Source organism: Leiobunum rupestre, chromosome 4, assembly GCF_980474605.1.
Source record: "Leiobunum rupestre chromosome 4, qqLeiRupe1.1.hap1, whole genome shotgun sequence".
NCBI classification, from domain to species: Eukaryota; Metazoa; Arthropoda; class Arachnida; order Opiliones; family Sclerosomatidae; genus Leiobunum; species Leiobunum rupestre.
Window position 1 is genome coordinate 39015421 of NC_143387.1, and position 72089 is coordinate 39087509.

Genomic DNA, 72089 nt, shown 5'->3' on the forward strand with positions numbered 1-72089 from the left:
GTATTCAGTCAACAGAAAAGATTCTCCAAAATTACACAACATAGGTAATAAAATATTAATCAATATCTTCTGACATTCAATTTTTCAAAGAAAATTATTGTTTGTGTATTTTTTCTCCGTAAGATACAATTGACATATTAAACTTATCTAAAAGCTTAGTTGAGGAGTATTTAGTAAAGAATGGCCTTTTTATCACGGTAAAATACTTCATTGATGAGGACCAAGTAAGAACAATAAAAAAATCACAGTGTCTAAACAAATCACTGGCATTTCATTTCCATTATCTTAGGACTATAATTCTTGGTTAAAACTCGACAGCATGGAGGGCCGTCCACCTTTGCTGATTGATATAATTGAATATTAATTGAAAAACTATCCAAATCTCAAACAGGACGAGCAAGACACTGCACTTATTTATTACTTCTGTACATACACGCCTTCGATAAGAAAGTTCCACACCAGGCCTTTAAACACGCTATCGCAGTATTGCGTACACATTTCATTGGACGAGCCTTAACGCTGAACATATTACGAAAAGGGGGAAGACAATTTCTGAATTTCCCCCTTCCGACGGCAGCAGGAACTAAAGCTCTCTCTTCTCTCTCGTTCCGTGCCGTCAAATTCAAGTTAACCGATACTGCTCTGCGTGATTTAAACCTGTAAGTGCGACTTTGTCACCACTACTAGATAACTGTTTCCCATTTTCTTTTTGTCCGCACCTTTTCATTTAGAGAGGTTACTTCGTCGGACTCTCTAGAATTTCAAAGAGAAAACTCACCTTCCTCGAGCCATTACGAGCACTACCAGCTAACCTTATTATCTTTCTCCGTTTTCTCCGCAGAACTTTTTTGTAGGTTACTGTAAATAGGGTTAAATTCAATTGTGCATTGTTTCAGTACGTCTAACTCACTGTTGTAACTACTTAATTTATATTATTCTGAATAAATTAAACTCTGTGGTTTCGTCTCAATTATTTTATTTATAATAAAAAATTTATATCGGGCGGGATTGAATCGGGATTACGTTTTTAGTAAATAACTCTGAATTGCGGAGATATATCTTTAATTAGTACCACTAGGGACAATTCTTCCGAAGAGAGGTAAATTTTGGCTTGCCAACTTGTTTTATGTAATAAATTTAAACTATAATACTAAACATTTTCAAAGAAAACTTTTACAATCAAAATTTAAAATACACATTTTTAAAGTTTTATTTTTTAGTAACTACCAACTACATTTTTAGTAACTACTAACTACATTTAAAATCAAAGGATCTGCTATATTTTACATGCTTTGCAAACACTTCATTAAAATCCCGAGTTTTTAAATATATGTAAAATACGAAGGAGCAGATCTTTTATTACAAATAAAAAAATAATATTGGGATGTTTTAATTATAGGTCCCTGAGCCCAATTTTTTATAAAAAAAAGGTTAAGATGGTAGGGATTCAATGGTGCAAATTTTTTTTGTCGGAAACAATTATTCGTAGAGTTATGGAAATTCAAAGTTAAGCCTTTGTTCCCTATGTTTTTGTATTCAAGTGTTCCCCGTATTGGCGCCTGAGTCCTGACGGCGCGGCGCCACCCCAACCCCATTCTTTCTATCACGATGGGCCTTCTATAACGCAACCTAGAGGACAGTACCAAGCCTTACGCACCAAGAAATGTCCACCCGATATTAACCCAACCAAAACACTAACAATTTCGCTCCAAACCTCCTAAAATAAAACCCGCGTTAACAAAACATTTATAAGAAATGTTTTCGTGATTGCAGCATTAATTTCGCTTAAATCAAGGGAAATTTCCGAGCAATTGGGTAATATAAGGGGAAAAAAATGTTTAGTTAAATAAATAATTTTGAACTCGCAATCCAGCGCTCTTCCAACTGAGCTAGCAGGTCGGTTGGGAACTTGGGAAGGCGCTCGCGAATGAATGTTTTATCTCTGCCGATCAAGGCCGACAGGCGCATGCGCACGCGACCAATTATATATAATTTTGAATTAACTATATCTCCTTACGTATTCATTTCCGACAAATAATTTTAACGGCAATAGATTCCTTGCGAAAAATACTATATTATAGCACAATCAAAACAAATATATAGGAGAGGAACCTATTCTTCAAAATAGCCATAATATTTAATTTAATTTATAATAATTTTAAAACAATAATTTAGTGAACTCAAAAATTCAAAACCGAAAAATCCAAAAAGTTACTTACTTCAACCTTTCTCCCAGTTATTACTTTTGTTTTGAACTTGGTTTACGTTTTAGTTTTACTTAGCTATTCTAGAAAAATCCATAACAAAGAACACGAGAATAATCTAGCCCAGCGGTTCCCAAAAGGTGTTCCGCGGAACCCTAGGGTTCCGCGGAAGGGTCACAGGGGTTCCGAGAATTCGCAGCGCGGCCATCTTTGTTTGTGTCAAGAGTATTTTAAGATATGTAAAAAAATGAGTTGGGGTTCCGCCAGAAATTGGTGGATAATTTAGGGTTCCATAACAAAAAAAAAATTGGGAACCGCTGATCTAGCCAATAGGCGCTAGAATAAACAGCTTCTGCCTTTCGCTAAGAAGTTTTAATACACACGGTATGAATAATGGACGTGCAAGTTACTCTTTATATGGTCCTTGCCACTGTGGCCTAAATAGAGGTGCCAGAAATAAGCACTAGTTCGGAAATTTGACAGCGTTCTCCTCTGATGGCCTTGAAACTCAACAATTTAGAAAAGACCCGCGGTTATTCGACCAGTTTGCAAACTATTTGAAAATACCAAATACTTTTTTCCTATCTTTTCGAATATTCGACTATTTGATAAAGAAAAACGAATATTCGCGAACTTTCCCAAGTGCTATTCGATTCGACGAATCGAATATTCGATTTGGTATTCGATCGAATTATTTGGTCTAACCAGAAGTATATAATGAAACAAGAAGTGTACTACTTAGAATTTCCGTGCGCCATGTAATTTCGTTTGCCTTCCCCCTTTCGCGCGGATGGAAATAGTTCGGTAACGCGGCTACAACGATCACATGACTTCATCGGCCAATTTACTAGGTACATAAGAAAAGTAGTGGCGATAACCCAAAAAAATTCCTCGGACGAAAGGCGATTGGTCGATGGATGGTTTTTTTTAACAGACCCCGAAATTTAGAAAAGTTGTAGTAGGCTTTGGAGATATGTTAGAACTTGGAAAAAGGTATGTAAAACAATGTAACGGTTATTTTTTCTTATTTATATTTATTTGTCAAGATGTTAAAATAATAATAATATTTGTATGTATATTTTTAGGGAAATATGGTTGACCAACCCAAATTAGGCCCAACATTTCCTGTAGACTTACGTTAGTAAATTATGATGATGAATTTTTTACAACTGATGTCGATGATCTTCATCGTGGTTTAATAAATAAGTTAGATTGGTTTTTTGGAAGTAACAGAAGTTGTGTTGGATTGTTTTTACGTGGCATTTTAAATCGTCGAGTCTTAATGGCAGAATTAATTATGACGTAATTTTCATGATAACTAACAACTAGTTTCAACCGGTTATAAACTACCACGGTACCACCAAGGCTTAGAGATTAGTTCGAATTAAATAGCGGTTTTAAATTCAATTCAAAATAAAACACCGTGACAATAAAAACCATTAAAATATAAATCGTGATTAAAATTAAGTAACACGACTTTTTAAAATTATTAAAAAAAAATTAAAAACCGGGTGACGCCATTATACGTGTTTACTGACCTCGGAACACTACTTTTTCTAACCTCTATTATCATTGGTGACCTCTATTTTTACCGTCATCTGCCTAACGTCTGCTTCCAAAATTTCATGGAATGCACGGGGAAGGCTAATAATTAAGTAGTACACTTCTTGTTTTATTTATATACTTCTGGTCTAACCAAATATTTTGCACACCCCTAGTATTATGCATTAGCCAACAGAATTTGAAGTGGCAGACGATTTTCTTTCCTATTTACACCGATTGTCCCTATTAGGTGAATATTTTTCGCTTGTTATAGATCAAAAAGAGTACAACTTTAAAGCTAAATTTAACTATACCCTTGTACTGGTGGAGATCTATACTGTGAACTATTCGCGACCGAAACGAGTCTAGGTGGCGTAACGGCGCTATCTTCCCCGAGGTAATGCCTATGATCTAGTCACTTCTAGTGTCTGCTACAGCTAAAATAAAAAGGCATAAGAACATTTTTTTAAAATAAACTTATCAAAATACAAGAAAACGATACAAAAATTATACTAAAATGCAAGTATCATTATAAAGTCGAATATATGAATAACGATGAGGAAAAACTAATAACGTCTGCTTTATCCGCTATCTACCTAGGTTTCAATGGCGATAGTTTTCAGTCACGAATAGGCGCTTAAATAAATAATCCTCCAAGGAAATAGCCAAGAGGTAATATTTCCGAGAGACAGGACCCGCAAGTAATTGTTTATATAGTACTTGTTGAAATAATGGAAACCTTTCACCTGTAAACCGAACGTCGGGTTTTCGCCAAGCCTTAATATGTCAAAAAAGCTACGTGGTTAAAGGATAACGCTTGTTGCTGCCGGAAAGGTGAAAAAAGGTCCCTTATTTTAACAAGCGCTATATAAACCGTGACTTGCAGGTCCTGGCTCTTGGAAATATTACTTCTTGGAGATTTCCTTGCAGGATGATTTATTGAAGCGTCTATTGAGGCTACACTATGTTGATACTTTTCGCTTGTTCTGGGATTTCTGAGTAGGGTAAGAAGAGTAATCCTATGACGTCAATTTACTCCGATTCTGTGGTAACGAATAGTTCGCGTAGCGGTAAAAATGTTTTCCCAAAATGGTTGCCTTTGTCCATTTTAGATAAATTCTGGATAAGCAGACGATTTTATTAGTTCAATCTCTTTACACCTTCTTTTCAGGAGGAGTAAAAAGTGTAGCCCCAATACTCTGACCTTGACAAATAGCTCACTGTGTAGAGCTACCAGAATAAGTGAATAGTTCAATTTTTACTCCTGAAACGGTGTAAAGTATATTCAGAATTTATCTACTAAATATGGTCACCGACAGCCATTTTGGAAAAAAAAACAATTTTCCCCGACTTTAACTATTTGCCTCCACAGAGTTGGAGTAAAATGACGTCATAGGATTACTCTTCATACCTTATTCTGAATTACTACTGTGCAGCAGTAAAAAGTGTAACAACAAACATACCAAATACACCGACACTTAACCAATAGTGTAATATTGGGAAGCAAATGTTCGAAAAGTGGAAAAGAGTGTTAGCGAATAATTTTCATCTTTAAAGAATTAAGCTTAATTTTGTTTTGTCCAGAACATATTTAGATCAGCTTATTTATCATTTCCGGGTACTTAAGAGCTATTAACGGTAATGTTATGCCTTAAGCCTCGTCTATTGGAATATACAGAGAGTTATAAATTTTAGGGCGTGTTCTTTGGGTTCTAATGACTGAAAAATGTGCCATGAACATGTGTCATAAAATGCTGTTTCACAGTTTTAGGCCCACAAAAGCCGGGTCCTAAAACAGAAATAGCCAGTAATGTGAAGTTCGGTACTGCCTTGAGCCCAATTGTTAACATATATTATTCATTGGTTTTTTAACGGTGAATGTCAAAAGTGCTTTATTGAACTAGCAGAAGTGTGCCTAATCCTACAATGATTTTATTAATGCCAAGTTCCAATATTTCAAAGAATCGACTTTAATTGACGGAATGGTACTTTTACTGTTTAAGACACGGAATGATACTTGTTAGTGTAGAATACGCGAAATGGTACTTACGAATGCTTACAATTGCTTCCATTTAGTAATCATTTGTTTTTTAATGGTGAAACTTTAATGACCATGACCATAAGTAACATATAATATTATGTTCGTATTGGACACACAACTGCATGGTCCACCACGACCTATCCACCAAAGGAAAAGTCGCGTCAAGATGAGCTCTGATGTGAAGTTACGTCGCGGCTAAAATTGGGTGGCACGTCTTCGAGTAGCTCGGGTAAATTATCTTTCAGAAATTGTAAGTATCCCTGACCAAAGGAAAAAAGGACCAACTAAATGGTCACCAACAAAAACTCACCAAACATTTAGGCTAAATTGCAGTTCCCTAGTGGTTATCTTGACTCCACTGATGAGTGGAGTATACCGTCACGGGGAAAATTGGCTTTATCCAAGGAGGTTAGGAAGGGAGGCGAAGTAGGAGGGATGAACGCGCCAGCATCCTTGTAAGAAGTTTAGCGCGAACTCGGCGGTAAAGTTTCTGAAAAATGGCGGCAACACGTAGCGTAGTGGCCGCAATCTTGCCGCCATTTTTCCGAAACTTTACCGCCGAGTTCGCGCTAAACTTCTTACAAGGATGCTGGCGCGTTCATCCCTCCTACTTCGCCTCCCTTCCTATCCTCCTTGCTTTATCGGCCGCTGTTAACAGAATACTTAAGACCTACTTTGTCAACAAACCACTGAGAAAAGTCAACTTGCCTAGTATAGTCAGAGCTTGATCCTTAATTTTGAAGGTGATACCGTGATACGGGTAAAGTTGTTGAAAATTTAGAATTCGCCCAATTGTCTCCCAACTCGCCGGGCACTTGTTCCAGGATCGTTTTCGCCAATGGTAAGAACCTACAGTAATCGACCATATTCCTATTTACGCCAAGCGGTGAAAAGGGGGAAGCTCATCGGGGGACAATGGAGTTTTAATGCGGGCCTAATAGGTTCAGAGGGCTCTGACCGATTATTGAGTAGTCTCTGATCGTAGATGGTTAAAATGGCGGCGTAGTTACACTCGGCGTTGGTTTTGACAGTTTTTTCGACTGTTTCCATTACGAATGTTTGTCGTACGATCAAGATAAGTTATTTATTTTATTCTTTTATACTTGCACTTTACTTGGAATAAGATTCTAGGGTGAAATTCGATTTCTATCATTTTCCCCCCAGGTATTTTCCTTAAGCCTAGGCAAATATTGCATGAACTATTATAGGGTTATTTAAGCTTGGATTAATAATAGGACTACTATTATTATAAAACCCTTTTTGTCTTATTAAAAATTGCAAACTTAGATTTTTTTAAACTTAAATATTAAAAGATCTTAAGCCAAAAACAGTTAAGTCTAAGGTATTTTGCAATGTTGCAGAATGGTTAAAGTATGCTGTGTGGTAGGATGTCATAGTGACACCAGGGAACAGTCCACAAAATCATTATTTCTTTCAGTTTCCAACTGATGAAGATGTTAGAATACATATTTTATTGAAAAGCTAATGTGGTAGAGAGATTTAAAAAAATTTGAGAAATAAGAATTTAAGTTTTGATTGTTTTTCTATTTTCAAATATTGTGATACTATGTACAAAATGAAGCAAAATAAAATATTTAGTTTTCCAAATGTATATTTACTTTAATAATAACTTTACAGAGGTGCACTATTACAATGAAAAATTCCTCCATAGGAGTTAATTATCTTGTTGGACCACGTTTAACATTCACTATCTCATCAAGCACTTCTTTAGTTTTACCCTCCTGGCCAAAATTGTTCATAGGATGGAAATCCAGTATAAAATGTAATTTTAAGTCAATTTCCCCTTTTTGCCTCAGTTTAAAAAACAAATTGGTACTTAAGTTGCCAGTGATATAGTACCATAGTCAGATCCAATACTACTTAATGACATATTGGGAATCAATAATTGGTTCTTCAGCTTGTGAGATGGGATTTTCAAGTCCTTGATAGAAATGTTTCCTGATCATCACTACTGCCTGTTTGTAAAATATACTTATCGGTCATGCTAGTATACACATAAAAATGTTCTTTCAAAGCTTTGCTGTAGTGTTCGGCTGCCAGAGAATAAGCGTGGTCTGAATGTTGCTCAGTTTCAGTATTTTCAGTTGACCAGGGAAATATCGGTAGTGTAGCATAGTGTTTCAGAATGGGTATCTTTCCAACACCAAACCAAATGATCTCAAACACAAGTTTTCTTTAATAATTCTATTTCATAATTTCATGCCTTATATGCCAAGGCTTAGGGGAAATATCGCGGGGGGAAAATACGATAGAAATCATATTTTACTCTAGAATTTTTTCCAAGTGAAGTGCAAGTATTTTTTTTTTTGAGATACACACACATCGGTGTCGACCCGAGGCCTTAGACACCAGCACTCAATAACTGATTAATCAGGGCGAGATATGTGTAACGGCCACGCCAACGGGGGGATACGTGGGGACAGGGGCGGGGACACCCGTGGCGGAAGTATGCCGACCACCCGTTGGGGGATTGGTGGTCGTCCTCACACGGCCATCCACAAACTCTGCCTCCCGGACGCCTGGGATTACAGGAGTGAGCCACTACTCCCGGCCAAACATTCGTAATGGAAACAGTTGAAAAAACTGTCAACACAAACGCCGAGTGTAACTACGCCGCCATTTTAACAATCTACGATTAGAGACTACTCAATAATCGGTCAGAGCCCTCTGAACCTCTTAGGCCCGCACAAAAACTCCATTGTCCCCCGATGAGCTTCCCCCTTTTCACCGCTTGGCGTAAATAGGAATATGGTCGATTATTGTTCAAATCCATTGTAACCGATAAGTGTTCTTATTTCTATGAAATAATCGAACATCCGGTATCACCGATTACATATTAAATACGGCTCTATTTTTGATTAGGTTTGTCGGAATTGAATAAGTTCGAATGAGTTTACAATAAATTAATATTTTATTTACGAAAATTAAATAAATACTAATTTACTACATAGTCAAGTCCATCTATCTCGATTTGTTTGTACGCTCTTGGACTATACATTACAAGCCGTGGAAGAAATACTTAATTCAACTAAACTTACTAGCGTTTTCCATTTGATTGCTCTCGAGCGCTCTAGATCGCTCTGATCAACATTTTATGTTCCATTTGCGTGCTCGGAGTCTCGCATGTTCCATTTCTTGCTCTCGGGTGCTCCGAGATCGCTCAAAACCGATCTGCCGATCAGGGGCGGATCCATAGGGGGGGCGATGAGGGCGATCGCCCCCCCTTAGTATACTTGAAAAAACATAACAATTTTTGAAGTTATTGAAATATACATGTATTTATCTAGTTGTAGAAAGTACTTCGTTTAAACAAACGAAAATGAGAGCTCCACGTTACATTTTCACGCTCCATATAGGCTTCGAGCTTAGAAACGAAAGCGCCATCTACTTTAACACCTGCCAACTAAATTTGTGAAGAAATAGCAGAGGACTTTTGAATGCCCATGATCGCCCCTCCTTACTTGATGGCCTGGATCCGCTCCTGCTGCCGATTCCGACAGATGAACGGATCGAGATCGGAGGAAATTTTTCCGTGTCCCTTTTAGATTTTTTGGCAAAATGGAAGACCAAGACGCGAAAATTTAAATTACTAGCAGACGAAAATCTACAAAGCGCGGGAATTATTTTCATGGAATGATCCATTTGCGGTTTTACTCTAGTCGATCGGGGCGAGATCTATGACGTCAGAGACAGATTCGGAGTGAATCTCGAGCAATGAAATGGAAAAGGCTATTAGTTTCCGTGACACACTCTTGCTCCGTTATTTTCTCTCTCCAGTCCTCCTTCTCTGAGTCGTTTTCCACATGGGGATGACGGAGGTCGCCTGAACCGTTGCACGATTTTGGTAAAGTAATTTACTTAACTAAAATTAGGTAACTCGAATCATATCGAATAACAGCGGCAAATGTGCGTCGTTCGGGTAACGGTTTTTGAGGGAACTGTACTCGGTACAATCTTTGGGCTCTTACACTATTTCCCTGATGCCCGCCCCCGTACACTAGGTGCTAATCCGCGTACTCGGAATTTGTAAAATGCGTCATATACTTATCTTAAATTTTGATACAAAATAATGAATTGTCGATACCGCGCTTAATTTTGTTCTTTAAAAAAAACACACTACCTTGAATAGTAAAGAACAAAGCCTTAAGGGCCTCTCTGACTTTCCAAAAGGTCAAATAACGAAATTTAAACTTATCCCCTAGAGAAGATAAAGTTAGATAACGCCTACACAACTAGTGTTAGGTCTCATTAAGTACAGCTTAGGCAAAAACGGTCGGTGTGGTATTGTTAGTGTAATTGTTTTTCCGCCTAGGCTAAATAGTCAGGCTTTACGCAAATCAAACTACATAAGTACCATTCCGTATTTTCAACAGTTTCATTAGCACTCTTATTTCGCTCTTGTGCTCTTTCCAAAATAAGAAGCACTATCCTAGCTTGGATTAATTAAAGGGCAACGCAAGTGACCATGCATGGGGGTAAATTATCTTATAGATAAAAATAACGACTGCGCATGCGCTATCTGCCATAGCCTTTCCCTCTGTAAAAAAAGCAGAACCATATTTGCGGAATTTATTTTGTATAAATGCGCCTCTCGCGGTTTTTACGCAAAATCAATGCATTCTTTCAGAGATACTGACAATATAGAGATATGAAACTCCGCCTGAAAAGCGACCCCCGGAATTTTAAAAAATCCTGAGCGGAGCGACGCCTAACGACCGGGAGAAAGCGTATTTTTCGAAATCCCAAACAGCGGATTTCAGACGCAAAAATTTATATACGCGTTTTGGCTTAGAAATTATCATCTTGAGGGTTTGTATCAATAAAGAAATATGCCTGGAAGTAATTGTTCTGTAAAATTTTGTAACAGTTCCAAAGTAAAGCAAAGGATCTCCTTGTTTAAGTTTCCAAAAGAGAAAGAACGGTGGGAAAAATTAATTAATAGCTTTTGTTAGGCCTACCTTTAATATGTGGTTTTTCAATAAACTTAGCTCTGAGAAATGGCTGATAATGTCGGAAGAAGCTATCTTTATTTGAAAGATGCGATACATTTACATCATAATAAAAGGATTCTTGTTTTATGAATAGTAAAACCAAAAACAGACTGACATCAAACGCTATTCCAACAATATATTCAAATGAATTTAAGCCAACAAGTAAAAATTGAGTTTTAAGTATTGTTTATTTATAAGTTAATTTAAATGAAACATATTTCCCAAGGGAATGATAATTTAGCTAGTTGCTCACCCAAAGCCCCAATTTTCCCCCAGATCCCGAAGTATGTTGGAAGAATTCGAAAATGATATGTCAAAAAACGTCCAAAATATTAGAAAATAATTTCATTTTATTGTAGTATAGTCCAAAAGAATGAATTGATACCTGATTTCAACTTCACGAGTTCTACTACATTCGAATTTTGGTTTCCAAAAGGCTTAGTATGGTTTGCACACTTTTTGCGACTTAATACGTCCGTCGCGTGTTCTACGGCACCCGTTCCCATAAAGTAAAATTTACCCTGAAAATCCTCTAAGCAATCGTATTTCTTTATTAAAGCTGCACATATGATTCATTGAATTTCATTCAAAACGTAAACCTACTACAAATAAACACGGGAAGAAAAAGCTTTCTCCCGGTTGATAGATGGCGCCGACGTTAACGAAAAAAAAAGGGGTCGCAGCGATGTATAGGGAGTTTCATATCTCTATATTGTCAGTATCTCTGATTCTTTAGTCGCGAAAATGGCGGCTGGCCGAGGAAAGCGAAGTCTCCGTGCTTACCGACAAATCGGATCCTAAACTTCTACAAAATAAATGTAATAAAAAAAGATAAATATTCTGTCGGGGTATAATGATAGGGAAATTGTTAAGGGAGACGGGATATAGGAGTGTGTGTGGTGTTGAATTTTCTTAATCCAATGTGAGGCTAGCGGCAGAGATTTACCGCGTCCAAGGCCTAATGTTTCAACTTTCATTATTAAAAATATTCAATTCACAAATAATTTTATTCCAAAACATTGTTAAATCGAAAATATCAAAGTCCAACTCTCGGAAACTAACCCAGTTCTTTTCTCCATAATAAATAAATTAAGCTAGGCCTAAATTCCTGGGTTCGTTGATTGCGAGCTAACTCAGCGAAGAAAATCGAAAAATTCGCGAATGAGAGCGAAATTGCGCCACCAAGGAGAATAAGGCTTTCGCATGACCACTTGCGTTGCCCTCGCATAGGGATATTCCGGTCTCGTTGAAATTCCCTTCGCTGGTGGAAAAGATTGGATAGTGCTAATGGCGCTCTATCGGGAAAGATAGGCGTGACAACATCTGCGCATCCGCGAAATACGAGACACACCCGTTAATATATATACTTTCAAATTGAACGCCAAAACTAGTTCGAAAAAAAAACACCAGGTGTCCCTTCCTTCCGAATATATTTGTGGCCCGTTTTTCGCGTTTGCGCAGGTACAGCTTTGCATTTTATCGCCGCTAAAGCGCCATTAGCATAGGTTTCCAGGTTTTTGCTAAACAGGAATATCCCTATACGTTAATTAATCCAAGATCAAAGCATCCATTGGCGTAAATACTTAACCGTATCGGTTAATCCAGAATCCATAATAGATCGCAAAGACGTTTCAGCGGTTATATCGGCTGCCATTTTCCCATGATTCGATAAATTTCCACCAGGTACCGATCTCGGTTTTACTCCCGTGATAGGGTGCCAAAATTGTCATCCCGCCTAGTCTTCCCCTCTCTCTCTCTGTGCAGTGGGCTCTATGATAACTTCCTCTAATCTAATTCTGGTTAAACTCGATTCTTTGAAATAATAGAGTTTGGCATTAATAAAATCATTGTAGGATTTAGCACACTTCTGCTAGTACAATAATAACGCACTTTGGGCATTCACCGTTAAAAAACAAATGAATAATTAACGGAGACAATTGGGCTCAAGGCAGATACCGAACTTCACATTGACTTTACTGTGTATTTCGTTGTTTTAGGGCCCGGCTTTTGTGGGTCTAAAACTGTGAAACAAAGTTTTTTAGAACTCATGTTCATAGGACATTTTTGACTCATTAGGACCCAAAGAACACGCCCTAAAATTTATGACATACTTAACCACAACACCTTGTATATTGACCAGAAATGCACACGCTCCAGAGAAGCGACTATCAATCATTCCCAATTTCATTGGCTACAGATTAGATCCTCGGATTCGAGATTATTTAAAAAAAATTCTATAAAATAACATGACCTCCTTGTTTTAATGTGGTTCTTACATCACGGTCTCTTACTTTTACGAGTCTACGAGCGCGTGCTACAGTCGCGAGGAATATAGCTTTTCTAGCGCGTGTGAAGAATATACTAAATGCATATGTAACTAATAGCGTTTTCCATTTGATTGCTCAAGATTCGCTCCGAATCTGTCTCTGACGTCATAGATCTCGCCCCAATCGACTAGAGTAAAACCGCAAATGGAATATTCCATGAACATATTCCCGCGCTTTATGGTTTTTCGTCTGCTTGTAATTTGGACATTCGCGTCCTGGTCGGCCATTTTGCCAAAAAATCTAAAAGGAACACGCAAAAATTTGCTCCGTTCTCGATCTCGATCCGTTGATCTGTCGAAATCGGCAGATCGGTTTTGAGCGATCTCGGAGCACCCGAGAGCTGGAAATGGAACACTATTCTGTAAATATTCGAAATCGAATTTTCGATCGAAAACTAGATTTCGAACTTCGAGATCTCGACGAATGGTATTCGGTAAAGATTTCGAATAAGCATAAATCAATGCAATGACATGGTATAGGGTATCGAATTCCCATTCGATTTTTTACAGAATCACCCCCAGATTTGGGCACGCAAATGGAACATAAAATGTTGATCAGAGTGATCTAGAGCACTCGAGAGCAGTCAATTGGAAAACGCTAATAATTACCCATAAGTATTCCACTGTACCTTTATTCCATTCAAAAATCTTCACTAACGGTTTGTTTCACCACGAACCAGTAAAAAGGTGGACTACGTTAGATTTTAACCTTTTTATTCATCAACGGGTGGTCGGAATACTTCCGCCACGGGTGTCCCCACGTATCCCCCCGTTGGCGTGGCCGTTACACATATCTCGCCCTGATTAATCAGGTGGTCGAGCCGAGCGGACTGAATTTGTCCCACACGTTACAATTCCGAATTAAAAAAAAATGGCTCGGTTTCTGCGGATGAAGTTAAATAATGAGTAATTTAGAAAAATAAAAGGTTGGGGTAAATTACCAACAAGTAATCGCTTTCCGAAAATGGATCAAGTCGTTGAAGTGGGATATTCCACCAGCGTTATTAAAACCCATATCAAGCCTAGAAGAGTTAGGCGTAGGCTCAAAAGAATCTGCAAAGACTCCAACCTTGTAGATGCGCCAGAAAAGCTCAACCTGAATTTCAACTGTTTTTTCCAATAAACCTTCTTCTTTTATTTGACAATGGACAATGCAAATTCATTTTAGAACGTGAGTCTCCGAGAACTTCATTAATTTGCAAATTAATTACATTAACAGAACTTGACACTACATAGAGTAGTAGCACTCCGTAGCTTTGGCCATGGCCGCCATTGTGGGCGCGAATTTTTTATGAATAGGAAAAAGCATGGGTGACGTCGTGTGACGTAGCACTGCCATTACTCTATTGTAGTTCATTTAAGCTCCTAAGCCTTGGTTGTTCAAACCGGTTTGTTTACTAAAATAATGGCCGTCGGTTTATCAGACATAGAGCTAATTGGGCCACGGCATTATCGGCATTTGAGATGCGATGACGTCAAATATTACGTAGGGTACGGATGACGCAATATCTGTGAAACAAACCGTTAGTGAAGAAATAGAGCTAGTAGCATACTTATGAGTAATTATGTTACATATGCTAAATGAAATAAATTTGTGTCCTGTGACGTAAGAGCAACATATTCTTATTTTTACTTTTTATTCCTTTTATTTTATTAAATTTAAATATGTATTTCTCTCCCTAAAATGTACACCAAGTTTGCGATTTTTATTATAAAAATGCTATTATCGGTCTAATTTATCGGCGCACCCTACCTTTAAAATCCTTGAGGTTCATCGTGATTCGTAGCGCACGCCTTTTAATGTTTAAAACATCAGGGGACCTAGAAAATAACACCAGTTATTTTATGAACAATTTGAACACGGCGCCGATAATAGTAAGCGCTGCCATCTACGATATAATAAAAAGAAAATAACTGTTCAAGATGGTGGTCAGTAATTGTCATGGATGCTATGCGTGCTCGTAGCCCTTTTTATAGTTGAGGCTATGCAATCGTAAATATTCTTTTACCAGAAAAGGGTGTCTTTACAAAGCTACTAACGCTAGGGGGCTGTCTTAAGATTCCTAGTATAAATTAAGGTTATTCTGTTGAGTTTTAATAGAGCCACCCAGCGGCCGACGCGCGTCGAAAAATTTACTGGTGTCTGCTGATTTTCAGTGCTGCGTCTATAATTTAGGGGATTAAATAATAAAGTAGGCTACGGCGGCAGTTTATTTAATCCCATCGATGTAATCGGCTTCCGGGATTCACAGTTTTTAATCCTTTTCTTGCGTTGTAAATAATTATAAAGTGATAAATTGAAGCAAGAAATAAATGGCAGACGAGCAGGTGTGGTTTGAACACATTTTATACGTATCCTATTTTCTTAAGAGCAAAAAGAAGTGAAACCACTTTTAATAAGACTTGGCAAATGCGTTTAATTAACAGTTACATTAAAACTTCAAATCATCTATCAACTATAAATTTTGGTACACTGATTTGAAATTTTGGGTCCCCTTGCTTTGCTTTGTTATTGTTGCTAATTTCGAAATTTGTTATGAATTCTTTGGGGAACGTTACTTTAAAAACAGAGCCAGAATTGTTTCCAATCTTGAAAGAAAACTCACCATTTCTTGTCTAATTGATGGACGCATGGTTTAATTATTTGATCACTATTTTGTTGGTATTAAAAAATGGGTACTCAAGCATATAATTTTAACTTGTGTACTTGATTCATATAAATTTTAGCTCTTACCATTGTTGGTGATAATTAGGTTTTATTAAATGGGTTTTTTAAAGGTGGATACATGGATTAAACACTAGTGTTTAATCCATGGTGGATACAAATTTGACACACCTTGCAGAACTTCCATTGCATGAAGTCTTTCTTGTTAATTTCTTTGTTTTGGCTAAAACTCATCTGTATTTAAGACCAAAAAAGCAAGTATGCAAAGTGGGTTATTGACTTTCACTTGCATTAAAATTCTGCAGGGTGGGTCAAAACTTAACTGACCTTTTTATACAAAAGTATTGTCTTAAGATGTCAGTTCAATCAATATGATTATTTTTGATATGTTTATCAGTATTATCTCCTTTTATAATTATTAGGATTTTTATATTAGTGGTAGTGATTTTTTTCCATAAACCCCTTTTGAAGATTTCTTTTTAAACTTATTCGAATAAAAAGTGAAAATATTATCTCAAACTCAACTTCATTTCACCAACTTTCCAAAAAAATGAAAATATGTTGTCTAAATATACTTCCATGATTTGCACCTACAATTAGATTAAATCATACTGAACAAGCTTCAATATTTAATTTTTATTAAAACATTTTTAAATTGGTGTAGCTTAATATTAGAAGAAAGTAAAGAGGCAACTTTATAATTACACAGTAAAATGAATTTTACTGTGTAATTATAAAGTTGCCTCTTTACTTTCTTCTAACATTACCATATACACAGGTGTTTTTACTCTAAATTATGGTGTAGCTTAAGTTGTGTTAATTTTTGAAGCTTTACGTCGGTTCATTATCAAATAAAACATCAAAAAATGTTGTTGTAAAAATTGTATGAATTGTCCAAGAGCCTGTGTGCCACAATACACCTCATCAAGTACCATGTGCCAATCATTGGGCCTAATATTGGGCTAAGATTTTCCGGGACTTCAATAGAAATCAATATACTGTAAATGGGCTTATCTTGTGTCAATCAGGAGAGGTACCAAAATCGCTTGTTTATTTAGTTGGTAATTTTTAAGGATTTTGACGTGCAAAACTATCAGTTACAAAAAGATCAATAATCGTAACATATATTGAGAAGATTTTCTGGTCCCAAAATTATTCAATATTATTTAATATTATTTTTATTACATTTTTGCAAACAATACTTGACCATATCTGGCCAGCTTTTTCTGGAAGTATAAGGGTGGCAGCTAGGAGCTACAAACACAGCACCCCACGCAAGGAGAACACAACCCGTCAAATGTCGTGCATTTTCTTGTGTACAGTTTTCATTGGTTAGACGCTTCAGTGGCTGCCGCCGTTGGAAGGGTAAAATTTTGTAATTTTCTTCGCCCTTTCCATAAAACGTTCGGCGTAAAGGCTCGTCCAATGAAATTTGTACACAACACTGCCTTAGTGTGTTTTTAAGACTAGCTGTGTTCTCCTTGTGTTTGTTGCTCCTAGGTGGCAGAGCCATTCAGGAATATGAATGGCGCTAAATTGTAGAGCTGGAAAAACTGGTTTCAGAAGTGTGAAATCCCACAGCATCTCTACAGTTGGCACTGGTTTCATTTGTGTACCTCTTGTAAGAAATGGTGCTTCATAAGAGTAAAATATGGTTCTTTGGCTATCCTCAGATATGTTTAAGAGGAAAACTTTCCAACAGTCAAATCTTTTGTACTTGGTGAGGCATATTGTGTCACATGGGCTTTTAAACTGTTATTTATGATCATCAGTTAAGTTTTTAGTAAAGGTTTTCAACACCCAGAAAGTGTCAATGATAAATCCCTTTCTTGTGAAACAGCTAGATTTTAGGATTTGTTGCTCTTCTGTACTTTTTCTGAAATTATAAAATTTTATTTCGATTTACAAAATTATAAAAATAGTTTTGTCACAGAGCTACTTTTACTATTGAAAATTAAGTATGTCTTTTATTATTATCACAGGAAATGGTACAGTTAGAATTGTTATGTAAGCGCCTGTATGAAGCCACAGATTCAAATCAAAGGGCTGAAGCGGAAAAGGCGTTGGTTAATTTTGCAAGCTCTCCTGACTGTCTTACAAAGTGCCAACTTCTTCTGGAAAGGGGTGATGTAAGTAGTATATTCAACAAATTTGGCTCTCTTTTATATGTTCTATTTCTAAACTATAAACTTAAATGAAAATTCTTTGTCAAATATTATAATTCTGACTATTATAGTTCTTAAATCATTTGTAGCTCAAAACTTAACAAAATTTATTTTAGTTACAAAGAGCATAAAAATTATATATTCCCACAATCATAAGTAAAAATCTACAAATCATTGTTAAAATCAGCCTGGATGGTATGATATATTTGGAACTAAATATTTGCTATACATTTCAAGCAAAGCATGCAATGTCACTTTAAATTCCTAGTCTCACATATTTAGTACCTTTGCATCCTGTGACTGAGGCATAGCGTAAATTTTATATCGTAAATGAAAATAAACATCTTTTTCGTTGAGTAAATTCCCTTACCAAAAAATAAGTTGGCTAAAAACCACTTAGGACAACTTGTATTTCATCTTAGTTTTCAGTTTGTATTTGGGACAAATGCTTACTTAAAAATAACTTAAATCCTCTTTATTAATCAACTTATTTCCAACTAAACCAGAATCAACATTTACATTTAACTACTTAAAAGCAACTTAAATCCTACTAGGGAAACATCTAAAAACCAACTCAAAAATATTATGTAATTTCCTGACTACTAAAAACCAACTAATTATAAACTTAGCAAAAGCAGTATTTTCCTACCAACTGAATAACAACTTATTAACCCTTTAATAGTAACTTGAAATATGCTGACAACTTGAGCCTACTTAATACCAACTCAATATCAACTATTAATGTGTATACAAACTAAATACAAACTGAAATCCAACTTATTTTTTGGTAAGGGAAAACAAGTAGTTTTTGTTTGTAATTATTATTATTATTACCCTTACCAAAAAATAAGTTGGTTTTTAGTTGGTATTTAGTTGGTTTTCACATTTAAGTTGGTTTTAAGTTGGTTTTTAGTTGGTATTTAGTAGGTTTTCACATTTAAGTTGGTTTTAAGTAGGTTCAAGTTGCCAGCATATTTTAATAAACTATTTAAAGAGGTAATAAGTTGTTTTTAAGTTGTTTTTAAGTTGGCTGGAAAATACTCATTTTTTGAAGTTGGTTTTAAGTTGGTTTTTAGTGGTCAGATAATTACTTATAATTTTTAAGTAGGTTATAAGGTGGCTTTATTAAGAGGTCTTTTTAAGTAAGTTTTAAGTTGGTTTTAAGTGGTCTTTATTAAGAAAGCTTTTAGTTGGTTTTAAGTTGGTGTAAAGTGGTTTTTAAGTAGGTTTTTAGTTGGTATTTAGTTGGCATTTGTTCCAAATACCAACTTAAAACCAACTTAAAAAGTTACAAGACCACTTATTTTTTGGTAAGGGATAGTTACTATTATTTCTAAAAAAGTCATCTTTTTATTTGAAAACAAATGTTTTTAGCTATTAAAGTACAAGAACAAATTGCATTAGGAACTCGAAAATAAAGACAATATAAGAAAGAAAACGTAAATGTCCCACACAAGTGCTATTAATCATAGACTTTCAAAACTGTCTGGCTCTCGCTAACTTTGAATTAAATGACATAGGTAACGAAGAATCATTTTAAAGGTCTATCTGAGGCTCTCCATTTTTGAGCTCTTATTCTAAAAAAAGAGTGCCCAAGAAGTGTCTAGGAAAATCCTTTTTAGATGACGATGGTGATGAAAAAAAGTTGTGCGAACTGAATTTCACTTTTGATGATATTGTTCGTGTTGCAATTATCATTACGAAAATAGAGAAAATCTAAAAACCGTAATATTTAGCGAAATATGCACCAGAAAAAAAGTAATGGCATTTAAATGCAACTGCTAGAATTGTCACGTTAAAGCGAATTTCGAGTCACAATTTAACCCGGCCACTAGTAATTGGCTTCACAATACACTTGTTGACTTATTTGTTAGTCCTGTGTGGTACCTTTGGGTATTAGCTTATCTTATTATTATTATTATTGTTTTATTTATTTTTTAGTTTAAAACAGCAAATCAAACTTTTTATTATTATTATTATTATTATTATTAATATTATTATTACTATTATTATTATTATTATTATGACTAATTTAATAAAATAAGTGTTTTGCACGAAAATTAATGTATTGATTCTAGTTATTTTAAATTAATGAACGTGCAATTAAGAATTAGATTATTGTTATTATTATTATTATAAATTATTAATAATTAATTAATTATTTATTTATTAATTAATTACTTAAGTCAATTTTGGTTACTTTAACATTTTTCTCAGATTTTTTGCCAAGAAATTTGCATTGTCTTTTTATTTTACAGTCTTCGTACGCACAGCTCTTGGCAGCTACGACTTTGACCAAACTAGTAGCCCGAAATCCAAACACTCTAACTGTACAACAAAGATTAGATATACGTAAGTTTAAATATCTTAAAAAAATTGCAATTGTCACTGTGAAAAACGCTAGAATTTTGATCATTCTATGAATTTTTCATTTTTGAGTGAGTCTTCCCCTGCCAATTATTTTTGGGCCTTAAAGTAAATAATACCACATTACAGAATTTGTAGAAATGAATAGAAATTTAGGGAAGTTTGCGGTTTTAAGAGAAATTTTTCAGGACTTATGTTGGAAAAAACCAAAATTTTTATATTTTAATATCAGAGCTGGGTGTTTTCGAGCTCGCAACTTTACAAAATTGCTAGAGGGTAGTGTTCTCTATAAGTACAGATTAGTTTAAGATTGAAAATTTTAAATTAGCTTCTTTAGGTCTAAAGTGTTGGCCGGTTAAATATTGTACTATAATTAACTGCTGAATATAAATTTGACAACACTTTTTTATCATTACAGAGAGAGTATACTCAATAAATACAAATTAGTTTACAAGTGTAAATACCAAATTAAAAGTAAAGGAACTCTAGCTAAAAATGGCAAAGGCCATGTACCCTCCAACGTTATTTGGACTCAACTAGGATCTGTGTTTCAGGAAATTATCAAAATTAGGCAGAAGAGAAGTCTGCATTAGGGTTGATATGTCACATGATTATTGAAAATAGATAGAAGGGAATCGAAAAATACCCTATAAATAAATCTTGAGACATTTTTGCCATGGCAAAGGATTAAAATACTGTTATAAGTTTTGTTTCAAGTCTAAAATGTTTTTTGTAAGTATATACTTTCCCGTTAAAATGTATTTATTTTTTATTTTTTAGGCAATTATATTTTATCTTACGTGGCAAGTAACCCTAAACTAGCCAGTTTTGTTACGCAAGCTATAGTACAGTTGTTTGCTAGAATCACAAAATTGGGATGGTTTGAAACTGAAAAAGAAGAATTTGTTTTTAGAAATGTTATTGATCAAGTCAGATGTTTTATACAGGTTTGTTTTTAACATAATTGTTGCTATAATGATTAAAATTTGTATCCAGTTTTAATGATGTAGTTATTTGTTTATAGGGTTCTGTTGATTATTGTGTGATAGGGGTTCAATTATTATCTCATCTTACCTGTGAAATTAATCAAATAAGTGAGGTAAGTAAGATAAAGTTTAAAAATTCAGTTACTATGTATTAAATATTTGTTGTGTTAAAGTATGTTTAAATTGTTATTACTAAAGGTTAGCTAAATTAGCTATAATTTTAATTCAACTAAGAAAAATTAACTGTAAAACCCTTAAAATATTCTTTTTTAAATGTCCATATATTTACATATAGTTTTTTTATTCTAATTTTATCATAAATTATTTTTGTAATGTAAGTAACTAATCATTGATATTTCAACTGATTAACAAGAATGTTCAGGGGAAGTTAGAGATCTAGGTCTTGGTAATAGTATACTGATGTTATTTTCAGGCTGAAGCAAATCGTTCCTTGACTAAGCAAAGAAAGATAGCATCTTCCTTTCGTGACACACAGCTTTACGAAATTTTCCAATTAAGCTGTGACCTCCTAAGGAGAGCACTGGAAAGTTGGAAGGCAATGTCTTTCAATGATGAAGCTCAGGTAAATAAAATTGTTTTTTTTTTTTTTAAATTTACTAATTAGAAGTATCTTTCAATTGCTTAACTTCCACATAATTCTGACATGTTTAATTATCTCGTATTACTGTAAGAATTTTTATTCATCTGGTTTTTCTCTAAACCATTAAATAGCTTTAATCATCTTACGTATGTATTTTATTTTTTGATAACTCAAAATGTTATGCACTTACCTTGCCAACACTGGACCTTGTATCTAATTTTATGGTGTTTCCTATATTTTCCTTAATTTTATGTATTTTGTATCTTATATTCTTATAATTCGCGTTCAAATTCCCTATTTTTCCTATAAATTTTTTGTTTAATTTCCCTGGTCACACTGAAATAAACCACTAGCATAGCTGACATCACTATGGAATTTTTATAGATGAAATCTCCTTATGCATATGTGTAATCAAGGGAAATAATAATCGTTTATAAACGCAGAAGATAGGATTCATTATTGCCACATAACTGCGCCCCCAACCCCATTCTCTATAATCACGGTGGGTGTATATAATAATAATCAGCTAGGCCCAAGCCACCACCCTAGGCCCAAGTCAGCTAGTGATGTTTATTGCCTTTAATTTAGGTGGCTGAGTAAAATTGTGTTGGAAGGTGGTGGCAAGCCCTTCTTGCCACGCAAGCCAACAGCTCCCTACACTTACTAGTACCGTTAACCTGTACAAGTTTTTGTAAAAATCCCACCTACCAACTGACTTCATAACTAGTGCTAATGTCTGGGGGATTTTGTCTCATCTAAATTAAGACACCTTAACTCAATGAAACGTTGAAATGTGTCAGAAAAAATATCAACGTCATTTAATACTTGAATAAACATTCTTTACATCAACTACTTGTCCATACTTATGTGGTGTTTCTTTTTTCTTTTTTGTTTTAGCATAACTTAATGAATCATTTGTTGAGGTTAGCGCACAACTGTCTTTCATTTGACTTCATTGGTACTTCACCTGACGAATCATCAGATGATCTTTGTACAGTTCAAATTCCTACAAGCTGGAGACCAGCATTTCTCGATTTTAATACCCTTCAGTTATTTTATGATTTGTATCATTCTTTGCCCGCATCATTATCACCATTAGTAAGTTTTGAAGTTTTACCACTTAATTTACAATTAATATCCTACTTAGTTTTTGATAAACTTGGCAATCGAATCAAGAGATAGGTGAGATGAGGTAAATATATACATATTTATTCTATTTCAATATTACTTGGTTCGATTGCTATTTGATTCAGTGGCTTACAGGTCCTTTTTTTGGTTTTATGTTATTTATTTTCAAAGATGATGTGCCTACCTATGCGTACTAAATTATACATATAAAATAGAATTATGTTATGTTTTGAAAACTGCATTATTCAAATTGGCTTTGGTTGCATATTTGAGTGCAAATCTCAGGAATTAACTTTCTCATAGATTTCCTAATATTTGGTCAAACTTGTGTTGATCTCCTTTTCACTTTTGACATTCTAATACATAGATAATATTCAACACTCAAAAGAACGACTCCCCACTTTAGATCGGTAAAGGGTTATAGTTTGAAAAACATGGGCACATAACTAAGTTCTTGGTCTAATTACATCTGGATATTTTTATATTTTTAGGCTCTTTCCTGTCTAGTTCAAATTGCATCAGTTCGTAGATCATTGTTTAACAATGCTGAGAGAGCAAAGTTTTTAGCACAGCTGGTGAATGGAGTTAAAAATATTTTAGATAATCCTCAGGTTTGACTCACTTATGGCAAAACTTAAAGAGCAAAAATGATACTTGTTTATGATTTTGGTAGCATTTTATTTAAACATTTTGATTAAAATTGAATCGTCATATTTTCAATGAAGTCATATGTGATTCAAAACTTGTGTGAGCTAGTAGGTAATGGGCTAACTGCGCATATGCAATTTTGCGGTTTTCCATTAGGGCAGTTTTCATTTACGCAGTATCCCGTTTCCGGAGTTTTCCCATAAACGCGTTTGTCATATGCGCAGTTTTCCACTTGCGCAGATAGTTCTCATTTGCGCAGGTTTTTCATTAGTGCGGTTTTCATTTTGCACAGATATTTTCCATTTGCGCGGTTTCTCAATGGCGCGGTTTTCCATTTCCGCAGGTTTTTCAATTCCGCGGCTTCTCACGACTTAAATATTCTATGTTTAGACTTTTTACCCTGAAAGACGTTTTTTCTGGCAGATTATTTTTAATAACTGCTGGTCATGCTGTAAATACCAATCATTTTTAAGTTTTTCTTCGTTGAAATATCGTTTGTTGAATTATTCTGTTGGGAATATATCTTCAGTCAAAAAGCAAACCGTAGCTTCTCAGAATTTGGGCGAAGATAAACATGTAATATCTGCAACGCTGACGTAATTATTCTGGCTCTCGCTATGAAAACGTTACCAGTTTAAACTTACTTTGACGTAGGTTCAGCTTAATAAGAATTTATCATTTTAAAATTAATCAATCTAAGCGAATGCCTGCCGCACAATATTGCTTAGTACCTGCCACCAAGAATGTAATTTTTTGCAAAATATTTCTATTTAAATTAAGTGGCTGCCACAAAAAATACCCCTTTTCCAAAATATTGCAATTTAAATTTAGTGCCTGCAACAAAAAATGACACTTTTTCCAAAATACTGCAATTTAATTTAAGTGCCTGCCACCTAGGAGCAACAAACACAAGGAGAACGCAGCTAGCCTTTAAACACGCTAATGAAGGGTTGAGTACGAATTTCATTGGATGAGCGTCACAAGCCTTTACGATGAACGTTTTACGGGCGGGGGGAAGACAATTTCCGAATTTTCCCCTTCCAACGGCAGCAGGTGCTAAAGCGTCTAGCCAATGAAAAATGTACACAAGAAAATCCACAACTTTTGACGGGTTGCGTTCTCCTTGTTTGGGGTGTTGTGTTTGTTGCTCTTAGCTGCCACATAAAATACACCTTTTAATTACATTACGTAATTCTTAGGGGTCTTAAAGGTTATTTAAGGGGGAAAAGTTTTTGGTTAGGTTAGGTTACGTTAGATTAATTTTGGTTAGGTTAATATCGGGTTGGACAATTCTTGATGCGTAAGGCTTGGAACTGCCCTCTAGGGGGCGTTATAGACGGCCCATCGCTTTTTTTAGTATGGGGTTGGGGTGGTTGCGGCGTCGTCAGTCGCCATTATTTAGAATTCGTCTACTTGAAACTAAAGACATATTACAGGCTAGAGTACGCCCTTACCAAAAAATAAGTTGGTTTTAAGTGGTCAGCATATTTCAGTAAACTAGTTAAGTTGGTAATAAGTTGGTTTTAAGTTGGTGGGAAAATGCCTTTTTCTTTAAGTTGGTATTTAGTTGGTTTTTAGTGGTCAGAAAATTACATATTATTTTTTAAGTTGGTTTTAAGTGGTCTTTATTAAGTAACATTTAAAGTTTTTAGTTGGTTTTAAGTTGGTGTTAATTTGTTTTTAAGTTGGTTTTAAGTTGGTGTTAATTTGTTTTTAAGTAGGTTTTTAGTTGGTATTTATTTGGTATTTGTCTCAAATACAAACTTAAAACCAACTTAAATAGTTCTTTGACCACTTATTTTTTGGTAAGGGACAGGCTATAATTCTGGAAGTAGTCAGTAAACAGTTATTACACTACGATCTTAACCTAAAGGCTGAGAAGCTACGAGTCGCTGTTTGACTGGCGATATATTTTCAAACGACTAATTCAACAAGTGATATTTCAACTAAGCAGAACATGAAATTTTTTGGTATTTACCCTTACCAAAAAATAAGTTGGATTTCAGTTTGTATTTAGTTTGTATACACATTATTAGTTGATATTGAGTTGGTATTAAGTAGGCTCAAGTTGTCAGCATATTTCAAGTTACTATTAAAGGGGTAATAAGTTGTTATTCAGTTGGTAGGAAAATACTGCTTTTGCTAAATTTATAATTAGTTGGTTTTTAGTAGTCAGGAAATTACATAATATTTTTAAGTTGCTTTTAAGTAGTTAAATGTAAATGTTGATTCTGGTTTAGTTGGAAATAAGTTGATTAATAAAGACGATTTAAGTTATTTTTAAGTAGGCATTTGTCCCAAATACAAACTGAAAACCAAGTTGAAATACAAGTTGTCCTAAGTGGTTTTTAGCCAACTTATTTTTTGGTAAGGGTACAGCGCGACCGGATATTAAACATAGACCAACAGTGCAGCTGGATGGTAAACAAGGTAATGCTAAACATTTTCTGCCAGAAATAACCCTATTGTCTAGGCAAAAAGGCTTCATAAAGAGTATTTAAATCATGAAAATCCGCGCAAACGGGAAAAACCGCGCAATTGACAAACTGTGCTACTGGGGAGTTGCGCAAATGGAAAAGTGCGTAAACAAACTGTGCAACCGGGAAAAACCGCGCAAATGGCAATTCCGCAAATGGAAAAGTGCGTAAACGGAAACTGCGCAAATGAAAACTGAGCAATTGGACCCAAACCAGCTAGTATACCATTTGTGTAAGCTTCATAGAACATAGCCAATAAAATTTATTCAAAATGCTTGAAATGTTTAAAATCAATGTTGTTAGTAGAATATGTCAATGCTTAAAATGAAAGTATCATTTCTGGCTTGTTTCATTAATCTTTTTATATATTCAGGTCTAATGTATTATTTTTGGGGTATTTCTAGGGTCTTTCAGAGCCTAATAACTATCATGAGTTTTGTAGATTGTTAGCGAGGTTAAAATCAAATTACCAGTTAGGAGAACTTGTCAAAGTAGAAACTTATCCAGAAACCATCGCTCTCATTGCCAAATTCACAGTTACTAGTCTGCAGGTAAATTGTTTTTTTTCTAATTACAAATAATAATTAGCTAGTCTAAGAACCCAATTAAGGCATTCACCATTAACTATACCATGTTTATTTCCTTTTTTGTTAATTTATTATAGATGTGGCAATTTGCGCCTAATAGTATTCACTACTTGCTGAGCTTATGGCAGCGAATGGTGGCTTCAGCACCATATGTAAAAGCTTCTGAACCACATTTGCTAGAAACGTACTCCCCTGAAGTAACAAGGGCTTATATAACTTCCAGACTTGAATCTGTTACGTCTGTTATAAGGTTAGTTAAATTTTTTTTTAAATTAATGTTCATTGATAAATGGGCTTGGAAAATATAAATCCAAAACTAGATTATAAGTTTTGCTCGTACTAAATCAGATGTCCGGTCCAGATGTGATTTTAAATGGTCGAATTTGGAAAAAATTTACGTATAGATTATACCAGTAATTTCTGGTTTTTCCTTCTTGATCTTGCAAATCAGTCCACTAATGGATATTTTAAGTATCATAATTAATTAATAACAATTAATCCCTCACTACATAGTACAGCACAACCTTTTTTTCTTCAGGCACTTTAGCCTTGGGTGCTTATACCACGAACTCCTCATGAAAATCACTCACAGAAAGAATTGCCCGAGGGGGGGGGGGAACTAGATGGTCTTGCTTGCGGGTCATCTCTACATATTCATTCTCCCTAAATATAAATAAATACATTCTTGATGAAAAAACTATTTTGCTCCAAGCCTTATACAAATTATAATACTAATCAGGAATCCATACCTCTACCTGGAATGCTTATCCTGCTGTATCCCTTATGGCAAGATCACACTGACAGCTTTGGCCCCGCCTACAAGAGAAAAAATCCCCTCTGCGCGCGCTCCCCTCTCACGTAGTTGTTTGTTAAGTTAACATAGTGACGCCAAAAAAACTATCGTCCACATGTAGACAAAAATCTGCTGAGATAAGCATTCCAAGTAGAGGTATTAATTTATAGTTATAGCACTAGATTTTTCTCTTCTGACTTTGTTTTTGAAAATCCCACCCAAAAGCTCCTCCTCTAACAAGATCTTTGTATTTATTCTTTAAAATGATGTAGTTTGGCAATAGATGTCGGTAGGCAATTAATACCGTTATTGGATGGAAGGTTTATTGATTTATAATTTTTTTCTGATGTTTTATTACACCTTCAAAACATCAGCAAATATTGGAGTCTCATTATTAAGAAACTCCAATATTTGATTATTTTAATTCATTACCTTTATTGTTGGATCTTATTAAGTATTTCTTTAAGGGATGGCCTTGAAGATCCCTTAGATGATGTTGGGATGGTGCAGCAGCAACTAGAACAAGTTTCCACCATTGGAAGGTGCGAATATGAGAAAACATGTACACTTTTGGTGCAACTTTTTGACCAAGCTGCACAAAGCTACCAAGAGTTCCTTCCAGCAAGAGGTGCTAGTCACTTGGATGTTAGTATTCAAGAAGGAAGGCTAACTTGGCTTGTGTATATAATTGGTGCTGCAATCGGAGGAAGAATGTCTTTCAATAGTGCTGATGAGCATGATGCTATGGATGGAGAACTTGTTTGCAGGTAAACATAATGTCGTTTTGAAAAACGACGTTTAGAAATTTTTGTAAAGGAAAATCAATTTTGTTTTATCATTAGGGTACTTCAACTCATGACATTGACAGACTCTAGATTAGCGCAAGGAGGATGTGAAAAATTGGAGTTAGCTATGTTGAGCTTCTTTGAGCAGTTTAGAAAAATTTATGTTGGTGATCAAGTTCAAAAAACATCTAAAGTCTATAGAAGGCTCTCTGAAGTTTTGGGTTTGACGGATGAATCTATGGTATTATCTGTTTTCATCAGAAAAATGTAAGAATTTGGTGTTTTTATAATGTTTATGAGCATGCGCTAATAGGGAAGGACCTTTTCTAGTCTCTTTTGAAGAAAAAATAACGTATTGCAAAATCTAACATTTATGTTATTCAATTTTATATAAATTTAAAAGGGATTCTAGAAAATTTTCTTCAAAATACTGTTTAGCATAAAGAAGCTAATGGTAAAATCAAGTATAATAATATAAAACCAAGTTGAATTTTGGTCTAGCTTATAGATCTTAGATACTGAAGTAAATAGATTTTTTTGCAAGTTGAAAAACTGATATTTAGCCATCCCAGTTAACAAAATTGTCTAGTTGTGGATTTTTTTATAGGTGAGGTTAATAATGTCAAAATAAATTATTTGTCCATTCACTATTGCTTAGCTAACTGTGCCAAAACTTGAGTGAAGGGTTTCTTTTCCTCGTGCACTTGCCACTAACGAGGAGACGACCCGAGGTGGTTCTCACCGATTTTGTTCAAAGTTGGGGGATTGTTAGACCTAGATGTAACATGAAACCAGTTAAAGGGAAAAGTTACGCTGGGCTTCCGTTTTGCCATGGCAACCAAAAATGTTTTTAACAACATAAAATGAGAAAAGGTCTATGTAAAATAACATGCGAAAATGATAAATTCTAAGGGTCCCCCCTGTGCAAAATTTCAATAAATCAAAAAAAACAATTATTTTTAAAAAAATTAAAAAAATAGTAAATTTTACATTTTTGGATTACTTTGGACAAATAGGGGGAATAAAAACCATTTTGGGTGAACTCGAGCTAATTTGAATAAATAGGTCGAAATTTTAGGTATAATACAATATATTTGTAAAACTTATGCCGTGATAACTGCCATATATTTTCGCCGATATATCTTAAAATTTCTACATTACATTATCTGAACGATGTAAACAGATTTTTAGATTTCGATAGAAAAACGACGCCATTTTATAAAATGGCGAATACAAATATAAATCATGGTGCAATAAGTTAGGTAATTTGTATCCGATTAACCTGAGATTTTCTACGGTGCATTATCTGCCCAAATGAATTCGTACTATAGATTTTTATAGAAATCCGACACCATTTTGGAAAATGGCGGATATCAATAATACTCATCGTGCGATAAGTTCCGTAAATATTCGTCGATTAATCAGAAATTTTCTACGTTTCATTATCTGCCCAAGTTAATTAAACCTATGGGTTTTCCAATAATAATCCGACGCCGATGCCATTTTGAAATATGGTGGATATAAATAATAATAATAATAATAATCGGCTAGGCTAATACCCAAGGCACAACCTTAGGCCTAAATCATCAAGCGACTTTTGAAGCCTTCAATTCAGGTGACCGGGTTATAATGCGTAGGAGGGTGGTGACAAGCCCTGCATGCCACGAGATCGAGCCAACAGCTCCCTACACTAACTATTACCGTTAACCTAGACAAGTTTTTGTGGAAGGGGAAACCGAAGAACTCGGGGGAATAAAAATCATGGTTCAATAAGTTAGGTAATTTGTATCCGATTAACCTGAGATTTTCTACGTTACATTATCTGAATGATGTTAACAGATTTTTAGATTTCGATAGAAAAACGACGCCATTTTATAAAATGGCGGATACAAATATAAATCATGGTGCAATAAGTTAGGTAATTTGTATCCGATTAACCTGAGAATTTCTACGTTACTTTATGTGAACGATGTTAACAGATTTTTAGATTTCGATAGAAAAACGACGCCATTTTATAAAATGGCGGATACAAATATAAATCATGGTGCAATAAGTTAGGTAATTTGTATCCGATTAACCTGAGAATTTCTACGTTACTTTATCTGAACGAGGTAAACAGATTTTTAAAATTCGATAGAAAAACGATGCCATTTTATAAAATGACGGATACAAATATAAATCGTGGTGCAATAAGTTAGGTAATTTGTATCCGATTAACCTGAGATTTTCTACGTTACATTATCTGCCCGAATGAATTCGTACTATAGATTTTAATAGAAATCCGACACCATTTTGTAAAATGGCGGATATCAATAAAACTCATCGTGCGATAAGTTCCGTAAATATTCGTCGATTAATCATCAATTTTCTACGTTTCATTATCTGCCCAAGCTAATTAGACCTATGGGTTTTCCAATAATAATCCGACGCCATTTTTAAATATGGTGGATATAAATATAACTTATGATGCGATAACTGCCGATTAATTTGTCGATTTACGTAAAATTTTCTTCATTACATTATCTGACCGAATAAATAAGCCACTTAGTTAACTGAAATAATTAAGGTTAATTTTACATTAAATTTGGAAAGGAATACATTTATGTAAATACTTATTATTTGGGTAAAATGGAATTACATTAAATTAGTTCAAATTACATTTTTGACATTCATATAAATTGGGAGAAATACAAACTATATTTGGTGTTTTTAATAATATTGAGTAACTTCAAATAATTTTGATAACATTGGAACAATTTTGAGTAAATTCAATAATATTTGGTTAATTGAAATAATAGTATTGTGTATATTTATATAACATTGGTAAATTTAAATAATATTGTGTATATTTGAATATATTGAGAAAATTCCAATAATATTGTGCAATTAACATAATTTTGTTTACAGTCTATTAATTTTCACTAAATCCAATTTATATAGTGTAAGTTCATTTACCATTGGGCGAATTATAATAATTTTGGTAAGTTTATATTATAATATATTATTTGGTTAAAATAAATATCGGAAAATGTATATTATATTTTGTAAATAGACGAGTAAAGAAATCAGCTATTAAATTTTTGCAACGATTTTCCTGGGGAATTTTGGGAAGGAGAAGATAAAGTGATTGGCTATTTCAGGGGTCTACACATAACCTTACTACTCTTTAATCAAATTAGTAAATATATAGACCAATATTACGCCTCCTATAGGTGATACTTTAACCCTACTCTTTTGCTGTAGTGAAGTCCAAACGTTAAAATATTTTTAATTAGGTCTACCTTTCCTTGGCGCATAACTGATTTTGACCATGTTTTGACATATTGGCATATAATCTCCCGAATCACCAATAATTTACCAAGTTACCAATAATTTCCCGAGTTATCAATAATTTCCCGAGTTACCAATAATTTCCAGAATAACAAATTATTTCCCAAATTATTAATAATTTCCCAAATTACAACCATTTTCTGATTTACCAAACATTTCGCGAATTACCAATAATTCTACAATGCCAATTGAACTAATTTAATAATATTTCAATTTACCCAAATTATGCCTAAATGATGAATTTAACCATAATTATTTTATATTAATCCAATGATATAAGAACATACCCAATATTATTGGATTTTGCCGAAATGTATTAAAATTTACCCATTTTATAGGAAGTTTCGTATACATTTTTTATAACAATAACAATACGGAATTTATCGCACCAAGGGGATACATGGATATTTTGAAAAACAGCGTAGTTATCTCAAAAGAAATAGGACTAATATACTCGGTCAGAAATAGAAAATTTCTGAATAGTTGACGAATAATTACGGATCTTCTCAGACATGCGCCATTTTGCAAAATGGCTTCGGAATTCTTTCCAAATAGAAAGGACTTATTTACTCGATCATTTAATGAAACAGAAAAATTCAGATTTATCGTCGAATAATTACGGAACTTATATGACCGTGAGACATTTTGACATCCACCATTTTTCCAAATGGCCTTGAATTATATTAAAATTTATAGGATTAATTATCTTTAATAGGTAATGTAAAGTAGAAAATTTCAAGTAATTGGACAAATAATTTTGTAAAATAGCGTCAGATTTCTATCACAGTGTAAAGGGGCTTATTATTTCGGTCAGATAATGTAATGTTGAAAATTTCACGTAAATCAACAAATAATTTCTATTTAAATCTATAGTACGAATTCATTCGGGCAGATAATGTAACGTAGAAAATCTCAGGTTAATCGGATACAAATTACCTAACTTATTGCACCACGATTTATATTTGTATCCGCCATTTTATAAAATGGCGTCGTTTTTCTATCGAAATCTAAAAATCTGTTAACATTGTTCAGATAATGTAACGTAGAAAATCTCAGGTTAATCGGATACAAATTACCTTACTTATTGAACCATGATTTTTATTTGTATCCGCCATTTTATAAAATCTAAAAATCTGTTTACATCGTTCAGATAATGTAATGTAGAAATTTTAAGATTTATCGGCGAAAATATATGGCAGTTATCACGGCATAAGTTTTAGAAATATTTTGTATTATACCTAAAATTTCGACCTATTTATTCAAATTAGCCCGAGTTCACCCAAAACGGTTTTTATTCCCCCTATTTGTCCAAAGTAATCCAAAAATGTAAAATTTACTATTTTTTTAATTTTTTCAAAAATAATTGTTTTTTTGATTTATTGAAATTTTGCACAGGGGGGACCGGGACCCTTAGAATTAATCATTTTCGCATGTTATTTTACATAGACTTTTTCTCATTTTATGTTGTCAAAAACATTTTTGGTTGCCATGGCAAAACGGAAGCCCAGCGTAACTTTTCCCTTTAACTGGTTTCATGTTACATCTAGGTCTAACAATCCCCCAACTTTGAACAAAATCGGTGAGAACCACCTCGGGTCGTCTCCTCGTAAGTGAACTAATATTCCTATCTTCGAAATAATAAACCAATTAAATGTGTTCATAATGTCCCAACCAAATTTAAAATCTTTGGAAAATATTTGATTTTTTACAGCATAACAAATTTAAAGTATTGGAGTAGCAGTGAACAAATCATCACTAAAACCTTGCAACTTCTCAATGACCTTTCTGTAGGCTACAGTTCTGTCAGAAAGCTGGTGAAACTAGAGGAAGTTCAGTTTATGCTTAATAATCACACTGTAAGTATCCTCCTATGAGCTCTTAGATAGGGGGATTTACCATAACAGTATAGAAGGCTATTAATGGTTAATTTTAAGGAGCACATAGTAAAAGAATAATAGTATTGGTTATTTTGCTTGCATTAATTGGTAATTTTTCCTGTAGTTAGGGATATTTGCCGTGCATTAATAAGTTACTGTTGTGCATTAATAAGTTACTGTCGTGCATTAATAAGTTACTGTTGTGCATTAATTCGTTACTGTCGTGCATTAATTCGTTATTTTGCGTGAACTTATTGGTTATTTTCCTTGTATTAAGCGATATTTTCCGTGTATTTATAGGTTATTTGGCGTAAATTATGTTAGTTTTCGTGTATTAAACGGATATTTGGCATACAATAAGAGGTTATTTTTCGAGTAATAAGCACTTATTTTGCGTGCGCGAAGAGATTATTTCAAATACATGAATCTATTAAGCTTTTTTTTAGTGTATAAAGCGGTTTTTTATTTTTGGCGTACTGTTTTCCGAAGGATTGTTTGACTTTCAACAATTATTTATCAATATAACACATAATCAATAAATGTATTGTATCCAAAAACTTTATTCTATCTAGTATTAGACGAAAACTAATCGTGCAATGTGTACTTTTTCATCACATATTTAAAAAATAAACAATTAATACACGCAAAATAGCCAATTAAAGCACCCAAAAAGCCAACTATTGCACCAAAACCAACTAATTAATGCACTCAAAATAACCAATGACTGCACTCAAAATAACCAATGACTGCACTCAAAATAACCAATGACTGCACACAAAATAACCAATGACTGCACACAAAATAACCAATGACTGCACACAAAATAACCAATGACTGCACACAAAATAACCAATTAATGTACCCAAATCAAATAATTAATGTACACAAAATAACCAATTAATGTGCATAAAATAAACAATTAATGCATGCAAAAAAACCGATTGACACACAAAAATTTGCAATTAATGTACGCTAAATAATACCGGGATTCACGGAAACTAACCGCTAAATACACAAAAAAAATAACTCCCTAATACACGCAAAATCGCTGATTAATACGGTATAATTTAAATAAAAGACACTGTTATTGTTTTAAAACTTAATGCTATTTGAACTTAAAAGGCGCTTTCTTAATCTAAATGTACGCGTAATTTAATACTTAAAAACTAAGTGGTGAAACTAGTGCTAACTGGTGACATGATCATGGTTTACCAAATGTGTTCGGTATACGTTTTAGAAACCTCGATAAAACACGTAATATGTGCTACCTGGGATGTCATAAGATGAAAAATCTCCATTTTGGGCAGGATTTTTTTTTCATCTATTCGTCATATCCCCACTAGGATATTCCAAATGATCTCCATGACAATTATGACTGTTATTTACACTTAAATGATTGACTTCAAATAATAATTTGTTCTAATTTTCAAATTTACCTATAAGTTCATAGTTATCATGAAATTTGCCGCTTAAACAGTAGCCTTTTAGGGTGAAGTGCACTACAGCGGCCTCATCAAATTTTATATTAATTTTGGTTGCGCCTGATAGACCTTGTCACGTAGATGCCGATGGTATTTTTTATTTTGGCCGCAAATGAGTATTGAATTGTTTAATTTAATTTTTTTAATTTTAAAAATTTCTCATTTTCATTGAATTTTATATAAATTTTGGTTGCGCCTGATAAACCTTGTCACGTAGATGCCGAGGGTAATTTTTATTTTGGCCGCAAATGATTATTTAAATTTTTAATGTAATTTTAAATTTCTAATTTTTGGGCATTTTCACGTGTTTCGTTGTACTTATTTCCGTCGTGTGTTCGCCGACACCACAGTTTCGGTGTCCTAATGAATTCCACGTGAAATTCCCGTTTTTAATAAAATCTATTACAGTTTTTGTTCATTTTCTAGGTGTTTTCTATTTTAGGGCCACTTTTTTTCTGGTTAAGATTAAAAGTATATACTTGATGCGTAAGGCTTGGTACTGTCGTCTAGGTCGCTTTTTTTAGTATGAGGTTGGGGAGGCGCCAATACGGGGAGTTTAGTAACGTCTTTTACGTGTTTTGGAAGTAATTATCTTCGTCGGAATGGGGCTGGGGCGTGTCAAAAAAGTGGTGTCGACGGATACACGACGAAAATATTTTTTAGAAAAACGTTACTAAACTCCTAAAAGTTAAGTTGATTAAAAAATTATCATTTGCGGCCGCAAAAAAATTGGTTTAGTAATCTACGCGTCAAGTGCTACATTCTCCCCCACAAAAAAATACAAAAACACGGTAATTCCCTAAAATTACTAAATTTTTAAAATTAAGTTAATTAATTTAATTATAATTTGCGGCCCAAAAAATAGTTTCGTAATCTACATTCTCCACCAAAAAAAAAAACGAAATTACATGAGGCCGCTGTAGTGCAATTTTGCCAACCTCTTGATGAAAAATCATAGCAAACATATTTTCAAATTTAGTTTCATAAAATTTTTATAAATTAAATTTACCGCTGATTTTTTTCTTTCTATAGAGTGAACACTTTCCATTCCTGGGAAACAATATGCAAATTTCTGATATGAGGTGCCGGTCAACATTTTACACATCTCTGGGAAGGCTGCTAATGGTGGACTTGGGTGAAGATGAAGAGAAGTTTGACCAATTCATGGTTCCATTGACAACCGCGTTTGACACAATTGGTGCGATGTTAACTGTGAATTCAGACGTGCCACCATTGTTTAATTCAGATGAGACAAAGAAAGCATTGATTGGATTAGTTCGGGACCTGAGAGGATTAGCATTTGCCTTTAACACAAAAACTAGTTACATGATGCTATTTGAATGGATTTATCCAACATACACGCCTATTCTACAAAGAGCTATCGAACTTTGGTTCCATGATCCCACTGTGACCACTCCCGTCCTAAAGTTAATGGCTGAACTTGTGCAAAATAGGTCCCAGAGGTTACAATTTGATGTATCTTCACCCAATGGAATACTACTCTTTAGGGAAACTAGTAAAATGATTGTTAACTATGGTGAGTAATGTTTAAGATAAAGAGTACATAAATTATTAGTACCTGTATTGGTGTTTGTACTATTATTTACATGGGGCCAGCAATGCCTGACAAGGCGAAAATTTCCTTTTTTGATTTTTGAGAGCTTTTGCTGTAGATTTTTCAAATCATTTACTTTCCTTAAATCACATATGGACTTAGTCAGAAGAAATTTCACTGCCCTTATTGGTTGCATGTGGTGGAATCTATTTTTGTAACTTTTTAACTGAGGTGCAACCCTAAAAATTAAAATACATTTTCAGGAACAAGGGTTTTAACACTAGGAGAAATTCCCAAGGACCAAGTCTATCCAATGAAATATCCTTTTTCTATGTAATACTTATAAAATTATGAAAATCATTTACTGTGTTAGAAATGGACCATATTTGGCCCAATTTTATTGGGATTAGCTAAAATTTATTTGAAAATATGCATATATGCTCACAACTTTCCTTAACTGTTTTAATTACATTGAAAGGGGTTTCCATATCATTTTCTATGTTGAAATCAACATTGTGTGGAGGCTATGTAAATTTTGGAGTTTTCAGGTTATATGGAGATAGTGCCTTGGATGATTCCTTAAATACTTTTGTGAAACTCCTGCTCTCCATTCCTCAGTCACATTTGCTTGTATGATTTTTCTTTTCTTTGTTTATTATCAAATATTCCTACTAGTACTGTTCACGAGCCGAGCTGAGCAAGCTTTTTGATAGCTTGGCTTGACTCGACTAGCAAAAGCAGCGGCTTGACTCGAAAATAAACGAGCTGAGATGCTTGTTCAAAAATACTAAATACGTGGGACTTGACTCAATAAAAATTACTACCCCTCTATTAGGAATGTATTGGTATAGTAAAAAACAAACGAACTTTTTTCTCACGCTTTATGTCGCTTAAAAGTAAAAACCACAATGTTATTGGTGGAGAGAAGGAAGGCAAAAATAAACAGTTATTTAAAGTGGGGGTATCACCTCTCGCGGTATTGGGGCTGGGATAAGCCTTCTCCAACACTCGACAGAGGCGCTGCTTTGCAGACTGACCTTTTCATTCGCGTGGGGTTGTAAGTAAGGTAATACCAACTTTTAGCCAATAAGCTTGGCTCGGCTCGGCCAAAAAAAAGCTCTCCTGTTTTAAAATCGAGCCAACGTACAAGCCCGAGATGGCTCGAGCTCGTGAACAGTCCTAATTCCTACTACAATAAAAAAAATCTTGCCCTTGTATATTCCTTACACAAGTTGGCATTTTAATTGGAGATTGAAATAAATAATTAAAAATCTTAATGAGGAAACCATTAATTGTTATTTACAAACTCTTAATATCACAAAAAATAGTGACACAAATTTAAGTGCAAAATGACTATTTAGGTATAACTTTTCAAGTGAATTTCAGTATCCTCTTTTTACCAGGATTACCCTAAACTAAGTCAAACGTACTATGTCCTATTGGAGTGCCTAGCTCAGGACCACATAAATTTCTTGAGCAATTTGGAACCACACATTTTTCTGTATATTTTGTCCTCCATCTCTGAGGGCCTTACTGCTCTAGGTATATAAATTTAATTTTTTTATGTTGATGTTTTTATGATAATTCTAATTTTGTCACGGGTCTATGCAGATACAATGGTTTGTACAGGATGCTGTGCTACACTAGATCACATTGTAACATACTTATTTAAAAGACTGTCTAAAACAGGGAAAAAACCCAGACCATCTCCTGGTCAAGTTCCTCCAAATGGTGAAGCCTGCCTTAGGGTTCTAGAACTTCACCCAGAGATATTGCAACAAATGCTATCTACTATACTTAATATAATAATGTTTGAAGACTGTAGAAATCAGTGGTCTATGTCAAGGCCACTTCTTGGATTAATCCTCTTAAATGAAGAAGTAACCCCAAAATCCATTTTTTTTTTCATTTTATTTAAATGTATGGTCTTAACTGTATAAAATTTTGTTGTTTTTCAGTATTTCAGTCAGTTAAGGCAGTCAATAATCCAAAATCAACCCATGGATAAACAGACTGCTATGATACAATGGTTTGATAATCTCATGGAAGGGATAGAAAGAAATTTACTGACAAAAAATAGAGATAGGCAAGTGTCAAATAATTAACTGACTTAAGCTTATGTTAGATTCAATTTAATTTCATGTTTAGGTTTACGCAAAATATGTCAGTTTTCCGAAGGGACATCAATGATTCACTCAAAGGACCAACAGTTGTCAATGCTTCAATGGCTGATATGATGAGCTAACATGAAATCTCCAAATTGAAGTTTTGAACTTGCTGTGAATGATCTTAATATAAATATTGTTTGCGTGAAAAAGTGTGTAAATGAGGTTTTTTCTTTTTGAAAGGAAGATAAATAAGTTTAAATGAAAAAATCCTGAAGTTATTATGCATCTGTTTTTGTTGCTAAATGCCAAAGGAATTATTCGTCAATAAAGTTTTAAATTTTTTTAATATACATGTTCATTATATACACTATCAGAAGTTTATAATAAACTGCCTTCGAGGGGAAGCATGAAATCTCATACACCTGCCATGTTTAAAATCGCTAAAAAGTTTTACAATAAACTATACATATTAGATTAGCTACAAATACATAGTCATTGTAAAAGCAGTGCCTTTATTTCGTGACAGTGGCAACATTTCCCATTCCATATTGTAGTCATAGCGTAAGCTTTTGCTTAACAGATTCAAGTACCATTGAGGACAGTACTCTTTTTTATAGAAAAAAAACATTGTACATAGAAAAAAAAATTAAAACTTAGAACATAATGTACAGAATTATAATCATGTTATCACAAAAATAAAGTTTTAAAAGAATGATAAATTTTCGTCTCTTCATTGCCACAATTTAAAACCATGATGGTGCAACTTTCTCCACTCCACAAAAGAATAGGCTACAAATAGACCATTGTGTAATATTACAATGCGTAAAACAATCAGTAACTCTTTTTATTACTGGAGTTGACTAAGCTTTCATAATTCTCCTGAAGGATGTATATTATAGACTTTTAACACAATTTATTCTATTATTGTCATAAATAGCAGGGTGACCACAGAATATTTTTATTTCCTTTAAAGGAATTATGGGAAATTTATCAGTGAAATATAGGAAGAAAATTGGGGGGAAAATATAAGAAGAAAATTCGGGAAAATTAATTATACAATGAGAGAAAACGGTTGTCAAAATTATTTAAAGGGGAATTATAACCATAAAGATAGAAAATAAGTAGAGGCCCAACCAGGGGGAAAAAAAGAGCTTCTTTCTGTTATGAAAATTTCACCCCCCCCCCCCCCCCTGTGGGGAAGAAGTACGTAGCGCCACCACACCGTTCTAAAGGAATTAGAAACAAACTACAGCTTTTTAAAACCAAACATTTTAGACTTTAAGGAAGTTTCTGTAACTTGTAATAGACTTTATTATCATAGACTAAAAATTTTTGAAGTTTGAAATATTACTTTTTTTACATACAATTTTGAATAAATTATAATAATTTAACTATAGTAATTATGTAAATTTAAATAAATCTGAAAATGTTTGAAGCTTGAAGTTGCAAATTGGATTTTCCCTTGAGATTGAACAAAACCAGGATAAAAGTATAAAATTTTAATGGTTTAATAATATTTGTGATATCGGTATATACAAAAACAACTTTATAGCAGAGTTACCGCTAACAATGATTTGGTCAGTTCGGAGACACTCAAGATTAATAATATACAACTAGCACCTACTGTTGTACGGAAACATTAAAACTCCTAAAAACGTCTTCGGATGCCCAAGATAAAAAGTTCTATGGTCTCGACACTCTCGAGTTAGAAGTGTCATCCTCAAATAAAGAATATACAGAAGAAAAAAGTTGTCTCCCCGGGAATCGACGAATTCTCTTCAACAGCAGTCGATATAAATTTATTTCAGGCGTCATTCTATTGGTATTAGTTTATCTACCCATGCCAGTGTTGAGACGCGCTTTTTAATCAAAGGGGTAAAATCGAGAGTGCTAGGAGGAAGAGGCTACTATTGCGGCTGTGTTATCTTGTCCCTCTCTACGTACAATATTTAAACCGCTTGGTGGCACACCTAGCGGCGAAAAGCTTTGCAGACTTTTTTATGTGGCGGTTGAGCATTTATAGTAGAAAAGTGCGGTGAACAGGTTTGCCAACTTTGTTTATTTGGCATTTCAGCAACTGTTATTGAAGAGTTAAGTGTTATGTACGATTTAGAAATTACTGACTCTGAACATGTCTCCCTAGTTGATGACTCTACAATTGATGTTGAAAAAAGTCTATGGGACGTTGTTTTTTTTGCTGCATAAGCCATTCGTCAACTGAAATTTTCTGGTTCCTGGAAACCAGGATCTAGCCTTTTGGCAGCGTACCTTTCCCTGTCTTTAAGTCTTTTATTTTCTCTACTGTTAACAAACAAAATCCTGTGAGTTGAAGCTATAGGTGAAATGCTTAATCCAAAGGAATATTTCTGGATATCATAGGAAACAAACGTAGCATAAATTAGAAGACCACAAAACAGATTTTGCATGGTTGTACGCCTTATATTTAATCATATTAAATTTTAAAACTGACCCGCATCTTATTTCGTTAACACGGAGATTTCCAAAGGGAGAAATTGGTAAATTACCGAACTTGGTTTTTCTCAAGAACCAAGTGGAAAACTGGAACCAAACTTGGTATCCAACTAGATATCATGCCCTTGTAGACGAAACAACCGGATTTTGCATGGTTGTACGCCTAATATTTAAGCAGTTTGAAATTTAAAAACTGACCCGCATCTTATTTCGTTAACACGGAGATTTCCAAAGGGAGAAATTGGTAAATTACCGAACTTGGTTTTTCTCAAGAACCAAGTGGAAAACTGGAACCAAACTTGGTATTCGACTAGATACCATGCCCTTGCAGACAAATCAACCGGATTTTGCATGGTTGTACGCCTTATATTTAATCATATTAAATTTTAAAAACTGACCCACATCTTATTTCGTTAACACGGAGATTTCCAAAGGGAGAAATTGGTAAATTACCGAACTTGGTTTTTCTCAAGAACCAAGTGGAAAACCGGAACCAAACTTGGTATCCGACTAGATACCATGCCCTTGCAGACAAATCAACCGGATTTTGCATGGTTGTACGCCTTATATTTAATCATATTAAATTTTAACAACTGACCCGCATCTTATTTCGTTAACATGGAGATTTCCAAAGGGAGAAATTGGTAAATAACCGAACTTGGTTTTTGTCAAGAACCAAGTGGAAAACCGGATACAAACTTGGTATCCAACTAGATATCATGCCCTTGTATATACGTATCAAACGCGTTTTGCGTGGTTGTACGCCTAATTTTTAAGCAGTTCGAAATTTACAAAGTGGCCTGAATTTTAAACTTGGTATGCGGAATATCAGGGAAAATGTTGGGCATTTCATAAAATACCATCATATTAAGACCCCCTTGAGTTTGAAACGAAGGGTATTTTAACCGAGGGGCTAACCACTCTTAGAAAATCTGTACACCGGATTACGCTTAGATTAGTACAGTCAAAGGTACGGCTCTGTACACCGATTACGCGGAGTGATCAGCAACTCGGTTTTATATCTAGGCTAATGACTGGGCAAACTGGCAACATGAATCCACCATCGGCGGGCGGCAGGACTGGTCGATCGGTGCGGCGGGCGGCAGGTCTGCTCGATCGTGGTGGCGGCGGCGGCGGCGGCGGTGGGTCAGGAACGAGTGGGCGATGGTTTGGTTTGGTCTGTTGCTGCAGCCGGTCTCTTCCTCGTCGGCTGTTGCCCCCGCATTTGTAGGGGGAGCGCGGCTCCAAGAGAAGTGGTCGTCCCACAATCCATCTCTTTGGGATGGGGGGAGAACGTCGTCTCGGGGGGATTGGGGGAGATCGTTGTCTCGGGGGACAATACAATAATTTACAACTTTTGTATATATTCGCCCTCATCTCGAATACTGCTCGAGTATTTGGTCGCCCCATCTAGTCAAAGATATTGAGCATATCGAGAGAGTACAAAAAAAGACTCGAAATTGGTTAATTGTATGCGTACTCTTTCTTACGAAGAGCGCCTTAAACGCTTAAATTTAATGTCCCTTAACAACAGGCGTGCAAGAAATGATCTCATTGAGACGTTCAAAATTATTCAGGGTCTCTACAATGTCCAATATAATGAGTTTTTTTTAGGTCAAATGGTCTGAGCGCAAAGCCCCCACAATTATCAAAAAGCACTGTAATAGCGCGCAACGCCGTGTGTTTTTCACTCAACGGGTTGTAAATGATTGGATTCAGCTCCCGACAATTGTGAAAGTTCAAACCTCAGCCCCAGCGTTCAAGACCCGCCTTGATAAGTTTTGTGGCTGGTAAAAAAATAAATAAAAAAATGTATATATATATATATATCTATATAACTTTCTATCTGCTGTATACCCATATTGGCCCTTAACGGGTCGGAGTGTGCAATAACTGGTGGCTTAACCGGGGAGTCAGGGTCCGAATCTTGTAACCCATAAGGGCGGTGGCGCACTGGGAGATGTTAGGTCAGGTTTGGGCTGGATTCTGAGCTTCGGCTCAGGCTAACGGAGAGGGTCCGTGCAAACCGGCCGCCTCGGTTGATTGGGTAGCCTGCTGTGGGGCGGCGAGCCTCCGTATGAGGGCACGGCGGTCCTGTTTCCCGGCCTTTTGGGGTCACACCGGGATCTCCGGTGCCAGCTGTGCCGGGTTACTTGGACTGCTGTGTGCTCGTTGTTCCCCTTTATCTCACTCCAAAGCGTTTGACTCCTTACTTCCTTAATCCCACTGCTGTGTGCGAAGTGGGAATTGGTCCGCCCATTGCTGTACCTTCTGCTGGGTTGAGTGGCTTGCGTCAAAGGTGCGACCATCAGTAGTAGGGTTCAGCTACAGATGCTGGATTTGTCACCGGTCCGGGCTAGGTGGACGCTAGCATAGGGCACTATGATGATAGACATCCGGTGGTATGGTCTTTGTTACTAGGTACGCCGGGCTATAAATTCTGTTTGTATATTTCGTGTTTCAGGGCCGGCTCAATAAGTGTATTTCACTCTCTTTTCCTGACTAATAAAATTATTATTATTATAGTAATAGTACTGTTTATAAAAAGTAACTTTTTTTATAAACAGGATTACGGGACTATTACTAATATTGTTCCTAACTTTCGTTATATAATATAACTTATATTTTGGCCAAACTAACGTTAAAAGTTTAGTATTCATTTCATTACTAATTACTAATAAGTTAGATACTGACACATAGTACCTGAAATTGTCTTCAGCTGAAAACTTGACTGCTTCTGTGAAAGTTCGCTACACAACTAAAAACTTTCATAAGGGCCAAAGACTATATAAGCTATCGCTACATAGACTGGACTCTCAGGCCTTCAAAAAGGTTGACAACTTTAACCACCAGTGCCACCTAGTATCAAGGCAAAGAACTAAAAATCCTGACATCTGTTGGTCGCTATTGACAATTTTAAAACGCCAGCGCCACGTAGTTTCGAGGCAAGAAACTAAAATAAAATTTCTGACACCATTCCGGCAATTATAATATTATCATAAGTAACATAGAATTTATGTTATTGGCCTTGTAAAATTTCGTTTAAATTATATTATATAAATCAGAAATATTTCCACTTTTAAAGAGTTATTTTATTCAAAACATATATTTTTTTTGCATTATGGTTTCATGCAAGTACAAAATAAATTTATTACTTTTATGTAATTTACACAAATTATTTAAAGGAGATTATAATTATATAATTGGAGGTTTTTTTGGTAATTGTTTAGATAAATAATATTTTTTCACTAAAATCTTTCATAAAAACTCCCAAACGCAAAGTGTATTTGTGACGAAGCCAAAATTATGATATTTGTTGAATTTATATAGGTAGTTTTTTCTTTGATCTTTACAGTATTGGAGAGTGCATTTTATTCCGTCCAAAGTTTTTTCATTCTCGTTGTTTTCTTTACTTTATTCCAATGGTATAAAATGGGCAGGGTAAGGCTTTGTAGATAACCTATAAATAAATAAATAAATCCAAGAGGTTATGGGTAGCAAACACTCATTTGTATTATATATCATTTCTCCAACTGTCAAAGATTAATTGACTCAGATGACTGACTTCAGACTTCTCATTTCAGGTGGACAAATGAATAGTTGGGTTTATGAACAGTTGGTTAGGTCAATTCGTCCATGGTTAGGTTAAATAGGTTAGTTACGGTTGTTTAGGTTAGTTTTGCTAGGTTCAGTAAATTAGGTAATGGTAGGTATACTATTGTTAGTGTTATTAGGCTTCAGAATAAGCAGTAGGGCTTAGGAGCAGGGGGCAAATGAGTAGTTGGGTGACCAGTTCGACAAATTAATTGTTCGAGACAAGGTGCTGAATGAGTAGTTGGCCTTATGAACAGTTGAACAAATGAGAAACATTAGAAGTTAAGCAACGGTTTATTGCCGTATACCACCCACAATCCAATCAGTCAGAACGTGTAATTAGAAACTTGGCCTTTATGATTTTAACATATGTTAAAGAACATCATGATCTTTGCGATGCTCATCTCCAACAGTTCGCCATGGCTATGCGCTCCGCAATCCATGAAATTTTAAATCAGTGATTAATTTTTTATCGTTTGTCAAAAACTATTTTACTGTCAGTCAGGGAAAAAATTCCTGTAATTTTTTTAAAACACTGACGGCATTGCAATATTTGCTGCTTAAAGTGGTTTGGAATGCAATTTTCTTTGAAGAGAGCCTTTTCAATATAGATACTGCCATTCTTTGCTAATATATGCAAAATAGTAGCTATTTCAGCATAATTAAGATAGTAAGCAGTCCTCTTTGTTCTTCGGGTATGTCTTGACATTCAATACTTATATCAGCTGTTATTAAATAAATAACAGTACCTCCAACAGCTTCTAAAATATCATCTATGTATCTTGGATCAGTTATGCCTCCAGTGTTGAAGTGACAAAAATTCCATTGACCCAAGGTTTGAAATAATAATAATTCCTGAAGTTTTGCCCTCGTAATAAGGATTAAGTGTATTTCCAAGCCATTTCCACGATTTTACATTCATTTTGTAGTTTAGCTTCAAATAATGGTTTAATGAGACGATAAAAGCTGCTGGTGCTTCACATCAATGAAAAGAGTAAAAAAATTATCCAGCGTTTAAGCTACTGGAGACTAGAGGGAAATTACAGAAAATTTCATAGAATTTGTATTACAGACTTGGTGCTCTTAAAGCTTGGATTGCACCACTGGTTATGTGAGTGAAGGATTTCTGCTCTTGCCATTCAGATGGTTCTTTATCACTCAAACAATCTTTGTAAACTTACAAGCTGCCACAATTCATCTTTATACCAGTCATGCAAGCGAGGAAGTTTGTCAGGTTCTCTGGGATCCTTTACAAAGTCAAATTTCTGGTTAAACATCAACTCCGCTTTATCTTCAGATTTTCACTGAAATGTAACCGTTAGTGAAAGCTCTTCTACGTTGAAAAGCTGTTTTTGCACTTGAAACTGGTTCATTCCTACAATAGAGGCCAATGTGGTTGAAATGGCTTGAAACTTAGAACCCGACACTCCTTGATTCGCCGATTTGTTGTCCATGGAATTGGTTGACTGAGAGAGTCTATTAGCGGTTCGTTGAAAGATTCGATGCAAAAAAAAATTATTTAAACACGTGACGGTCAATAGGTTAGCATTTCTAACAATAACAATTTCTGGTTGAGCACATTGCGTCACTAGGAGCACATGGTTGCTTCAATCCTTCCAAACAAGCGAAAGCCGTGTCCATACTGAAAGGCCACAACTTGTCTATATTCGGTAGTTAAAGGTTTTCTACACAAATTACAGATCATCTGGTGTTGTTAGATACTCGAGAACCTGCTTGAATAACATCCCATTCACGATAATAGCATGGTCCCGTTTGGCTAGGAATGTGAAGAGCGCTCCAACAGCCGAAGGCTAATGAAAGAATATTTGTATTACTGGCAATTATGAAAATATTTCATTTTATCATGACATAAATACCAAAAAGGCTTCACTGACAACCATGATTTGCAACAACATGTCAACTAAGCGTTGCTTCATAGCAGTTCCAGACTCGGTGTTGAATTGATGTTCTTCAAAAGCCTTGCAAACATTTTATTGTATACAATATATGATTAACTAGCCCTAAAATACAATATATTAGTCATTAATTAATATAATTTGGTTTTTTATGCATAAGAAAGTTACTTGTTAAATCAATGGATGATTTTAAAGGTGTAGATGACATAGGTATTTCTTCCTGAGAAATTTCCTGGATATTATCTATATTATTGAAAAATTATAAAGGGATATTTAATTAGTTCTATATACTACATACTCAATGATTTACAAAAAATACCTGTCAAACTGTCAGACAGAGAGTGTACTGGTCGGTTTCCAATGCCACTTAAATTATTATCTAAGGAAGATACTTAATGATTAGAATAATAATACCTCCATTAATATGATATTCATGTCATTACCAAATGGGAAAAGATCTCTTCCACTCAATCCATTGGCCAGTTTAACCTTACTGGCTGGTGAATACTTGGTCATAGAATCTTTAGTTGACGTTCTTTTCACTTCAAGTGATGCTGAACTCCCTTCATTACCATTGCCAAGTTACAAAAAGATAATAAATTAGTTCTATATACTCTATACTCAATTATTTCGGAAGAAATACCTGTCAAATTGGCACACACAGGAATTACAATTCCAACTAAAGTTGGAACAGCGTTCCAAACAAGACTTTTTTTAGAGTCATTCATGAAACAGGTAGTTTCAAAATGATTGGCACACACAGTATATGACTTATTTAACAAGACATAACTTTTCTCTTTTAAGTCACTACGACCAGAGTTGGCCACCCAAAACTTAGATCTATAAATTCAAGCAGCTACTTTAGTTTTTGGTTGAATAGAGCAATTTATTATCTCAACAAATAACAAGCTTACCTTTGTTCATCTTTAGGAAATTTAAAAAATGACAAAGATTCCCTATTGTTCCTGGCGTTTTTACAACTTATAAAAGCGCAAAAAGAGCTACTGCTATAGGGTTCTAAAAAGTTCTTAGCCATTGATTATTTTAAGTTTTAATTTCAAACTTAACAAAAAAAATTATTTTGGAGCTTAGCAAAAGAAAACCGTTGAAGTTGAAGATTTGAAGAATTTTGAATCATGAAGAGCTAAGTGACTGACAACCAATTTCTTTTTTTAAATGAATATTTCTTTGCCTCAATACTTGATGGCGCTGATGCTTGAAAAAAAGCCATCAACTTATACTCCATAGACCACACCAGTCTATGTAAGCGTAGCTTTATATAGTCTTTGATAAGGGCCTTTCGTCTAGAGTTCTAGACCATTGAGTTGGGAATAATACTATCTAGAGCCCCAGTTCAAATTTTCCCCATAGGCTTTAACACAGCATTAGTGAAGATAGGAACGAAAATCATGGGAGGGTTATCAACTACGACAAAAGCCACCTATGAGCGACTTTGTGAACTATTATAATTTAAAGCTAAAACAAAACAACGAAGTTTCTTGGTAAATCATATTTCATTTTGAAATAATTTAGAGTATTTTAAAAGATTAAATTGCACTAAAACAAAATAAAGTATGTAAAAAATGAATACAAAAAAATAATAATGAATATAAATAATATACACTAACTATTACCGTTAACCTCATCAAGTTTATATGGGATTGGGAAACCGAAGATCTCGGGGGAAAACCCTTTAACCAGTGGGGAGATAACTTACAAACGTTACGCAGAAAGAGTTGTTACGGATTTTCACCAAGTGCTACTAGCTGGGATCGAACCCGATTACTCTCGCTGCGAGGCGAAAGTGCTAACCACTCCGCCACCCCACTTTCTACTGTTCGTTTTCTGTAAAAAGTTATCTAAGTAATGGTCTAATAATTTATTTTCTTCTTAAATAGTACCATGCCAGCTCTAAAATTGGTATTTAAAAAAAGTGAAGGTGTTGCGGTGTTTGTAAGCATTTTAAAAGTGGTGTTTTTCCTGAAGTCTTCCTCTGTAAAATGATCACCGCAAACTGCATCTGTTGCGTTTGGAACCCAGTCTGATCTTCCAATGGCTTTGAGCCATTTTTGCAACAAAGGATTCACTTTACCTGGAAACCTTATTGTAATTTTCAATAATTTAGAATAAAAATGTATTCTATTTTTTTGGAATATTAGTGCTACTCCTACCCATAATGCTTAAAATTTCACTCAAAATCTATTACAAAATAGTAAATAACTCACAAAAGAAACCTTTATTGTGTGAATAAAGAGTTTTCAGATATACATGACTTTAATTTAAAAAAACGCGTTTTCAAAATTTTTCTTAAAATCGCGTCGCTTTCCCTCTTCAATTCAAAAGTTAAAATTATAATAGTTCACAAAGTCGCTAATAGGTGGCGGCAGGGGCCATCGAAGAATTTTTCATTTAAATAGTTGCATTTTTCGCTCATAGGTGGCTTTTGTCGTAGTTGATAACCCTCCCATGATTTTCGTTCCTATCTTCACTAATGCTGTGTTAAAGCCTATGGGGAAAATTTGAACTGGGGCTCTAGATAGTATTATTCCCAACTCAATGTTCTAGACTACCGTTCTAAATTGACAATTTTAACTTATTTCACAACAAATAATTTGCTTCAAATACAACGAATTACGGTTTGTTCTTCTTTAGTACGTCGTTGGTTCTGCTCTATCGAGAATTTGATATCATTTACCGATTAATTTCCCAACGAAATCGAATCGAGATTACTTCGTGCACGTTTAACTTGGAAGTGAAATAATATAGTAACGCAAAATACACGAATGGAAATGTATAGTTGGGCATGACTAAATATAATATGTTAATAGAATATATTTTATTGATTTTGTTTACTTACTTTGATATTTTTTTAGGGTGCAAAATTATATTTACAGACGTTTCGGTCTTGCGGTCAAAAGGTATTGGTCCCGTCGTCCCGATCCCGTTTCGGCGCCCCCACCTATGACGGCGCCCGGTGCGGTCGCACCGTTCGCACCGCCCTAGGGCCGGCGCTGAGTGGGCCATTGGACTATGAAAATTTCAATGACCTTGAACCATGTTTTCAAAGTCATTCAAAATCTATCTCGATAAACATTGGGTTTAGAAATTTCGTTCCAATTAGAAAAGGGTGCGCTACCACATTTTACGTCCACTAAGCTTTGACATGGTGTCAATGGCGGATTTAGAGAGGGGCGCAGGAGGGGGCACCCCTCCCTTGACGCGGGGTTTTCTTAAGCTTTGAATATGACTTGATGATTTGTTATTACACCCATAACATGATAGCGCCCCCCTTAAGGTTTTTCTAGATCCGCCACTGCATGGTGCAAATTAACCAATAAGAAGCCGAGAAAACGAAGAAAGAAAACTGGGTGGTCATCAAGCTAAAAATAACAAGGATTCCACGCTGGTTATTTAATAAACTCGAGACTACTTCTGCTAGGGTAAAAAAAAATATTCAAAACCCACTTTGCATGATGGCAGGGGCGTAGGAACCGTGAGGGGCAGGGGGGGGCAATGCCCCTCCCTAGAATTTTGCTGGGAGGGTCAACTAATGTTATTGCCCCCTCCAACGTTTTGGTCAGTTGAAATCTTCAAAAGGCTCAAATTCTCATTTTAAAAGCATATAAAGCTTATAGAACCTTAACTGTGTTTAAATTTCAGTCTTTTCCCGCCAATTTACATAGTGGTAAAAAGTACACATGCATTCGGAGAAGCTACACTCCATTAAAAATTGAAAACCATTCTCCAGACCCCTTTCCGTTTCTCTTTGCCCCCTCCAACTTCTAGAACGTTCCTACGCCCCTGCATGATGGGTCAAAGTAGAGTAGTGAAAGTTCGATATTAACCAACCAGCGTGGAATGTTTGTTATTTTTAGCTTGGTAACCTTCCAGTCTTCTTTCTTCATTTTCTCGACTTCTTATTGGTCAATTTACATCGAGTATAAACTTATTAGACGTAAAATATGGTAGCGCACACTTTTTTAATTGGAACGAAATCTCTAAACCCAATGGTTCTCGAGATAAATTTTGAATGACCTTGAAGACATAGTTCAAGGTCATTGAAATTTTCATCTATGCGAACTTAAAAATTCAAAACCCTAGCTAAAACCGATTTTTAGTGGACACCCTGTATTACCAATATATAAATAAGCTACAATATGCTAAGAAAGTACTATGACATTTTCAATATCAAACAATAAATAAATTATAAAAATGTTAATTAAAAATTAAAATAAATTTTTCTTTACATAAACTCAGAATGTTTGGCGCTACATTTATGAAAATTAAAATCATGAAAATTCGTTCTATAACTCGAGATATATGTTGATAATTTTTTTAACAAAGACCTCTATAATGTGGGCAACGAAAGAAACCCATTTCAACTTTTCTACTACCTTCGCCTATCCTACTGTTTCAGAAATTACTCCTTTTTGGCCAGAAAATGGGGCGGAAAAGGGGAAGGGACGTGAGCATGCGCCAAACATATTCTTGTTTCTTTTAGACGCCATATTTGAAATCGCGCCAGCTATTTTGTATGGGAAAAATTCAGGGGTAACTTCGAAACACAAGTTATTAAATTAAATATGGTTTGATGCAGTATCTTTGGTTGTAAAAGTATTTATGGAGCTCAATTAATTATATTTAATCGCTTTCCAAAGAAGATAACTCGCCTTTAGGCAAGAAAAAAACACAAAAAATTGGAGCCCAACGCGGAGTTTGAGGGTTTGTAGCAGACATTTTCGGAGCCCAAGGACTGGATTCCATCATTCCAACGCTAAATTTACAATCTAGTATAATAATACTCCAATCAAAACGTGAATTAGTGGGGAAGAAAGTCAGCTAGATAAGAATAAATAAATATGAAATTGGATAGTTACGAAATATTAAATGAAATTGGTTCCTGAACTTAAGCCTTTTTAAGTTTTTAGTAACTTAAATTTCTAGAGATAATTCGATTATGCCTTCTTTCTAGGAAGAGTATAAAGTTTTTATGAATGAATTGGTTCAGCAGCAAAGATTTGGTATATCACAAAATTTTCATAATAATTGCATGTCACTTGTAGAGATATAACCATAGAAGATAATATGGAAAACTATTCTAAAGAAGTTGAAAACTCGTCCCACCGTACACCACCACAAGATAGTATTAAAAAGACAACCATATCACCAATAGATAATTTGCATGAAAATTTTATCCAGAAATGAATGGAAATGTGCCTACGGAAGTTAACCTATTACCCGAGGCTTTTCGATTAAAGTTTTGTTATAAAGGAACCAAGACAGACTACAGATGATTCAACCTGAATTTGAGAACCGAACTTTACGAGAGCATTAGAGCACTGAAAGAGGAAACATCACCCATGCTTTTTCCTATAGATAAAAAATTGCCCTCAAAATGGCAGCCATAGCCCAAAGCTACAGAGCGATATTACTCTATTGTGGATCAATTTATCACTGTCATGATGAGACTGAAAGTCCAATTCGAGTCTTAAATTTATTCCGAGTCTACCATTTGCAGTTGAGCCAAATCTGAGCCTTATATTAGTCAGAATCATTCCAAAAATTAAATCAGTAATTAAAATTTAAAATTAGTACCAATGTAGTTCAACATTTTTAAATATTACGAAGTAATTAACTAATTTTCTTTAAAAATGTTTTTTAAATTTCTAGATTTGTTGGTTTCTAACTTACAACAGGAGTTGTTTAATATTCACACGCAGGTCAGCAATATACCATAGAAAAATAGAATATATTTTACATTTCCATTTCACAAAATCAATGTTAGAAATCTCACAATTCTAATCTGAGTCAAATATTAATGTATAAAAAAACCTAAAAGAGCTTAGAAAGGAACTTTGTTTTAGTTAGCTGTATAATTTTATACCACATTGAAATTATTTTTAAATTTCCTATAAAAATAAAGATACAGGAGTTTAGAATTTTCAATCTCTTAAAACTTAAATCCTTAGTAATCCTAATGAAGTGGTTAGAGTAAACCATATCAGTTATTGTTCCACTCCGGTGTACCTTTCCATGTAAAAGAGTAGCGAACCTGCATGACTCTGATGTTATAATATACAAAAAATATATAAACCATTAGAAAAATTTTAGAACTTGCTAATAAGTTACAGAAAATATAAGACACACAATTATACCCAATAACCAAATCGCAAGCCCCACCACAAATAGTTCTATAAAAATTGTCAAGTCCGAGGCGTACCAGCCTGGGTTCAGGAGTACATTTTGAACCGTGCGCCAAAAACACTCCTATCTTTAGAATATCAAAGCTAATTGTAATTTGTTTTGTCTAGAACCGGTCACCATTTACCCACAGTACGCCTCTGGGTCTCAAGTACCATAACCACAAGGTAACTGACGGATCTCATAGATGGGTAACATCTTGATTTGATGTAAAGAAACTTATTACGACACTATAAATTTCAGGGGGGGTTTTAGGGGAGTCGTGGAGATTGGAAGGGAGGGAAGATTCAAAAAGTTCCAAACGTAACCTTGAGAATCTGACCCACGCACTAAACTCGAGGGAAATTTAAATACTATTTCCCCGTGCCGTATGTATCGAATTTATTTGTTCGGGATCCGTAGAGTCGTTATTGTTACGTAGTAGGTAAATTAAACCAATAGTAGTTATGCAAAAATAGTAACTCTTTATTATTGTACTTGGTAACATCGTATGGAATATTGTAAAGGCACTTAAGGATATGGCTGTCGCTATAAGGCCCGATGGGTCGGTAACAGATTGAAATTAAACAGTTCTGGTTAGTTGAGTTTCCGGATATTTACAAGAGAGTTTAATTTTGGGCTGGAGGACTTGGTTTATTTTATACGGATGAATCAGTTAATGTTCAAAATAATAATTTAAAAGTACTTATCAATCTTCTATATACAAAGTCTTCTTCACAAAACACAACACCATTATGATGGTCACTCGGCATTCGCCAACACACACAACGTCCGACACACGGTACTAAGATTACCTTGGTTAACCCGAATAACACACCATAATTTAAACATTAAACAATAACTCAATAAATAGCAACATCCTGATAAATAATACTAAACGTTAATGAAAATTATAACAAGGTATTAATTAAACTGTAATCTGACAAACATCATAATCTCAAAAATAAATAATAATCTTTCCAATAATATTTCTAATAATTCGTTTTCATACTAATTCTGTTTCATACTGTCTCAAAATAAAGCTGACTTGGCTTTATATACGGAAATAAAAAAAAACTATTATCTTTTCAGGGTTCGAAAAAACGAATTACGGGGCTGCCAGAATAGACGCGATTCATTTATACAAAATGATATTTTTAGCCGGCCCCTAGATGGCCATACTGAGGGTAGAAAATCAAAAAATGTTATAAAGTGGCAAGATGATCACTCCCGAAAGTTAACGGGTCGTGATAAACTGCCCATTAATTTATTTATTTAGATTGAAAAATTAGTCACGAATTAAAGCAGGAATAAATTAATCGATATCACTATCAACTCACCACACAAAAATTGTAGAGCTTCCTCAAATTTTAACAAAATACTAAATAGTTTAATGTGCTACTGCTTTCCAACTTCTGTAGAAATAGAAGGCCGAGCAACATCCACGTTTTCGTCAAGGCCTAGATTTTCATCATGATCTAAGTCCGGCAAACCGTACCTGTTACCACTTACATGCAATATTTTCTCGTGTTCGCTCTTTTTTTCTTAAATTCAGTAATATAATCACTTTTTTTCATTTAAATTTAATTCCTAAATTTGTTATAACACTTTCAACGTTTTATTATAAGTTTCACTAAACATTCGTTATCCATGGTTAACATACGGAGAGATGGCGTCGTCTGCTTCTAAGAAACATTGGGCCGTAAGCGCATGCGCGTAATTAAAACCAAAAAGGTGTAGCTTTGACCATGGTCGCCATTACTCGTACGTGTTACAGAGTGAAACACAGGTTGAATTGAAATAATGAACAATAAATTATGTAGTATAAACTCACACAATGGCCTGTTGCCTTTTATATTTTAGTACTAAACATTTCGGGATTTAGGTGAGTAAATTAAATATGAGTGGTGTCATATTTACAGTATTCAAGTTAGGTTCCATCTATAAAGAAATGTAGATGGCGCCACCCTCCCGACGTGTAGTAAAACAAGTTGGTTTACCGAGTTATCGTGGCGGCTCGGGCATTCTGTTTCGCCAAGGAGGATTAAGGGTCCCCGGATGTAAATAAGTTGTTCCTTATTAAACTAATATTTATAAACAAGATTTTATCATTTACAAACACAACAAATTGGCGACGGAGATGGGATCCGACTAGGCGGAAAAGTAAAGAGGTAATTTGACGAAAATTACAAAAGCAATACGAACCGCATGGGGACAAGGCTTAACATCCATTGTACTGCAAACTTCGGGGGAAAAGAAGAATAAGAATCCGGGTGAAACAACATTCATCCGTAAACATCCGGGAATGAAATACAACAAAACAAGAAAATATCAGTGAGTTTCAAACATTGAAATATTTACGAAAGATCTCGTCAATAGAAAGGCTTCACATCCAAAAGAAATCCAACCACATACGACAAACCCAACATGGCAACAATTGGTCAACTCAACACGTTTGACAACAAGAAAGAATCATGGAGCCAATATGCCGAGAGGTTAGACGCTTATTTCAATGCTAATGACATTAACGACGCTGGGAATAAAAAGGCCGTGTTGCAGACGATACTAAGCCCCGAAACATACACGATGTTACGAAATCGTTTGCGCCCTGATACCATTGACTCTAAAACATACGACCAAAAGTGGATATAAAACAGAAAGTCTGGGAGGACCCGGTAGCCCTGTTCCATCAAAAATGAGGATCCCCCAAGCATGCCCCTAGTTTGTACCTACCCCCTTTGGCGGAGCATTACAAATGGCGCTTTACTCGCATGTACCTGCGTAAATCGGCTGATATATTATAGTTCTTCTTCAGTTCCTTATCCACCTGATTATATAGTCTTTGGGCTGGATTTGGTGCGGCTGCTCTTTGTGAAAATTCAAGTTTGGCAAGGCTTAGGTAGATAATTAATAAAAACGTTTTTGTTTTATTTGAATAGGGTGTGCGGCTTAAAGTGTTTAACGAATTTAAAAACAATCGAACTTTAAAAGAACTACTAGAAGATGTGCTCTCAACGCGAGTTGTTACATTCGCATTACTCTGAAGAAAGAGGAAGATAGTGGCTTTCTGTACGCATGGAACAATTGGGCATACAATTTAGTACTTAATGTTGAAGGAATTGACCCAGTTATAATTTGTGACCCAATATATGCAAATGAACTCTCCAATGTAGTACATTGGATAGCTTGGCAAAAAAACCTCAATAAAATCCCTGTAGTTTTGAAGGCAATTAACAACGGGGGTTTATTTATGGCACATGAGACCCTATCTACTGGAATTTTAGTTAAGCCTTGGTTTAAATCTTCACTGGTTTGTATAGTTCCAATTGAATACAAATCTTTTATAAATAAATTACACTGACTAAATTTACTTTTCGGCTTTAAAGCTAACTCTTCTGGTGTATGTTTCTTACGAGCTTGAGCCACAGTGAGTCAGTGACTCTTGAACTTAACAGAGGCAAATTTTTGAAAAAGGAATAAATTAACCAACGAGACAACGTTTTCGGGAGATTTACCAAGGATGATATGCTTCTTGGTTTTACCGCTAGGTTAGCTAGCATCGCCCATCTGAACTATTTCCTCTGACCGTGACGTCATGAGACATAGGCCAAACGTAACAGAGTCGTTCCTGATTGGCTCAATCATTGTATAGGGGAAACAGCTCCTCATTTTTGAAGGAAACCACTGGGAAAGCTAACGAACCCTTTTCCTCCCAGACTTTCTGTTTTATATCCACTTTTGATACGACGAACTCAAGGCCGCGTTGACAAAACATTTTAACCCGGCGCCGTTACGCTGTATCGCCCGCCTCCGTTTTCATCATACGCTCACAAACGAAGAATAACAAATCAAATCAACCACGTGATCTCGACGCCTCTGGAGGAAGCTGGACCAAAACTTCACGCCCTGGTCCTAACGACACTTCAAAAGGGAAACAGGCGGAAGGGGGGAAACCCACCCCCGATTACAGTAAATGCCTACGCTGTTTAAGTGAGGAACATAAAGCGCACGCTTGTCCCTACCGGGAATCAAAATGCAGGAAATGTGAACGCGTTGGCCATCTTGCGCGTGCGTGCCTAAATCCACCTGACAAGGATAGACAAAAAGGTAAACACAAGAAAGATTTTCGGACAAATCACATCGGGGAAACTCCACGTAACGGAACGGAAGACGATGAATACGACGTCGAAATATACCACATCAGCGACATGGGAGGGACGAAACACGCCCCTGCTAGAACTACCGCCGTAGATAACGCTGATGCTGTCCTCACCGTTTCCGCTGTCGACGAAGACCTTCCGCCACCTGAAAGAATATCGTTGACAATCAATGGACACACCATCGCTTTCGAAGTCGATAACGGATCGGGGTATACGATGATCTGCGAGTGTGATTTCCTAACCATCGGCGACATCTCCGATATACATTCTTTCTCACGCCACCTGCAATCCTATACGGGAGACCAAATCGACATAGTTGGACAAGCGAAGGTCCACGTTCAATACTGTTCTCTTCTCGAGAAGCAGAACTACCGGTGGTTATCGTTCGCGTTGAAAAACCGAATATCTGCGGACGGAAGTGGCTATATTCACAACTTGACATCCTTCCGCCTATTCACAACTTGACAACCGACGTACACAGCGTTAAATGTGGAGATAGTGACTTGGGTACGCTTCTCAACAAACATTCCAAACTTTTTACCTCCGGTTTGGGAAAATTAAAAGGGGTGCAAGCTCACTTGTATATGGTCAAAAATTCCATGCCTAAATACTGTAATGCACGAACAATTCCGTACGCGCGGAAAGAATTGGTTGAACAGGAACTACGACGCATGGAACACGACGGTATCATTGAAAAAGTCAATTATTCAGAGTACGCATCACCGATCGTCACAGTCCAAAAACCGAATGGTGGTATACGTACCTGCGCGGACTACAAGGAAACAATTAACCGCCAGCTTAACATTGACAAATACCCCATTCCTAAAAACGAAGACATATTTGCTAAATTAAATAGGTGCAAGTATTTCTCTGCCGTGCAAAGCACAAAAGCATTAACGACCAAAACCAAAATATGGAGAAAACCCGCGAAATTCAAACTTTCTTTGCCTTAAGATACCCCAACTTACTTCTTTCAAGTTTATATAGTAGACTTGGATTTTTCAACTCAAATTATATTCTGGTACTAAACAATTTACAGGCCAAACGATATTTCAGAAATATAATTAAAACCATGTCTTAAAACGCGAAAAAAATGCGTTTTGATTTGACTTTTAAAGAAAATAAACACATTAATGCGTTTTTGGTTCGAAAATATTGCAAAAACCTAAAATAATGCGTTTTGAAACAAGTCATTTCTCTAAGAACAAAAATTTTAAATTCGAAAATTAGTTCAAAATTGAATTTACCGTATAAAATAAGGATAAATAAAACAAAAATCTGTAAATCGAAAATTTGGTCGTTAATGCTTTTGTGCTTTGCACGGCAGTTCTCAAAATTGGATCTCCGCGACGCCTATCACCAAATTGAGCTCGACATGGCCTCGCGAAAATATACGGTCATTAACACCACTTTAGGACTATTTCGCTTCAATCGCTTACCGTTCGGAGTGGCTTCCGCTTCGGCCATTTTCCAACGGCTGATGGAAATGGTCTTATGTGACATCAAGAATGTCACGCCCTTCCAGGATGACACCCTGGTGGGAGGAAGTTCCAAGGAAAAACACTTAAAAACTCTCGACGCCGTCCTACAAAGATTTAGCGATTTTGGTCTAAAGCTAAAACTAGAGAAATGCGATCATGGACGCGCCTGAACCAGCCAACGTGGAAACATTGCGCTCATTCCTCGGTCTGCTGAATTATTATTCCCGGTTCCTGCCCAATAACTCCACCCATCCTTGGACATGGGGTTCAAAAGAAAAAGCTGCCTTCCTTGAAGCTAAGAGGACTCTCCGAACGTCAAACCTCCTAGTCCACTACGACATCAACAAGGAAATCACGTTGGCGTGCGACGCCTCACCCGTGGGGATAGCAGCGGTCATTTTTCATATTATCGACGGTGAGGAAAAACCTATCGCTTTCGCGTCACGAAGTTTGACTCCAGCGGAAAAAAATTATTCGCAGCAAGATAAAGAGGGTTTAGCGCTCATATTTGGCGTAAAGAAATTTCAAGATTACTTGTACGGAAAACGTTTCACATTGTACACCGACCACCAACCGCTCGTTTCGCTTCTCGCAGCCCACAAGCCGATTCCTCCAATGGCGGCTGCCAGGATCCAACGGTGGTCGTTGATGCTTGCAGCGTATTCCTACGAAATAAAATTCCGAAAGGGATCGGCCAACGCTACTGCCGACGCCTTGTAATGCTTTGGCGGTGCACGGGGTATATAAATACAACAATCTGATGCCGACGCCTTAAGCAGATCGCCTCTACCATTTCACAACGAACGCACTCCGGTACCTGCTGAGTACGTATTTCTTTTGAAGAGCGTATTAGAATCGAGTCCTCTCACAGCACGTAAATTGGAAGAATCCACGCACGCTGATGCACTTTCGCACAAAGTACGCAAGTGCATGAGTCAGGGCTGGCCAAAGAAAATTCATCCTGACTTATTGGTATATCATCGTCGACGAGACGAACTTTCAAATTTTAACGGAATCCTACTCATGGGAAATCGCGTAATTATCCCATAGGTAAATCGTCAAGACTTTCTACATGAGTTACATAGCTCGCACCAAGGCGTAGTCAAGATGAAGGCGGTGGCCAGATCCCGCATCTGGTGGCCCACCCTCAACTCGGACATTGAGGAGATGTCCAACGCTTGCGACGTTTGCCACCAACACGCGCCATTACCAGCTAGAAAATATCACCATGGGAAAGGGTTCACGCGGACTTTGCGGGGCCAGTTGAGGGGAAATACCTTCTAATCATCGTGGATAGCTACAGTAAATGGCTAGAAGTGTTTATAACCACAGCACAAACAACACAGGCTGTCGTAAAATGCTTACGCCAATGTATTGCGAGGTTTGGAATAATGCTGACACTCGTCACCGACAATGGTACGTGTTTTACAAGTACCGAATTCGACGATTTCACCGCAAACAACGGCATACTTCACCTACTAACGGCGCCATACCACCCGGCATCGAACAGTGCTGCTGAACGCAATGTAAGAATAGTTAAGGATTCTCTTAAGAAGATTTCCGACATTGGTTTTGAAGCTCGTGACGTCATACAAACTGGATTAAACGCCTATAAAATTGGCTCGTTAGATGAAGGACTAGCACGTATCCTGATTAATCATAGGCGATCACCAACTTCGTGCGGAAAATCACCAGCCGAATTAATGTTGGGAAGACACATTATTACCCGGCTTGACTTCTGTCATCCCAAACACTTGAACACTCAACAACTGGCACGGTCTCTTGATACCAACACTACGCTAGACTTTAAACCTACCGATCCTATTTATGCGTACAATTTCGGTTCTGGTGAACGATGGTTCAAGGGCGTTATCTCTAGTCGAGATTCGCCGACATCGAAACCAGTTACGTCCAAGGAAGGAGACAACAGTGTCTGTAAACCCAACTTCGACCACACCAAATAATGACACCCTTGCAACCCGATGGCGTTTAGCTACCAACAACACAGCAACTCCTCGCTGTAGTACCACGCCATTAAGACCGACGCTATCAGGTACTCCGGCTAAGAAACTTGTCACACCAGCAAAACCAACCGCTACCCCAGCTCGAGAGAAAACGGTTCCGGATAGGGAAGTGGTTTCCGAATTACCACCTAACGCCTGTTCAAATGTCACAATCCTCAAACTTAGAATCACGGCGCGACTTCGTCCGAACTCAAAACAATACCAGCAACGCACGGAACATCACTAAGGATGTATTACCAGTATCAACTCCGCAAACAAAGACTTCCATTGCCACTACAAAATTGTCGCGGCAGATAAAGAAGCCGCTACGTTACAGAGAATAACGCATAGAAATTAAATTTTTACTTATACCCTCGCGCTTCGGTAACTAAAAATAATAAAAAAAAGGAGGTATTGTCATATTTACAGTATTCAAGTTAGGTTCCATCTATAAAGAAATGTAGATGGCGCCACCCTCCCGACGTGTAATAAAAGTTGGTTTACCGAGTTATCGTGGGGGTTCGGGCATTCTGTTTCGCCCGCACCCCGGAGCGCCCGTTCCTGAATTCCCATCTATAACTATTTTGTATGTAAATAAGTTGTTCCTTATTAAACTAATATTTATAAACAAGATTTTATCATTTACGAACACAACAAGTGGAAAAAGGACCATAAAGGGTTATTTTAATTCAAAGAAATCAAAAGCTGCGGATTTCGAGTACATTTTTTTGTTTCAATTGCGTACCCCGCCCCTCCCTATGAAATGAAATCCTTATCAAATTACGGTGCTGGTTATGGGCCACCGGAGCCCTTAAATTAAATTAAAATGAAACATTTCACGGAAATTTATCCGGCAGTTTCTGTCAAATATTTTTACGCCGCTTCTGAAACACTGTTTTCCTACAATAGACGAGTAATGAATAATTTCCTACATCTATTTAGATAATTTTTCCCTATTTCAGCCCTACCTTAGGCCAGTGGCCCTCAATAAGAATAAAGGGGGTCGTATCCTACAGGGCCCCCGTTGAAAATATCACTATTTCCTAGTCTGTCCCCTACGTGATCCTGTCGTCTAACTTCTACTTTTCCTAGTGACAATATGACTTAGAATGGTTAGATGAAGTAACTCAACGGCTATGAACAGGCCGTACAAGAGGGAGGTAAAAATTACCGGGGCCCGTAGTGACTTAGGGGCTCCGGGCCTAAACTCTTCTACTACGCTTCTTCCGTAAAACAACGATATTATAAAAATTATGTTCTCTTTTGGGGCCCGGAGGTAAGATGTTACCGGGGCCCTGGCTATGAACCTGGGGAAGCAAATTTTCAGCCTTTCAAAATCAGTAGTGTCGCCAGGATTTTGGGATTTGGGGCGCTTAAGTCATAGGCCCTGAAGGAGGACCACTTTGTGCAGGGTCTTCGCCAAGGGGTGTCACCCTGATATTCGATTGGCAAACCCTATGCATTTTGAAATCCTTTTTAGGGTGTTTGGCTCTATCAAAAATTACCAGTGCCCTATGAATTAATTATCTCATTCTCTCATAAATTGTCTTGGTTATGGATGCGTTAATGAATTATATATTTATACCCACTACACCGTCAATGAGGTAGAATAAATAAAGATCCAAATCAAATCGTGTTGGTGCCATCTATCGTGTTATCAGAATTAGATTAGAGGAAGTTATCATAGAGCCATAGAGCCCATTGTGGGCGCATTTGACTTACCAGAGAGAGAGAGAGGGGAAGACTAGGCGGGATGACAATTTTGGCCCCCCTATCACGGGAGTAAGACCGAGATTGGTACCTGGTGGAAATATATCGAAACACGGGAAAAAGGCAGCCGATATAACCGCTGAAAGTGAGACAGATGCATCTAGGAATATGAATTTCCATCCTCCTAGGATGCATCAACTAAATATAGTTATTATTTAATTAGCAAATCTAAAACGAAAAATAAGTCTGTAGCAGGTAATTTTAATAAAAAATTGACAGATAATAACCAAAAACGGCAAAGAATACTAAGCCTTCGCCAAGTTTTAAATCGGTTTCTTAAGCCGGAAATTAAAGAGAAAAACGATCCAAAAGCTAAAAAATTTACCAATGTTGACATCTAAATGAAGAGTTAATCCTCCCTTACAGTGGTAGTTGGACATTAGTTTGTGATATTTCAAAGATGATCAATTCTAATTATCATGTAGAATTAAATTATGAAGTAAGTAAATTTGTATTTAGGAATTTCGGCATTAAAGATAAATAAAAAATTATAGAATATTGAAGCTTATGTTTTAAATAACGCAGTTCTTGATTGAACAAATAAACTTACAACTTTTTTTACTTATAGCGTTTTCCATTTGATTGCTCAAGATTCGCTCTGAATCTGTCTCTGACGTCATAAATCTCACCCCAATCGACTAGAGTAAAACCGCAAATGGAACATTCCATGAACATATTCCCGCGCTTTGTTGTTTTTCGTCTGCTTGTAATTTGAATTTTCGCGTCTTGGTCGGCCATTTTGCCAAAAAAATCTAAAAGGAACACGCGAAAATTTGCTCCGATCTCGATCTCGATCCGTTGATCTGTCGAAATCGGCAGATCGGTTTTGGGCGATCTCGGAGCACCCGAGAGCGTGAAATGGAACACGCGAAACTTGATCGGAGCAGATCCGAGCACGCTAATGGAACATAAAATGTTGATCAGAGCGATCTAGAGTGCTCGAGAGCAGTCAAATGGAAAACGCTATTAGGTAAATAGGTCCCACGGTCCCACCCTTCCATGTCTAACAACACTTAATATCTAAGCCTTGTAAAACGTACGATATAGCAGACGATATTTTCCTTTTGTTAGCTCACGTTAGATGGCAGTATCGTTACCCAGCGTCCCTCGAGAATCTTCTCTCCTTTTAAGGGGGGTGGAATTTTCAACGAGAAAGAATAACTAACCCCACACGCTTTTGTAAGGCATTTGCAATTCCAGAATTTCAGGCTCTGTAGTAACTTCTCCTAATCTAATTCTGGTGTTATTGGAAAACTAAAACTTACTATATTTTGTAAAAGTGTCTGCTTTTTTACAATATACAGATAATCGACTACATAGCCTAATAAACGCTAAAGTATTCCCAACTTTATCTTTGGTCTACGGCCAGACACGATTTTATCTCTCGCCCTTATGTGTATATGCGTACTAATGTAAAATGTTTATGACAAATTTTCAACCGCTTTTACATCGTGTGGTTCTCACACATTTTTCATCGCAACTTTTTGGGGGAAATTACCCCTTAAATACGCCGTTGCTCTAAGTTGCCCCCCCCCCATCAAAAAATTTCCGCCGCCCCTGATGATAACTCATTCGCTCGGTTCTATTGGGATAACCAACACCTAAAATCGAAATGCCTTCAACTATATTTCCATAAATTCAAAATTAATTATTTTCTATTTGCGCTTTAAACTCTTTTATACGTAGAATTATATTTTACTAGTTTATTAAAACTAGAGAGCAGTTGTCTTATTAAAAGAGTTATTCATAATAAAATATATATATAAAAAAATTACATACTCACCTTACTACACTCACTGTAACATCCTGATTGACGTTTTAGATTTTATTTTAGTTTTATCTTCTCATATTTTATTGACTCTGTACATTTACAAACAGATTGTACCAAGTTTTTAATCATTAGACTGAATGACGAGCCACGGCTCGAAACGTCTCTTTGTTTTTAATAAAATCTTATAGTTTATTTTATCACCTAATCACGGTTTTATTCTTCGCTAACCTACATATTTTTAAAGTTATATTAATATTAGCTGTGAATAGCCTATAGGCGCTTAAATAAAACATCTTCCCAGAAATTGCCAAGAAGTAATATTTCCGACCGCCAGGACTCATAAGTTACTATTTATATAGTGCTTGTTGAAATATTAGAAAGCTGGAAACCTTTCTCGAACATAACATCGGTTTTTTTGCTAAGCCTTAACATGCCAAAAAAAGTTACCTGGTTAAAAGGAAACACTTGGTGCATACCGTGCTGCAAAAGTAATACGTTTAGTTCTAAAGGAATTCGTTTTCATCTTTTTCCGAAAGATAAATTTATACGAAATGAATGAACTCTGCCTCCATGAGAAGCCTTAAAATTGCCCGGTAATATAAAAATATTCCGTATAGTTTTAATTATTTATACCATAAGAGGATAATAATAATATTAATATTATCTTCTTATACTTAGTTTTAGTAACATTATATATTTTACCTTAAAATATATTATCGAAAATTAACATTAGTATGTTTATGGCACGCCAAAAAAGACAAAATTCGTCTGCCACTCGCTATAATCATACTTTACCTCTTTTTATATTCATACTTGGTCTTGCTATACTCATACTTGGTCTTGTTATATTCATACTTTACCTCTTACTATACTCATACTTGGTCTTAATATACTCATACTTGGTCGTGTTGTATTCATACTTGGTCTTAATATATTCATACTTGGTCTTAATATATTCATACTTGGTCTTACTATATCTATACTTGGTCTCGTTATATTTATACTTGGTCTCGTTATATTTATACTTTTTATTTCGGTGCCAGCCCCACGCGGAATAGACCTTGGAAAAGTGTTGCCAGGTTCAAATTTCATGAACCGCCCAAGAACTTTGGGAAAACCGCCCAATTTGGGGGAACCGCATATGGTAACCGCCCAATTTCTGATAAACGTTGGTGTGATATACACTCTTTGGTGGAGTATTGCTACCAAATTCCCCGTAATCTGATCTTTGGGCAAACTTCCGTAAATTGGCTGATATATGATATACAAATCCCGTCGCGAACCGCCCGAACTGAAGGGAAACAGCGCAATTAGCAACCCTGCTTTCGCCCCCCCCCACCTGCGCCGCCGCCGCCGGGGGTGGAAGGGGGTAAAATTCTCCTCGCCGAGGAAGGAATTCTCCTTTCAGAATGGGAAAATAAACGTGTCTCTTACTCTCTCTCTCTCGGAAAACTCTGCCGGCCCACGTTAGTAAGGAAGGCGAAGGCGGGCCGGCGAAGAGGAAGCGACCCGCGGAACAGAGGGAAACCGAGACTGCCTTTCGCTTCGTTACTGAGGTGGCAGTGCGTACCCTCTTCGAAATCAGATGGCCCCGAGTAGAGTTCAAACCGGGCTTTCGACGCTTCACATTTTTACATTGAATTTCTTTTAATTTTTTTGAAAATTTAATTTTATACTTGAAAAACTATATAATGTCCTTATATTAAATTAAATCATGTTTAAAAGAATTAATTTAATGTTTTTACGTAATATGAAAATACTCATGGTAAAATATTTGAAGCGTCGAGACCCGGGTTTGAACTCGGGGCCATCTGATTCCGAAGAGAGTACGGTATTCGCTCATTGGAAGCCGAACTTTATCTTTTACATGTGGGATTCTAGGTACCCGAATTTAATATGTACGGTTAAGCCTACTTTTAGGAAAAGGTTTAGTTTATTAAAAATTGAGTTTAATCGAGTCAAACGCGAGAGTATAATTTTCAGACTTATTTTCCATTTATAAATCGATAGAAAGTGGGTTTTTTTTCGAATGCATTATCCCTTTCCTAAATTTCTTCTATTGATGAAGTTATTCAATGAGTATGGCTTTTTCAATGCCTGCATGGAGCATCATTCCACTTTCGATGACGTAAGGCTTTGGTGAAGTCTGAATGATTTGCCACTTTTAGGGTGTTTTATTATAGTACTTTTAAGTATTATCTCTGATCGTGGTAAGAAACGTTTTAAATAATTCATTTTACTTCTACATTTATCACACGCCTAAACTCATACATTTACCAGGAACTTAAACTCGTACAATTATCATACGCCTAACGAAAGTTTTAATACGTAGAGATAAACTAAATATCCCACTATCCGATTTCAATGGGGCCAGAAACTAATAGTAAACCGCCTTCGGGGCAAAGTATGTAACTCCCTATTCCGCCTATATTCATAAATGTTAAGCATCCCTTTCAGAAATTCTTCACGAGAACGGATAGAGTAAAACCACAGCGATGTTGGTCGAGATTTACCGTCTAGATAAAAAATTAGCCCATAATGGCAGCCATGCCCAAAGGTACATGTACAAAGTGAAATTATTGCATTAACTAACTCGCAGGGATTAGTCTTCGCTAGTCTTGGAAACGTTGATCGCTCTATAGCTTCCTAGTCGGTAGAAATTTAATAGATCGATTTCAAATTTTTAAGGGGTAAAGACGACTTCAAAGGGGTAATATTCTTCCGAGGTAACGTGGTGATGGCGTTATTTGTTAGTAGATGGCGTTCCTATAGCAGCATGACGTCATAATTTTCATTTTCAACGATTGGTTGAAAGTTTTCAGTTTTTAGTGGAGAACGGTTTTGTCGAGATTTTAAAACACAAAATTATCTTCCCTGATTGGATAGTTTAATATCGTATTATAGTGCCATCTATGACGGAGAGTGTTAACTACTGTTAAAATTAATTGTTAATTGAAATTACAAAAATTAAAATTTAGTAATTAATTAATAACTTTATGAAAAAGTTTATTTTTCATAAACTTTATAGTGTCGCCATCTACCTCAAACATTATTAAATAGGAAGGTACCTCGGGTGGATTTCGCCCCTTTATGAATATTTTCCTGTAGGCAATAAGTTAATTTTTTCATTTAGTAGTAATTTAACTATGTAAATTACTAGGGTCAATTACCGATTCGTTTCTCTATCAGAAACGCGGCCGGCTCGAAAGACGACGATGACATTTAAGTGGTTTCTGCGACGACTATTAAATGGTTCTCATTATTGATTGATCATTTGATGTTCCCTGTTTCAATATAACACGCACCGAAATAATATTATCGCCTTCTTGGCGAACTTGTTCTCTCACTTATACATCGAGGTCTCTCACACTTCGACTCTCTCTCTCTACTCTAACTTGGTCTTTCGCTATTCATACATCCATAGTTTCCTTAGCTTTATCTCTAGCTTCAAACCGTCGCGCTATCAAATCAAAACTTTGTACCGCGCGCTTTTGGCCAAGTTAAGTGAGAACTGGACCAACTAAAAAACCATTCTGTCTCAGCCGTATTTTATTGTACAGGGTGTTTGGAAATTAAATTTCAAGAATGAGAATCTACATGAGATGCTCGGAGATGACTTTTGAAAGAAATCGAAAATAAAATTCCCCACTTTTGAAAGGTATTGTAAGGGGAGTAGACGGAAATTTCGCGCCTTTTCTCAAAGACGGTTTTGGTGGGAAATCTCGAATAAATTGGGACATGGAAGTAGTACGTCACAGTCACGTGACCAATAATATACAGAAAACAAAAAGTATACCACAATGGCCGCCATTGTCAAAGCTAGGAGCTGACATTTCCTTATACAATGTTTAATAAAGTGTTGTCTTGTGTTGAACTATGGTATCTATTTTAATCACTATTTAAATTTTTTTGTAAGGAGAAGGCATTATTTTTAAAGTCAGGTATAGTCAAAATGAAAATGGGACTATATTTCGTAGTTTGCTAAATGAGTTCTACCATAAGTTTATAATTAACCCTTTTCGGGGGGAAGTATCGTCCGAGAATTTTTTTTAAACATACTTTTATCGCGTTAAAACTCGCGGAGGTGCACAATTTCCAGCGGCCCGTACGCACCAACGTATTACTTGAACTTGTCGAACTTCATTTTGAGGAATAAACTTGAGTAGAGTACTGAAGCAATTACTTGAAATGCATGTTATATCACTTACGGAGAGCATTTATCCCTATTAAATTTTAGTTAAAGCTCGTTCACTTATTTAACCGTTCTGTGTGACCGCCGAGCGAAAGAAGGCACTCCCTAAAATAATGTCTGCTGGCGCCCATGCTAGGTATTTGTCAAAAACCAAATATTTCGGTTTTTAGAAACCTTATGTCAAATCGAAATTACCATAGAATTTGACCAAATACCTCCAGGTTTAAAAATTCCAACTAAATGGTCATTTTATCACAATATTCTACCAAATATCAAAGATTTAACTTAAGGAGTTTCCATCGACTATGAAAGGGTGGTATTTAAGAGGAGGTAAATAACAAAATGATATAAAAGTTGTTAAATAATGGTTATTAACATTACATCATAAAATGGGAAAAGTGGTAAATAATGGTAGATAACGTTATGGAATAGCTTTAATCCCTAATACTTGTTGGCGCCATCAATCAGAGGATGTTATTAAAACATTTCCCCAGTGACTTTCCCCCCTCCAACTTACGAAACGTGCTACTAACATTTTGGATATTATTTTAATACGTCGTTTCCATTGGCTTAGGCTCTGGGTTACTAAGAATTGACAACGGTCCTCGCAGTGGTGCCGCCAGCAATAGGCACGAGTAGGCACGTGCCTACGTGGAAAACCAGAGGGGGCCCCAAATTTATTAAAAAAGGGAGCCCTATTTTTTAATATTGGTAAATTTTCCGTAGCTGAATTAATAGAGAAATTGCCAAAAAATTTCAAACTTGTGACTATCAACTAATGCACATATTTTATGGGTTTATATTTACTCCATTTAAAAAGGATAATACCCAAATTTGTATAATACCAGGGGGTAAGCGCGTAAGCAAAAACGCAGCGGGTGCCTTACGCGGCTGTCACTTCTCCTCCCGCTGAGGGGTCATTCCAGGACAGATTTTCCCACTTGTTCACCCGACCATCGCCAAATTTCGTGAAAACTTGTATTTAGGGTTCTTTTGGCCGTAGAAGTCGATTCTGAAGATTGGTTTAGTGGTTGCTGAGATACGGGGTAGTCACATTTTTGAAAATGACCTTGAACCCTACCATTAACCATTTTTTATCTCAGCTTCTACTTAACCCAAAAATTCAAAGAAGGGCTCATTTTAAAGGAATTGAAGAGCGCAATGTAAATAAGCACGTAGGTTCATGCTATATATAAGATAAAATACAATAAATCAAGTTTTAAATAGTTGACCTTTGACTTTGAAAATAGCTCATTTTTAATTTTCAAAATTTAATTTTTTTCCGCATTCCCTATACGCGCTTTAGTTGCAGTCAAAAAACTGCGAGGGTAATATTTTTGTTTTCGAGAAAAAAAAATATTTTGTATACCCCTCCTTAAGAAAATATATAGAAATTTAAAAAATATATATACAGGGTGTTAACTAAAAAACGATACAGAGCCAATTACTCAACATGTGTTTTAAGTAAGAATTTTAAATTTGCAGGTTACATAGAGGGTGCAGGGGGACAAATCTCAAATAAAATTTCAATGACCTTGAATCGGGTCTTCAAGGTCATTCAAATTTTATCTCGAGAACCATTAGGATTAGAAAAATGGTCCCAATTAGAAATGTGTTCTACCTTTAATTTTAAGTCTAAGCAACTTTGACCCGATCTAATTTGACCAATGGGAAGCTGAGAAATGTTAGACCAAAAACCATAAGGTCGTGTGTGGTATTCTAATCTTAAATTTCTATATATTTTTTTAAGGAGGGGTATACAAAATAATTTGTTTTCTCGAAAACAAAATATATTACCCTCGCAGTTTTTTGACTGCAACTAAAGCACGTATAGGGAATGCGGAAAAAAATTAAATTTTGAAAATTAAAAATGAGCTATTCTCAGGGTCAAAGGTCAACTATTTAAAACTAGATTTATTGTATTTTATCTTATATATAGCATGAACCTTAGTGCTTATTTACATTGCGCTCTTCAATTCCTTTAAAATGAGCCCTCGTTCGAATTTTTGGGTTAAGTAGAAGCTGTGATAATGGTTAATGGTAGGGTTCAAGGTCATTTTCTAAAATGTGACTACTCCGTATCTCAGCAACCGCTAAACCAATCTTCCTGAAAATTTCAGAATCCACTTCTACGGCCAAAAGACCCCTAAATACAAGTTTTCACGAAATTTGGCGATGGTAGGGTGAACAAGTGGGAAAATCTGTCCTGGAATGACCCTGAGGGGGAGTTACGCGCGTGATAGTTTCGAACGAGGGGTAAGACAGTCTCAGATAATCTGTACACCGAGTTCGTACATTTAGCACTGTTAAAGGTACATATTTTCAAGAGTTCGTGAGTTCCATTTAGCACTGTCAAAGGTACTGCAGTGTACACGAGTTCGCAGAGTGTCTTACCCCTCGGTTTCGAATGGGTAGGTAATAAGCCCGAAAATAGTTTTTTTTCCTGCTTCGTGGGTGCGTGCTTGCAACAGCCTACTTCCAGGGGTAGTAGGTCAAACTTTGAAGCCCTCTAGCGCTCTTTAAACTCGTCGCAGAGAAACGCGACAAAAACCTGCATACTTCTCAGCTCATCCCCATTTCTGTACTGACTATTGAATCACCCTGTATATAAGTTGATAAAGTACCTTTGTTGGTTATAGTAGTAGTATAGTTTCTGTCTTTCAGATGGTTGTTCATACCAGCGAAAGCACATGTTTTAAATTCGAAAATAACTAGCTAATGTTTAATGTTTATAATAGTTCTTTTTATCTCCTGATATAATAATGCAAAAATATTTTCACACAAAGTAAGCGTTATTTACATTTTTGAAAGCATTTCAATTTTTAATGGGTCTTGGCTGTATCACTCGGCGATTTCCAAAGACTAAGAGGAATTCGCCGAGAGTTATTAGTCTTTAGTCACATAATAATTAAGTTGTCAATGGCGAAACAGACCATTATTAAAAAAATGCATTAGGTAAATAGGTAGTGTCATACTTATGTTTATTATGTTACTTATGGTTAAAGTAAATTTATTAAAAATTGGTTGGAATTGCCAAGAGGGGGCCCCAAATTGTAGTGCCTACGTGGGAAAAAATCCTGGCGGCGCCACTCTGTCCTCGAATAACTTAAGTCTTTGTAAGTGCCAAGTAACAAGTAACAACTAACAACGCCGCTGTTTGATGAACGAGCCAAGACCATGAACTTCTACAAATATAAGTAAAGCTTACTTTGTGAAAATAATGATGAATTATTGAATCTGGATTTAAAAATCAGAATTATAAACATTCGCTTCATTTTCAAAGTTCATATTTTTAAATTTGAAACTTAAACGCCATTAAAACTAACCGGCATCTACCGGCGAAAAGTTTACGAAGTGAATAGTGTCCTCTTCCAAAACTTTCGATTACGCAATCACTATGTAATAGATTATAATTCACATATATCGTTCAGTATTACGGGACTTAGGCTATAAGTAATATCGTGAGCTAAAGAAATTTCATACAAACCAAAGGTAAAGCTACGGATGATAAAAGCTTTTTGAAAGGATATAGTTTTTTTGGTTTTTGCTATTATTATTTAATTCAAATTCTTTAAAGTTACCTTGTCCTTGGATTATTTAATCTTAGTTAAAAACGTTAGGCCAATTTCTCATTCTTGATTTGGGGCATTTTAAGAGGGGGAAACACTGCGAGTGAATGCTACATGAAACATTTTAGTGCCTTCTCTCAAACATTGCAAAAGTTGCAACGCTCACGGGCGAAAATTTGATGGGAATGCCAAATAATTTAAAACAAAATCAAATAGTAAAAATTTATGTTTTTGAGCTTTCCGCCACGATTGAGATTAATTTATTCAAAGACATTAAATATTACAAAAAAGAAGACATAGAGA

General features: G+C 35.7%; 2 protein-coding genes across 3 annotated transcripts; one reads left to right on the forward strand and one right to left on the reverse strand.

Annotated features, from left to right (window-relative positions):
* The first annotated feature begins 15236 nt into the window (after window positions 1-15236).
* Window positions 15237-39026, forward strand: Ranbp16 (Ran-binding protein 16). Of its 2 annotated transcripts, none has more exons than XM_090171234.1 (20): window positions 15237-15453; window positions 17773-17919; window positions 20214-20307; window positions 21103-21269; window positions 21347-21421; window positions 21742-21891; window positions 22807-23007; window positions 23529-23648; window positions 26567-26713; window positions 26827-26999; window positions 28010-28309; window positions 28385-28594; window positions 33369-33513; window positions 36048-36552; window positions 36834-36888; window positions 37041-37200; window positions 37974-38112; window positions 38182-38450; window positions 38529-38656; window positions 38719-39026. In XM_090171234.1, exons 1-20 carry the CDS (start codon window positions 15439-15441, stop codon window positions 38813-38815), a joined length of 3297 nt encoding a protein of 1098 aa, XP_090027360.1. In that variant the 5' UTR covers window positions 15237-15438; the 3' UTR covers window positions 38816-39026. The 2 variants fall into 2 exon arrangements, with proteins under 2 accessions (XP_090027360.1, XP_090027362.1); XM_090171236.1 differs by lacking the exon at window positions 15237-15453 and adding an exon at window positions 17137-17155.
* Window positions 39027-44423: 5397 nt separating this feature from the next.
* On the reverse strand, window positions 44424-48835 carry LOC149947713 (uncharacterized). The gene is made up of 10 exons (XM_090170944.1): window positions 48832-48835; window positions 48562-48752; window positions 47575-47687; window positions 47304-47500; window positions 47104-47223; window positions 46980-47039; window positions 46829-46903; window positions 46622-46765; window positions 45494-46555; window positions 44424-44610 (listed from the first exon to the last, which is right to left on the reverse strand). Exons 1-8 carry the CDS (start codon window positions 48833-48835, stop codon window positions 46716-46718), a joined length of 810 nt encoding a protein of 269 aa, XP_090027070.1. The 3' UTR covers window positions 44424-44610; window positions 45494-46555; window positions 46622-46715.
* Window positions 48836-72089: the final 23254 nt, after the last annotated feature.

Coding starts and splice junctions, on each gene's coding strand:
- Ranbp16 (XM_090171234.1), top strand. Junction 21,422..21,741: donor AAATTAATCAAATAAGTGAG/GTAAGTAAGATA, acceptor TGTTATTTTCAG/GCTGAAGCAAATCGTTCCTT. Junction 38,451..38,528: donor TAATCCTCTTAAATGAAGAA/GTAACCCCAAAA, acceptor GTTGTTTTTCAG/TATTTCAGTCAGTTAAGGCA.
- LOC149947713 (XM_090170944.1), bottom strand. Junction 47,501..47,574: donor TTTCCTAAAGATGAACAAAG/GTAAGCTTGTTA, acceptor TTGAATTTATAG/ATCTAAGTTTTGGGTGGCCA. Junction 47,224..47,303: donor TGTGTGTGCCAATTTGACAG/GTATTTCTTCCG, acceptor ATGGTAATGAAG/GGAGTTCAGCATCACTTGAA.